Source organism: Nelumbo nucifera, chromosome 5 (genome assembly GCF_055504915.1).
Source record: "Nelumbo nucifera cultivar China Antique chromosome 5, China Antique-T2T, whole genome shotgun sequence".
NCBI classification, from domain to species: domain Eukaryota; kingdom Viridiplantae; phylum Streptophyta; class Magnoliopsida; order Proteales; family Nelumbonaceae; genus Nelumbo; species Nelumbo nucifera.
In genome coordinates this window covers 77098260-77151969 of record NC_142653.1, presented here as the reverse complement: position 1 = coordinate 77151969, position 53710 = coordinate 77098260, and the positions used below count along the sequence as shown (strand labels likewise).

At 38.9% G+C, this 53710-nt stretch overlaps 2 protein-coding genes across 7 annotated transcripts; one reads left to right on the top strand and one right to left on the bottom strand.

The window, feature by feature from the left end:
- Nucleotides 1-1924: 1924 nt before the first annotated feature.
- On the bottom strand, nt 1925-21722 carry LOC104593916 (dihydrolipoyl dehydrogenase 1, mitochondrial-like). The gene is made up of 2 exons (XM_010254009.3): nt 21348-21722; nt 1925-3455 (listed from the first exon to the last, which is right to left on the bottom strand). The coding sequence occupies exons 1-2, from the start codon at nt 21624-21626 to the stop codon at nt 2205-2207; spliced, it is 1530 nt and encodes a 509-aa protein (XP_010252311.1). The 5' UTR covers nt 21627-21722; the 3' UTR covers nt 1925-2204.
- Nucleotides 21723-31075: 9353 nt separating this feature from the next.
- LOC104593917 (pfkB-like carbohydrate kinase family protein) lies at nt 31076-53139 on the top strand. 6 transcript variants are annotated; one of them, XM_088888624.1, is made up of 7 exons: nt 31076-31243; nt 31919-31985; nt 32269-32412; nt 47521-47931; nt 49942-50076; nt 50728-50844; nt 50998-53139. In XM_088888624.1, the coding sequence occupies exons 3-7, from the start codon at nt 32374-32376 to the stop codon at nt 51232-51234; spliced, it is 939 nt and encodes a 312-aa protein (XP_088744750.1). In that variant the 5' UTR covers nt 31076-31243; nt 31919-31985; nt 32269-32373; the 3' UTR covers nt 51235-53139. The 6 variants fall into 6 exon arrangements, with proteins under 6 accessions (XP_088744750.1, XP_010252313.1, XP_010252314.1 ...); XM_088888623.1 differs by lacking the exons at nt 31076-31243; nt 31919-31985 and adding exons at nt 41699-41840; nt 46346-46464; XM_010254011.3 differs by lacking the exon at nt 31919-31985.
- Nucleotides 53140-53710: the final 571 nt, after the last annotated feature.

Here is a 53710-nt window from a genome sequence, read left to right as displayed (position 1 = left end):
ACGATTGTCACAACACGCGTATAGCCTCGAGAACCGAAGTGACGACCTTGACAAGCAACCTTCAGAGCATTAATTGCCTAGGTTCGCCCTTCAGCACCGGTTCAACCAACACCGCGAATACCCAGGGTTCACCCAGGACCACCGGTCCTGTTAACTCCTCGGGTCTCCTCAGGACACCCAGTAGCAGACACCGACCAAAGGAGGCCGCGCCACGCCTCAATCGGGTACCCCACTCTTTGACTTCGGAACTGGGGGAGTGGTGTTCAGATTCCGAAATTTCAAGTACAAGTTCCTCAGCCGAAGAGCAGAGATCCCGACTTTGAAGCTTAGCACACCATGGCCGAGCATCACAGTGGTCTCGACACTGAAGCTCGGCCTCCCATTGACATTAGAAAGCCCTTCCTCGACACCCAGCCGAGCTAAGCCCCCAACTTCGGAGCTCGGCGCACAATGGCCGAGCATCACAGTGACCTCAACACCGAAGCTCGGCCTCCACCAGGAATCAGAAAGCCCTTCCTCAACACCCAGCCAAAGTAAGCAACCATGCAGCATTTCAGCCAAGGAATGAAGAGCCCTTCCTCAGTTCCACCAAGAAGACAGACCTCGAAGCTCAGCTCGACACCTCGGTGTCCTGCTGAGCTACACGACCATGCAACACTTCGGTTGAGCACTCCCTCTCCTCGGTTCTAGAACTGGGGGAGTGGTGTTCGGATTCTGAAGTTAGAAATCTTGGAGTTCTGTAGCCAGCGATTGAAGGACTCCCCGGCCACAGCCCACATCGCGCGGACCTCACATTCTAGCGAAACAAGTGGACCAGGGTTCAACTAAACTTCAACTTGGAGTTCCTCAACCGAGGAACAAAGCATCCTATCGCACTACACCTCGGCCGAACACTTTATGCCTCGACTTCAGAACTGGGGAAGTGGTGTTCAAGTCATGGCTGAGTTGGTCCTGAGAGACACGTGGCCACCCAATCATCGCCTAGTAAGCCTGGCCGCGTTGGCATAGCTCAGCCACGGCTGCATGGCCCAACCACGTCGGGATAGCTCGGTCGAGCTATGCTACTATTGTGGCCCTCCATCTTATCCCCTCAGTCACGTCAACTACATGTCATGCAGATAAACACAACTATAGATAAGAGGAGAGAGGAAGACAACTCCGTCGGGGAATAGGACTCTATCCCGAGAATCTCGATAGTCAACCTCATCTCGGTGATCCTGGAAGCCTAATCTAACCCGGACATGGGTCTTCGGCTATAAAGAGGCATTCCCCGCTCAAGGTAGGGGATTGAACTTCGAATACTCATACTGTTACTCTGCTCAGACCAGCACCCACATAGCTCGGCCCGACCATCCACTACTTCCTACTGACTTGAGCGTCAGAGTACCTACCTGAGGATAACTCCTCGGGCCTCTGACTTCTCCTTTCTTGATCACAAGTCTAGAAGCACGACCTCGTCTTTGTAGCTCAGCACCGCCGTATTGGCAAGGACTATCTAGTTGCTCTCCTCAGTTCATGCACTACCTTAGATTAAGTAGCATCAATTTGTAATAATTGTAAAAGTGATAACTATATAACAAAATATGTTAATCATTCTGAAAATGAACCAACCCAAACCCAAATTGGGGTTGGGTCTGAATCATTAATTTCCGTTTATCAGGTAGACCATTGTACCTTTTCCTAGACTCACAATATGAATTACACTATTCGTGATATCTTGAGGGAAAAAAAAATCAAAGTAACAAAAACATAATTAGTATTGAAAAGACAATTTTAAAAATGGATGGTGATGCACTTTGGATATCCATGGATATGGTGGGAATTTGTTGCTATTTGCTATCTAAGTTGGAACTGTGTGTTTGAGTTCCTTGAGCCACCAAAGACTAGAAAAATCTATACTACCAGAAATACATGATACCGGGACTTTGACCAATCAAAAGAGTTTCTTGGATTAAATTTTAAGAAAATAAAAAAAGGTAACATGTGCAGTATTCTCAAGTAATTCCCCCCTCTTATTAAGTACATGATATACCGAAAAGCAAACCCTCCATTTGTGGAAGAAAAATCAGTAGAGGCAACTTGCAGACCGTATGAAACATTTGTCTTGTCCCGGTGAGAGACATCAAAAGAAACAAAGGATACAAAAATCTAAACAAAAGGTAGGTAGTAGAACAAGAAAACAAATGCAACTACCCACTCTTCTCCTAGATGTGAATAGGCTTGTCATAAGTGGCCATTGCAGCTTCCTTCAAGGCCTCACTCATAGTTGGATGTGCATGACATGTTCGTGCAATATCCTCACTTGCTGCTCCATACTGCAAGGCCAACACTGCTTCATGAATTAATTCTCCAGCATTGGGTGCCATGATGTGAACCCCCAATATCTTGTCTGTTTCCTTCTCTGCCAAAATCTTCACCACCCCATCAGCATCATCGATTGCCTTGGCCCTGCTGTTAGCCAGGAAAGGGAACTTCCCCACACGATAATCAACTCCAAGTGCCTTCACCTGCTCCTCAGTCTTCCCAACAGATGCAACTTCGGGGTGTGTATACACCACACCGGGTACCAGATCATAGTCCACATGGCCTTCCTTGCCAGCTATGAACTCTACACATGCTACACCGTCTTCTTCTGCCTTGTGGGCTAGCATGGGCCCTGGAATCACATCTCCAATGGCATAGACACCCGGCACACTTGTTGTGAACCGCTTATCAACTGTGATTCGGCCTACCTTATCAGTTTCCACACCAATCTTTTCCAGTCCAAGCCCAGCTGTGAATGGAACTCTACCTGCAGAAACAAGCACAACATCTGCTTCCAAAGTGCCTTGCTCACCACCACTTGATGGTTCAACTGTCAGTTTCACACCCTCCCCAGACGTGTCAACACCAACCACCTTAGTCTTGAGCATAAATTTCATCTTCTGCTTCTCAAGGGCACGTTGGAATTGTTTTCGAACTTCGGCATCCATTGATGGGACAATATCTGGTGCAAACTCAACAACAGTTACTTCAGAACCAAGCCTCCCCCAGACAGAGCCCATTTCTAGGCCAATGTAGCCTGCCCCAATGACAATGAGTTTCTTTGGGATTTCTGACAAGGACAGAGCTCCAGTTGAAGATACAATCTTTTTCTCATCAATGGTGATGCCAGGGAGGGACTTGACATCAGATCCAGTTGCTATTATGATATTCTTGCCTTTGACAATGGTGCTCCCACCTTCAAGGGTGTCGACAGAGACTTCGGAAGGAGAGATGAGCTTGCCATAGCCTTTAACATAGCTTACCTTGTTTTTCTTGAAGAGACCTTCTATACCTCGTGTTAGATTGGCAACAGCTTTGTCTTTCTGGGCCATCATGGCAGGCAGATCAACCTCAACAGAAGGGAACTTCACGCCATGGCTCGCAAATGAATGCTGGGCTTCATGGTACATGTGGGAAGAATGAAGAAGTGCCTGGGGAGATAAGAATAAAAAATTAAGGCAAAAATTAGGATGGTATATCCAATAAACAAGCCAGACGTACTCTTTTCTTGTATAAATATCAATAGCATAAATATACAAAAACTCGTATTCAATTAAAACAACAAACTTCACAACAGTTACAATATAAAAGGCCACTGGCTATACTTTCAAAGAAATCATAATATTATCCTGATATTTATAAATGAACATTATAATGAAACTAAATAAACAAAATATCTCTAATCTATGTATGGGCTGTGAAAAGGAAAGTTTGGTCCAAAGTACCATTTCACTGGGATAACAAATACTTATTATGCCACATTGCCACCTTAGGTATAGCTCTAGAATCTTAATCAAGGCTAACTGGATATAGCTCCAGAATCTTAATTAAGGTAACTAACCAAATGTATTTTGGTTCTAGGCAACATTATTAGTGCAGATTGAGGTCCCATTATGCAAATTTTTTATTGGTCCCTTTATGCAAAAATTAGAAAGCCAAGGAGAGGGTCAAGCTCCCCTCCACCCTTATGCCAAATGCATTATGTTTGGGTTGTTGATTGGCTATACAAAGTGAGGGTCAGACTTAATCCCAAGGTTCCCACTTATTTGGGGTTGGCTATACAAATCCTGTCCCACTATTTTGCTCCATCAATGACCTTTACCAACCATCTGATCAATTTTAGTTAAACCGTATAATTGATTTGTTCCCCCTAATCAGTTAATATAATAAAGCTGAACTTTGATTGGTGTGGTCTAAGCAATCTTAAGAATTCAGGAATTGGAGTCTTTAGGAATATGAGAATGATATATTTAATGCTCCAAAAAAAATAAGCAAAACAAATATATCAGACCAAGGTTCAAAATGTTGGTGTCGGTGGAAATATTGGTCACAAAACATAAGGAATATGTTGGAAATGTAGGAAATATCATATGGAAATTATGCAATTTTTTTTTATCCGCAACAGAAAATTTATTGACTTAAAGAGCAAAGCGAATTACAATTCCCCCACCCCCACCCCAAAAAAAAAGCTTAAGCAGAATACATAAAGTCTATAACTTCTTTACATTATAACTGAGCCCAGAAGCATTGCTCTCTGTTTACATCTAGCTTAGCTAGATTATCTGCAAAACCCAGTGCTTTAAAAGCGCAAGACGCAAAAAAAGCACAAGGGCCAATTTGCGCCTGAGGCGCAAGGCACAAGGTGAGGTGTGCACCTTTTTAAGAAAGGCGCAAAAATACAAAAAAAAAGCTAAAAAATAAAAAAAAAGTCAGAAAATTCCAAAAAATGCCACAAATTAAAAAAATGCAAAAAATATTAAAAATATTAAACATAATGTTAATAGAAATATAAACTTAAATTTTAAAATAAATGATTTTAAAAACCTATTATCTAAAATTAAAATAAATAAACATAACATGTAAAGTGTATTCAAATGAAAATTTAAAAATAAAAGCAAACATATAAAGCATTTTCAAGCATGTAAAAACCCACAATCTCTGTTTTTCCTTAATTGCATTGCTTCAAGTAGTTAATGTGATGTAAAACATATTGCATTCTTGATTCTGTGAGTCGCCTTTGTAGCATGTCCCTTGAGGCAAGCCCGAACAAGTCTATATTAGGGTCTGAAATTCTTATATCTCACATAAAAAATAATGAATTTACAACTTTCATTGCCTTTAAAGTTGTAAAATCATTATTTTTTATGTGAGAAATAAGAATTTCAGACCCTAACATAGACTTGTTCGGGCTTGCCTTGAGGGGTGTGGTCGGGGGTCCGGGGGCGGAGCCCCTGGCCTAGCTGTTAGACTCAAAAAAAAAAAGAAAGCAAAAAGCACAAAATTTTAAAAAGGCACATGCTTGGACTGAGGCGCAAGACGCCTTTTGAAAGAGGTGCGCCTAGGACCTGGGCGAGGCACATACCCCAAAATGTGCCTCGCCTGTGCGCCTAGGCACGCCTTTTAAATCACTGGCAAAACCATTAGTCGGTCTTGGAATCCATTGAATGGACACCAACATTTCCTTTGAAAGCCTTCTAAACTTTTTTATCTCATTTGAGTCATTTCTGAACTGCCAAGGAGCTTTCTCTTCTTGTTTCAGCCAGCGAATAATTACCTCGGAATCTCCTTCAATTACCAACCTCCTTACCCCTAGCTCCATTGCTTTTTGCACCCCAAAAACCACAGCCTTTAATTCATCTGTTGTGGAGTCTCCTAGCCCAAGTGGTCCTGAATACAACCCCACAACTGCTCCTTTTTCATCCCTTATCATTCCTAAACCAGAGGGACCCGGATAGCCAAAGCTGCTACCATCATTGAGAAAGCCAATTTTGGGAGAATCCCACCCCCTAACTATTTTCTTCTTCATGTGGAGGAAGCTGCATCCATCCCCCAATTTCTAAAAATATCGTCAAAGGTAAATCTGGAAATTATGCAAAATTAATAGACATTGTGGAAACATTATGAAGTATGTGAATGTAGAATGGTATTTTATGAAATGATAAAAGAAGCATCCTTTTTTTAATAAAAATTAAATTTACTAGGTTGTAATGCTGTAATATTGATTTTCTAAGAATATAAAATTTACTTATCAGAGAAAGAAGATAAAAGAAGTATAAGTACACCCTTTTTGATTATTATCTTGTTCTAAACCACTGAATGAAGCAAAGAAACTAAGTAGGGATGTCAAAGGATTGGATTTGGTATGGGTTTGCCTCAACCCTAACCAAACCCTCTAATGTTCCTACCCAAACCATACCTAACCCAGAAACACGCCAAACCCATCCTGACTCTATACAGTTCAACCCAATACTGACCCAAACCGACCCACAGCATTTCACTTGTACTTTTTATACATTTTGAAAACCTAAAATCCATTAATTTAAGTTGGGATTTGGTTTATAGGTTCTAGAATTTCACTTCATTAATGAAAGAAGAAAACCCAAAATAAACATGAGAAGAGATCCTAAACTTTACAGCTATGGAGTTAGAAGTCATAGCCCTGACTCACGCTAAAGAATCAAAACCCAACCCAACCCTATAGGGTCAGTCCAAGGTGGGTTTACCATTTAACCTGACCCATTGACATCCCTCAAAGTAAGGTTAATGGACAAAATAATATGTTGAAAAGTAGTCCTATAAACTACATGATAGAGCTAGTTCAAACAAAATTTAAACTCAGAGAAAGTGCAAATGGTTCTAATAGATCAACAAAATAGTAAAAACTAAGATTTAACTTCATATTTGAAAAGTATTTTGAGATGAGCTCAAAGCGGCAATCATGTCCATTAGGTTGGCAATAATACCTTTCACATATCTACAACATTATTTACAACTTATGTTATAATACCATCTCTTGTACTCCACATAGCATCAATAGTTTTCATCGGGGGATATGTTGATTCTAGTAATATGCCGCGTTGGTACATACAGAAATGAAGATATGTCAAGGAAATATTAGGAAATTTATGGGCATTTTAAACCATGTATCAGACAATCAATTTGATTTTATGTCAAGGAAATCAACCATGGAAGCTTAAGGAGAAGATGAGATATCTTCACATGGTATTCATTGATCTGGACTTTAGAGAAAACATATCGTAGAATTCTTGGAAAGATAATATGGTGGGTTTTGGAAAAGAAAAGAGTACCAAATAGGTACATGGACCTAATTAAGAAAATGTATGAACATGTACCAACCAATGTTAGAAAACATGTGTAAGAGACAAAATAGTTTCAAGTTACAACTTACAATGGGCTCCACCAAGACTCAGTAGACCTTATTTGTTTGCAGTAATCATAGACTTGGGAAGAGGTCCCGTGGTGTGTGTTGTTCACAAACAACATATTGTTAATTGATGAAACTAGAGAGCAGACTGAAATGGTTTTGTCACATGTACAGAAAACCATATACAACACCAGTTAGAAGTGATCTGTTGCAAGTTGAAGGATATAGAAAAGCTAATAGCAAGCAAAAAGGACATGGTTTAATGTAGTGAGAAATGATTTAGGGCCCATTAACATGGAATGGAGGGGAATGACAGGACAGAATTCATTTAGCTAGGATACTCCATATGGTCTGAAATTATATAATTCCTAGAGGGTCAAGCTGGAATATTTACCAACTTGGATCCTGAAGAGGTTGACATTTACAGGTGGACAACAAAAGAAGGGTGTGCAAAGGGATTCTCAGAAGTTGATTGTATGGTGAGATACCCAGAGTAGAGACTTTGTAGATGGATGCAAATGGTAGGAGAGATCATGATAAGCTCCCAATACCTTCACTGATTGCAGTACAAGAAAGAGCTGGTTCGAGTGAGGTCACCCTCCTGAAACGGAAAAAAGAAAAGAAAAGGGGAGGAGAGTAAGAAGAGAGAAGGGAAGGAGGAGGAGAAGTAGGGTTTTTCTCTTTTTATTTTCAAAGGTAAGGTAATTTTATTCATAAAAGTAACTGAGGATGCAACAAAGCCCGAGCCAAAAGGCTGGCCCAAGGACAATTCAGATACAGACTCCACAGAGACTGGGAACTAAACAGCTGATGCAAGTTCAGTTGTTTAAATTCAGGGTTCACAGACACCCAGGAAATCAGCTTACTCACAGCCCCCTGCACTAACCATAGTTTTTAAGGCGCCAAGGTGAGGCTAGGTGACAGGGGGGAGCCTTGTCGCCTAGTCGCCTAGGCGATGGATTTTTTTTAAGTAAAACCATATATCCTAGGGTAGTTCCCTAGGTTCCATAATTATCTTTCCTTAATAATTATCCATAATTTTCATAAGAGAAGCATAAATTTCATGTTTAAGTCTAGAAAAATCAACATTTTATGAGAAGAAAAAGAAAGGAAAGAAAATTCAAAAATATAGGGGCTGAACCCCTACTTTTGTTATAGGAAAAGAAGAAAAGAAAAGGTGGAAGAAGAAGATGTGGAAGAAGAAAATCTGTTGATTAGACAAAATTTTAAGTTCTTCCCTTGCTTATTGGTTCAGGTTTTGAAATCTTTGAGGTTTCAATCAAGGATCAAATTTTCAATACGGTACGCCCCATATCTTTGGGGTCCCGATACACCTGTTTATAGATGTTTTCGGGAAGCCATTTTTAAATAATATATAATTATATTTAAAAATAAAATTGAAAACCAAAAAAATAAAAAATGGGGGAGTATCATTAAAAGTACCGATACACCTGCCGATACACAAAGGTGTATCGATACTTTGAACATACAGCAGTTAGCAATGTTTGTGTTGATTTCATTAACCCTAACAAATAAGAAAATAATAAAAAGAAATTAGTATATAAACACATAAAATGAATACTCTAGTTTAATAATGTCTATTTTATAATTATAATGTCAAAAAAAATAAAAATATAAAAGTATTTTATAACACAATACACAAAACAACTGCTTGGCGATTGGGTGAGGCGAGCCTCCAAGGGCGCCTTGTCGCCTAGGCATCGCCTTGACAACTATGGCACTAAATCTTCTGGACTTCTAACTTTGTTACAAAAAATTCTGTTTTTCTTTCAGACCAAATGGACCAAAGGACAGCTGCTGGAATAGTTTTCCAGACCAACTTTCCTTTCTTCTTTAGGCCTCTGATCTTCCAACATAGCATATCTTTGACAGTGCTTGGCATGACCCAGCTGATTCCCAAAGCTTTCAAGAAATGCTCCCACACCTGAGAGGAAACCAGACAGTGGAGACAAAGGTAGTATATAGTTTCAGGAAGAAGGCCACAAAGCCCACAAGAAGAAGCTGGAAGCTGGACACCTCTTCTTTCCAAATTAGATCTAGACAGACATTTATCTAGAGCCATTGTCCACACTAGAAAATTAGATGAAGGGCTGATTGGACTCCAAATCTGATTGAAAGAAAAGCCCGTAGAACCTGAACTGCTAAGCTTGAGGATCAATGATTTAACTGAGAAGCAGCCATCAGCATTCCATTTCCAATTCCACTCATCCTCCATATTAATGTCTATCCCCTGACCCTGTAAAAGCTCCAGAAGCTCCACAACCTCTTCCAGCTCCCAATCAAACAAGTTTCTTCTGAACTGAGGAATCCAGGTCATAACATTTTCAGAAAAGGTATAGGACTCAGCAACCGAGGAGTCTTGGTTAGCAGCACACTGGAACATGAGAGGGAAAGCCTCAGCCAAGGGGCCATCTAAACACCAAGGGTCCTTCCAAAAACTTATTGTCACCTTTGCCCACCTTAAATCTTAAACCTTACAAGAAAGCAGGAATGTTTTTCATAATACTTTTGCAGCTAAGAGATTTCTCCACCAAGCAGTCCTTTTTGAGACAAACCTCCAGATCCACTTATTGAGAAGGGCAGAATTAAATATCTTTTTCTCATCAATAACAGCAACTATCATTAAAAAAGAGAAAGTACAATGGACTAGGGAGGGGTAAACTCTCTTACCCCTCCCTAGAAAGTGTACTGTTTATAGAAAGTACAAGAAAATACATATAAGCCAATTACAAAATGGCTCAAAATAAATGTTACCTTCCCACCCCTTGTTTAGGAAGGGTATCCACAAATGTATTAGCACAACTTTTTACCCAATGTAACTGAATCTCCACACCTTGTGCTAGCTGGTTGAACAATCTTTTTTCATTAGCATACTTCAATAATGAGCTTTTAACAGCCCACCTTCCTCCATGGGGAGGCACACTTGGTCCAATCAATGTTTTAAAACGCAGAGGCACGACGCTAGGCATTCCACTACCTAGAGGTGTGAGGCGTAGTTCAGAATGCAAGAGGCATAAGCCTCCTTAAGAGGAGGGGGGTTAGGAGGAGGATGAAGAGGAAGGGAGGATCTCATTTTTTTCTTTATTTTTAATAAAAATATTTTATATTAAGAAGAATAAAGATGCATAACATTAGTTGAAAGGGGGGGTCTTGTCGAAGCGGAGGGGCAGGGGGCAAACCACTTTCTTTCCCCTTATCTTTTCTTCCCTTCCCTTTCCTTTCCTTCCCTTTTCTCTTTTTTTCTTCTCTTTCTTTTTCTTTCCCTTCCTTTTCTTTTCCTTTCCTTTCCTTTTTTTTCCTCTTTCTCTTTTTCTGTCTATTTATATCAAATGTGCATGAGGCGCATGAGGCGTACGCCTCTAGCACGCCTCATGAAAAAAGCACAAGAGGCATACGCCTCAAGGCGTTTTGGGAGTACCTCGCCTGGAGGCCTCCAGGCGTATGCCTCCCACGCCTTTTAAAACACTGGGTCCCACTTGACTAGATGCATTTTTTTATTTTCTTCCCAACCCCTCCAAAGAAAATTCCTCTGTAATTGCTCCAGCCTTTTTGCAGTCTTAGTTGGGTTGGGGAAGAGAGACAAGTAGGTGGGAAGGTTAGAAAGTGTACTTTTTATCAGGGTTACCCTGCCTCCGACTGAAAGATATTTGGCCTTCCAAGAGGACAGCTTTTTCTCCACCGTTTCTAAGATTGGAACCCAAACCACTGAAGAACATTTTGCCCCAAGAGGTAGACCCAAGTATTTCACAAGAAGGAAATCTATCTGGCATGCCAACACCTTAGCACATTCCTCCAAATTTAACACTTGGCCCACTGGAATAATCAAACTTTTGTTCAAATTTACTTTAAGCCCAAAGAACACCTCAAACCAGCCGAGAATCCCAAGTGGGACTTCCAACTGCTCAGGGGATGCATCCAGAAAACATAGAGTATCATCAACAAACTGGAGGATGTTAACCTTTTCCTTTCCAAGGGAAACTACAAAACCTTCCCAAAAGCCAAAATCAGAAGCCCTCTTGCTAAAAAGAAAGGATTTTCATGACACAGATAAATAGCAAGGGAGAAATGCAAACTTTGATCCAATATCCAACTTGCATGCCAGGATTTCCATGACACAGATAATCGACTCTAGAGCTTTCAAAAAACCCTGTAGACTGATCGTTTATCAGAACCAAGAACTTGGGGGAAGAAATGCAGACTTTAATCAAAATTCTCCACTTTTGTCCAAGGTTCATTTTCTCGCACACAAAGTCTAAGCATCTCTAATTAACATGGTCGTAATCTTTCTCAATATCCAGCTTGCATACCAGGGCAGGAGTCCCCTCTCTCCTTCTAGAGTCGGTTAGCTCATTGGCAATGAGAACAGAGTCAAGCATTTGCCTCCCCAGAACAAAACACTCTGGTTATTAGAGATCACACTATCCAAATCCCCTGTCAACCTTTCAGCCAACACTTTCGCCAAGATTTTGTAGAAATTGTGCAGGAGGCTTATCGGCCTAAAGTATTTTAATGTTCACAGTACCTTCAATTTTTGGGATAAGAGTGATAAAGGTGGCATTCAAACTTCCTTCAGGGAAGATTTGAGTGGAAAGCCTGAAAAAACATTCAACAAGTCTTGCTTCATAAAGCCCCAACATTTGACATAAAAGAGATTTATTAAACCATCCGACCTAGGGGATTTATCCCCTTCCAACTTGCTGCTTGCAGCCTTAGTTTCATCCTCCAAGAAAGGCCTCTCAAGAAAAAACTTGTGATCATCTGTTAACTTCTTGCAGGGTAAGTCCAAAGGAAGAGCTCTGAAAGTCCAATTTTCCTCGTAGAGATTTTTATAGAAGGAAATGGCAATCAATTTAATTTCAGCAACTGATTCCCCCACTCTTCCTTCCCCTCCTTCAACCAAGTGACCTTAGCTCTCTACCTCCATTTAATTTGCGCCTAATTCTTCAGCTCTATCAATTTCTTCAATTACACTTAGAAAAAGTCTTTTTTTCAGTTTCCGAATTCAAGCTGTTTTCCAACTTCCAAATTTTTGCCTTTTCCTTGATTGCTCCCAATTTTTTTGCCAGAATGAATGATCTCTGGATCCCTCCACATGAAGATCACACCAAACAGCCTTCAGCATTGGAAGAAGTTTATCCTCTTCAAACCAGATATTTTCAAACTTGAAAGGTGCCTTAACTTCCTCCCGGTTGCAAGAAATCAGCTGGATTGGAGTGTGGTCAGAGACTGGTCTAGGGAGAGAAATCTGTCTAAAATTAGGGAAAAATAATCTGTTGGGGCCCCAGTCCATATGAGACCTCAGGCCCATACCCCTAACCAGCCTGGGGACCAGCCCACATTGCCTATAGAGGCCCACGAGGAGCACAGCATGCTGAAAGAAGCCAAACACCCGCTCATTCGCTTTATGTACACAAGGAAGACACATCAGCCATGAATAGTCCCATGCACATGTCGTGATTTCCTTGTACACTTTATAAATATCTGAGAATAAACGAGTAGGGCAGACCTGGCTTAATCCATTCTAGTAGGAGGTTAGGTCTCCCTCAAAGAGACCTCTGTGGTGGGCAGTATCCCATCAAGTTGGTATCAGAGCTACTGGCGGTAGAGAAATGATGAACATGAGATCCTCAGCAATGGAGGGACGAATCGATAAGATCGAAGAAGAGCTTCACAAGGTGTTCGGGGAGCTAAAAGACTTGAAGGACTCCATTTCGATGGTAGCCAGCCAGTTCCAGAGGTCGTCCCATTCCAACCTGCACGAAGGGGATAACAAAGGCTCCAGTTACTCCGGCCACACATACGCAGGATCTGGATTCGAGAGGATGGTCAAGTTGGTATTTCCCTCGTTCTCAGGTGAGGACCCCATCTCTTGGATATTTAGAGCAAAAAGATTTTTTGAGATTAATGAAACTCCTGGGCATCAGCGTGTGCCGATGGCTTCGATCCATTTGGAGGGGGAGGCCATCCATTGGCTCCAATGGCATCGACGTTCCAACCCCCAGAGTGGGTGGACGGAATTTACAAAGGCCCTCTGTCACCGTTTCGGACCATCGGGGTTTGAAAACTTTGATGAAGCTCTGTCGAGACTTAAACAATTGGAGACGGTGAGGGAGTACCAGAATGAGTTTGAGAGGTTGGCTTCTTAGGTTTATGGATGGCCTAAATCGGCGTTGGTGGGAGCTCTCTTAGGGGGATTGAGGGATGAGATCCGATATGAGGTGAAGGCCCTATAACCAGTCACCGTAAATTCAACAGCTCACTTGGCCCGCCTGCATGAAGAGAGACTGAATAAACTCAAACGGGTGGATAAGTCGACCCTGGTTGGACCAATCATCAAGACTCCCCCGACCAAAACTGAACCGGGTCCATTCAAACTGGTTGGACCGAATGGTTTACCCCTCAAGCGTCTCTCATGGGCGGAGATGCAGTCACACCCCAAGCGTGGACTGTGCTATAATTGTGATGAAAAGTTCGGGCCTGGACATCGTTGCAAGAGACCCCAACTGTTTCTATTAGAACCGGAGGATCTAGAAGAGGGTCCCACAGTTAAAGAAGGGACCTCGAAAAATGAAGAAGAATCTACAAAGCAAGGGTCGAAGATTTCCCTCCATGCCCTGACTGGCTCATCCTCACCTCGAACCATGAGGCTGAGAGCAGTGATCGAGGGCAGTCCGATGGCTATATTGGTGGATAGCGGGAGCTCTCTAAATTTCGTTTCAGAGCAGCTAGTTGACCAGCTCCATTTAGCAGCGGAGCCTGTACCAGCTTTCTCAGTTCATGTAGCTAACAGACATAGACTCAGTTGTGATGGGGTTTGTAAAGCCGTGAAAATCAAGGTGCAGGGGCACTTACTCCAAGCTAATCTACACCCGTTGGAGTTAAGGGGGTCCGATGTGATTTTGGGCATCCAGTGGCTTCAACAATTGGGCCTAGTGACTTCTGATTCGGCCCGTCTGACCATGACTTTCACCATAGACGAGCAGAGTTGCACTCTTCGAGGCCTCGACCCAGGGCCCCCATTGCAAGAAGTCGGTCTAACAATCAAGCCAAGCCACCATTTCTCCCCTCCTGTCATTCTCTATTTGGGAGGTGACCCAGTGGGGCCCACATTCAACTATCCCTCTGGGTCAGTAGGCCTAGGAAGAGATCTCACGGAATTATCCAGACTACTACAGGCTTACCAAGATGTCTTCCAAGAACCCATGGACCCACCCCAAAACGAGACCAAGACCATAAGATTCTCATATTGCCCGGGGCGGGACCAGCCAATGTGAAGCCATACTGTTATCAACATTTCCAAAAGTCTGAAATTGAAAATATTGTAGCTGGTCTGAAGAAGAGGGGACTGATACAACCCATTCCAGCACATTTTCCTCACCTGTCTTGCTGGTAAAAAAGAAAGATGGCACATGGAGATTTTGTGTTGATAACCGGGCCTTGAATTGTATCACAATAAAAGACAAATTTCCCATACCAGCAATTGATGAACTATTGGATGAGTTGGGAGCTGCAACAGTGTTTTCCAAATTAGACTTGAGGGCCGGATACCACCAGATCTGAGTCCACACGGAGGATGTGCCAAAGACGGCATTCTGGACTCACGACGGGCACTATGAATTCCCGGTCATGCCCTTCAGGCTAACCAACGCTCCATCCACTTTTCAAGCTTTAATGAATGATATATTTCGGCCCTACCTCAGGCGGTTCATCCTGGTATTCTTCGATGACATTTTGGTTTATAGTGACAGTTGGGATTCCCATCTACAGCATCTGAAAACTACCTTGGAGGTCTTGAGGCAACACCGGCTCTACGCCAAGAAAGACAAATGTCTATTCGACCAGACGGAGGTGCATTACCTTGGCCATATTGTCTCTCAAGGCCGGGTTAGAGCTGACCCTGACAAAATTGCAGCCGTGGTTAACTGGCCCATTCCAGATTCCATACGGGCTCTTAGGGGGTTCTTGGGCCTAACCGGTTACTACAGACGGTTCATAAAAGATTACGGCCTAATAGCTGGCCCTTTGACCCAACTACTCAAAAAGAATGCTTTTATCTGGAGTGACCAGGCCAAAACCGCATTCTAGGACCTCAAACAGGCCTTGTCCACCCTGCCCACTCTTGCCTTACCAGACTTCTCTCAAGAGTTCGTAGTAGAATGTCATGCATCTAAGTCCGAAGTGGGAGCAGTCCTTATGCAACAAGGTAGACCCCTTGCCTACTTCAATAAAGCGTTGCCTACCCAGGCCCAGCTAAAGTCCACCTATGATAAGGAGATGATGGCGATTGTCCTCGCGGTGTTGAAATGGTGACCATATCTGTTGGGACATTCCTTTGTCATCTGTACCGACCACCAAAGCCTCAAGCACTTGTCAGAACAACCAGTGCACATCCCAGCTCAGCAGAAGTGGTTGTATAAGCTGTTGGGGTTTGACTACAAGGTGGAGTACAAGCCCGGCGTATCAAACAAGGCAGCGAACGCTCTACCTCGCAGCCATGAGGTTTTCATGTTGGGTGAATCTCGTCCCAATTTTTCTATCTAGGCCAGGCTCAAGAAGCCCACCTAGACGAAACCATACAGAAGATTGTTCAGAGGCTTACAGCAAATCCAGCTTCAGCCCTAGGGTTCTACTTAGTGGGGCCAAATCTCTTCTTTAAAGGGCGCCTAGTGATTGCAGCCCAATCAAAGTACCTTCTGGAGTTACTTCAGTTGTTTCATGGCTCTGCCTTGGGTGGCCATTCGGGAATACTCCAAACCTACTGTCGGTTAAGCCAGCATTTGTTTTGGTCAAGGATGAAGAAAGTCGTCCAACAGTTTGTAGCACAATGCCCTACTTGGCAACATTACAAATCTGACCATCAAACCCCATCAGGATTGTTGCAGCCTCTCCCGATTCTGGCTCAAGTATGGGATTTCATCACGGGACTCCCAACTTCCATGGGTAAATCAGTAATTATGGTAGTGGTGGACAGGCTAACCAAATACAGTCATTTTATTGGGCTGGAGCACCCATATACAGTGGCCCAAGTAGCACACACCTTTGTCAAAGAGGTGACCCGACTGCATGGCACCCCATGATCCATTGTGACGGATAGGGACCCGGCTTTCATGAGCCGCCTCTAGACTACATATTTTAAAGCCCAGGGGACTCAATTGAACCACACCACCAGCTACCACCCACAAGCCGACGGATAGTCTGAAGTGGTTAACAAGTGCTTGGAAACTTATTTGAGATGCTTCACGGGGGAAAGGCCCAAACAGTGGATGAATTGGCTGCCATGGGCCAAGTTGTGGTACAATACCACCTATCACTCATCACTGGGAATGAGCCCATTTAAGGCACTGTATGGGAGGGAACCACCTCTTATACTCCCCTATGAAGTTGGGCTGACAGTAGTGGCAGAAGTGGAAGAAAAGCAACAGTAGAGGGATGAAGTTTTGAAGTCCTTGAAGGAGCATTTGAACCATGCCCAACAGCAAATGAAGGCCTAGTATGACAAGCATAGGCCAGTGACCTACCAGGAAGGAGAGTTTGTGTTCCTGAAACTTCAGCCCTACCGCAAGTGTCAGTCGCCCATCGGAAGTGGCCTAAATTTGCACCTCGGTTTTTTGGGCCCTTTCATATAGTGGGCCGAGTAGGAGAGGTGGCATACAGATTGGATCTTCTGCCATCTTCTCGCATCCACCCAGTCTTCCATGTTTCCCTACTAAAGAAGAGCATAGGACCTCACCTGAATGCTAGCCCCACATTGCCTGAGTTCAATGAGGAGGGGCACTTGCAGCCGGAGCCTATGGTGGTTCGAGATCTAAGGTGGGTGAAAAGGGGGAAAACAATGCACAAGGAAGCCTTAGTGGTTTGGAAACACCTGCTCAAGGAGGATGCATCCTAGGAAGACTGACAATCTCAAGAAGATGTTTCTAGGCTTCAACCTTGAGGACAAGGTTGTTTTGAAGGAGGGGCGAGTTGTTGGGGCCCCAATCCATATGAGACCTCAGGCACATACCCCCTAACCAGCCCGGGGACCAGCCCACATTGCCTATAGAGGCCCACGAGGAGCATAGCATGCTGAAAGAAGCCAAATGCCCGCCCATTCGCTTTATGTACACAAGGAAGACACGTCAGCCATGAACAGTCCCATGCACATGGCTTAATCCATTTCTCTTCTTCTTCTCTTAGTAGGAGGTTAGGTCTCCCTCGAAGAGACCTCTGCGGTGGGCAGTATCCCATCATCATCCCAGTTGGAAGATACAAGGAATTTGTCCAGCCAAAACAAAACGGGATTATCTTGGCAAAGGAAGGCCTATAAGGTCAAAATTATTAACAAAATCAGAAAATAAGCTTCTCGACCTTGTTCTTCTACCTCGTGTTTCTTTCTTCAATAGATAGGGTAACATTAAAGTCACCACCTATGACCCAAGGATAAGACAAGGAACCTTTCACATCTGCTAGTTCTTCCTAAAAGGCAGCCCAAAGACTTACATCTGTTGGATGATACACATTTGTTAATTGACAATAATTCCCATCAGAAAGTTCTAACAATAGGGATATTGAAATTGGTCCAATTCGATGAGAGACTACTCTGCAGAATGAAGGGTCCCAAAGAGTCACCAAACCCCATGCACTGGCAAAAGCTGAATGTTCTCTCCATCTAACCTAACCTTCTCCCTAAATACTCTGGACAATAGAAGCATCCACCCTCTCCAGCTTGGTTTCTTGCAACAGTATGATTTTTTATTTAGGCCACTTTAGAATATCACATACCACCAAACTTCTCCTTCTCGACCCTAAACCCCTAATGTTCCAGGATAAAATTTTTAAGTCCATAAAACCTTCAACAAAACAAAAAGCAAAGGAAAACTCCTACTCATCAAAACTTCATAGAGCCCCTCATCGGCACCTCACTACTCCCTGCTTTATCATTTAGGCCCCAAGTCTGTCTCATCATCTCTCTACTCTTCTTCCCCCCCCCCTCTCTCTCTTTCTGTTTGCTCCCTCTTTCCATAAGGCTTCTTTGTTCAACCCCCTCCAAAAAATTTAATTATTTTCTCTTCCATCCCCTCCATAGAAACCCCTAAAAATTTCCCCAAACCCAGAAGCTTTGAAGAGCCCCAAGAGGAAGATGATGAAGAGTCTGTTCAACTTACTTCCCTGAACCACCGAGGCAACTGATTTGCCTTTATTGTTTTTCGATAGAACATTTCCACCATTTGGTAATGAAGCTTCAGATCCTTACCCCAAGGAATCCAGCTACTTGTCCTCTTGCAAAATATCAGCCTACCCTTCTTTCTGCTCCTCATTGCCTACCACTGCGATTGGCAAGATCTCTAATAGATCTTCCTCCATCCGCACCAAGGGGAGTTGTTTAACCACCATCTGCGGTGGCTCCAGTGCCGGCAACGTCGTCGATTGCGAGGGGAGAGGGGACTAGAGTGTACTTGTGTGTCTAAGTCCCCTTTCCTCTACACCCAACAAGAGGGCAATAGGCTCTCAGGAGGACTCGAACCACACACCCCCAGCCTACTTTGGGTGTTGGTTGAGCCAAGCATGACATGCCCATAAAAAAGTTTAGAGCATTATCTTTGTTATTTAATAATGGTTTCTAGAAAAAAAAATTATATTTGGTATCCACTTTTTGTCAAATAAGCAAGTAGAAAAAGAAAATCTTATGTCGAAGTGTCCAAGAATTTTAGAATCCATTGAGTGTCAGAATCTGACATGTGTTTGACATGGAAACTTCATTCACTTAAGAGAGTCCATGAAACATTGTATCTAAATCAAAGCTTAGAAAGGGAGACCAAAACCATTTTGTTGATTCTACAAAAGGTCATTGTAATGGAAAATGAGGAATTGAACTAATGGAATAAAAAGTTTTTCATAAAGCAGCCTGCAGATAAGAATGTGATCTTCTCCCTGTCTTTTGATGCAGGACCTACACAAAGTTCTCAGCTTGCTTGTTTAACACTTTGCTTAAATTTAACAACCAAATAAGGTTGGACAGAAATGTAAGAAGCATTCTAAAAATTAATAAACAAAAGGAAACAGGTCCGTTAGGAAATAAGATGGGAAATGCAGCCTACAGGTTGGGTGGACAATTTAGAAGGGCTAATTAGAGGCTTAGAAAGGACACAAGGGTGAAACAACAATAACAACACAAAGAATCTCTAAGGTTGTGTTTGGTTTGAAGGAAAAAGGTAGGGAAATGAAAGGAAAAGTAGGGAGAACTATACAAACCTTCTGTGGTTTTTCCTGTCTTTCCCTTCCTTTCCCTACCTTTTCCTTCAAACAAAACTTAGTCTAAGATAATTTCATTGACTTGGAAAAGAAGTAATAAAGAAAGAAAGATGGGACATTAAGAGGATAAAGGGGAACTGAACAGAACTAAGGAATCTAATTGTAATGGAGAGGGGGCAAGAAGAAAATATAAAAAAAAAAAAAAAAACTAAATTGAGATTAATAACAAGATACACAAGACACAATAAGTAGATAAGATACCTATTATAGAATAAAGATAGAGCCTAATGAAGTCAGCATTATTAGGTTTCTCTAGCAATTACCTTCATAAGTTGGGAATCAGCACCAAACATATTAGTAGAGAAAACTCTTCATTCATTCATTCCATCACCAATGGTTCAAATGAGCTAACACATGGGGTATTCGTCGAGAAACACAACTGATTTACTAAAACCTACAAAGTATTTGAGTTTTCTAAACAAATAAAGAACTAAAAACACTTGAACTAAAAACTATTCAAAATATCTTGAAGATTAAAAGTAAATCTTAGGATACACCCATTTTTCAAATATATAATCAGAATAAAATCAAAGATTGAATTAGGGGAACCAAATTCAAATCATGTTGAATCCACTTGTTGACAGCTAACCACTTGGGCCATCTGGAATGGGTTGAACTTGGTGGCCCTTGAGCTCAATTCAGGGACTTATTCAATTTAGATGTATTACTACAGAATTTTAGGCCTGTTAGGTTCATGTAGAATTGTGAAAACCTAACTGTTGGCCCATTATGATAGCCATACGAAGGCAGAAGGCCCATATAAACCAACAGAAAAGTATGAGTTTAATTTCCTTTCTAAGACTTTGGCCCCACATACTCTCTTTTCTTTCTTTTTAGTTTTTATCTCTAAAGGTACAATTTTTCATCTCTTTTTCATTTGAGATCTGAATTGTTTTCTCTAATATTAAAAATGTCAAATCATTAATTCTTCTTCTTTACCAACCATGTACACTCTAGTATGACTTCTTTTCATCACTTCTACTTTCAACAGGGACTAAAACTCCTTTGGGATTTGAAGAACTCTAACATTTCATTTCAGTTTTAAGAGTAACCAGAATGATGGACCTAGCCCCTAGATTCCGGTATGCAATAGAGAAGAAATAAGAAGAACAAAAGTGAAAATAACAAGGGAAATGGAAGAAGTAACATGAAGAGTAAAATAAATAAAACTTCAACATTTTTTAGATTTTACTCAAAAACTGCCTTAATCTTGTTGAAATTTCCAACAGGATCTCAAATTTCGGCTCAAAAGGTCCAGCTTTAAGCCAGGTCAAAATCTGGTTCAAAGCCTTGCTTCCAAGCCATGAGCCTGGTCCCAAATTAGTAGGCTAATGCGAGCTTTACTAGTATGGTTATTTTATTCAAACTTGCAATCATCGCTAATGTGGCTATTAATGATCCGTTATTAATTTATATGTAACCGATAAATTAAAATCAATAAATTACCATAAAATATTAGAAGGACAAAGAAGCATTTATAAGTTTGAGCCCCAACTATTGCAATATCATTACTGCCATGTTCATCAAAGAACAGAATCATAACCAGAACCAACATAAGTCAAGCATACCTCAAAAAATTCAAACAAAAAAGCATAGACTTGAATAAAGAACACAAAAATATACAAAAAAAAAAAACAAGGAAAGGAGAACGCAATTCTGCCCAATAACAGATTTCTAAATGAAACATTATTCCATGAACAGTAAAAAACAAGCGCTTCAACTCAGAAATAAACCCAACAAAGTTAACGCTTGCACAAATTCAGATCTAAACATAGAAAAGGACAGTAACAGATCATATGGAACCTCGCCTAATTCGAATGATACAAAGCCATAGAAATGAAAATACCTTGGAAGGGATGCAGCCGACGTTGAGACAAGTCCCGCCGAGGGTCCCTCGCTTCTCAATACAAGTAGTCTTGAGACCCAACTGAGCGGCTTTAATGGCGGCTACATAGCCACCAGGGCCACCGCCGATCACGACGACGTCATTCTCTTCGGATCCCGATGACGTGAAGCTTCTAGAGAAAGAAGATAGAGAAAAAGAGTACCTCAAGGCATCAGAAGAGTTGCTGATGCTCCTGAATAGGAGGTGAGACTTTCTCCTGGCAACGCTCGCCATGGCCATCGCTCCAATCCAACTGCTCAGTCTATGGTTGCTTTCGGAGAAGAAGAAAAAATGAACTCTCTTGTTTTAGATTTGAAGGCCAGAAAATGAACTCTACCATATTTTTTTATTAATATAAATATTAATTATATATTCATAAAACAGAATTGTTTGCCACTTTGCCTGACTGCCATTTGAGTGAACCGGGTCGGGTTGGTGGAAACGGGTCTGATTTCAATACGAGCATCTGAAATACAAGGGATGCGAGTTTCAATCAACCTCTTTCCGTCAAAAATTGATTTGGTGACACTCTGGCATATCTGCTAATCAAAAATAGGACGAATCAGATATGGTCCCAACCCAACTAGCGATGACAATTTCCCCGTAAAACCGGGGCCCCGCCCCGAATGGAGCGGGTTTTTCCCGACCCTAAACAAGGACAAGGCGAGGATAGGGAAAATAATTTTTCCTCAAATCGAGTACGGGGCGAGGGCGGGGGCGGGTTTTGTATATAATTCCCTGAACCCGCCCCAAATCCAAAGGTAAATTAGTAAAATATATCCATGTTTAATATTGATATTTAAAATATCTTTAAGTTTTTCCTAAATTTTTTAAAATCCTAGGATCCTAATGTTGCACGATCTGACTGCTCCTTGCTGGAGGATGATCTGGCTTTCAGTTAGACGACGAACTAGGTGAATCTGCAAAAAAATGATCAGAGAACCCGAGGTGGCTAGCCCGGCGAGGTCGCTCCGATGCTTAAGTTAGATAGTTGTTGCGAGCTGAATAGTTTTGAGAATGTAGAGAGCTTGAGGGCTAGAGAGCAGAGAAATCACGCGTACCTTGGGCAATCGGAGTTTGAGCCTTTATATAGCTGAGTCCTCGCGGGTTTTGCGAATCGGTTCCGGGATCTTCGTCACGATGGGATCTGTTTCCGCTTGAATTGGAGGATAATGTTACCAACTGATAAGGCTTATCAATTCCTCCCGAATCGGGCGGGGAGGAGATAAGACTTGTCGTTATTCGGTGTGATCTCGCAAGGTTCGAGGTCTATTGGAGAGATTTCCGGGGTCGTCACATAGTGGTTTGGGTCGGTATCCCCGAGCTGATACTTTTTTAGTTCCGAACTGGACAAAATGCTGAACTGCCTTGGGACCAAGGTGGCCTTGTCCCGAGGTGACTTAATGCCGAAGTGACCCTGTGCCGAGGTGGTTGGATGTCCGAGCTCAACTAGGCATGTCAGGTTGAGTTGTCATCTCTTGGTCGGGTCGTGTCCACGTGTCCCATTTTTACTTGGTCAGGCCAAATCACCCTTCATCAATTGCCCCCCACTCCCCGAGCCAGGGGTTTCGACCCGATGCGGGGAGTTCATGACGAGTCTAGGTGGATTTGGCACGAGGTCTAGGTGGTTTGCCAAGCGGATCAGTTGGTCGGACCTGTTCGAACTTCTGGTTTAACCAACAATAACCCAGGTCACGTCAGGTGTACGTGCGGACGTCACGTTTTTTATGGACTCCGCGGACGTCAAAAACGCGCTCAACCGATTTCGTCCTCGGGCATCGTGCAATTGGTTTTCATGAGAGCCGTTGGATCGAGCAGGTCTCAATCGTTGATCGCCTCGCGATGACCTATAAATAGGGGGTCGAGGGACCCTTCTTCCTTACCAAAAATCCTATGATTGAGCTCTCCCGAGGTCGCGTCGGAGTCCTTTGGTTTGCTACTTCCTTCTTTGTATTCCGAGGTCGTTCTCCTTTTGGTGAGTTCGTCTTTTCTTAGTTTGTTCTCCTTTCTTGTTCCTGTTTTAACATGTCTAGTCCTAGCATTGATAGGCTCCTTGATGATTCTAGTGAGCTCGAGGGTGCCGAGGTGCAATCCTTGGCTCCTGCTAGCGAGGTCAGCTCCTCGTTAGGTAGATCCCCCCTTCGCCCCTTAGAGGAAAACTCTCTACCTGAAGTTGGGCCATCTCGGCCGGAGGAGCCTAAAGCTCGGGAGGAGGGACCGACCTCTAGAGAGGAGGTCCCATCTTCTTCTCGGGGTCAGGATCCGGATGACTTCGGTCCTTCTACCATGACCTCGGATAGGCGGTTGTCTTTGGTAGCTCATTACCGTCTCCCTGATAGCCTAGTTTTTAGTGTTCCTTTAGGTCAGTACCCTTGGTCTCACGATCACCATGAGCTCGCGGTTTTCGAAGAGCATCTCGTAGTCGGGCTGCACTTCCCGCTTCATCCATTTATTATAGAAATAATCAAGTTTTTTGACATCACCATCAACCAACTACACCCAAACTCTATCCGGACCATAGTATGTACCATCTCCCTGTTCCACGAATACAACCAACCTCTGTCCTTAGACGTCTTTAGTTTAATCTGCTCGATCAAAAAGAACTCCGCTTGTCTGCGCGGGGACATCCAACAAAGTTACTACATCTCTCCTCGGCCCAGGTTTAAAATCCTGTTCGGTAGCCCGAACAAAGTATCGGCTAGAAGAGAATATACTTTTTTTGTTTGGAATCCTGAGGGATGGCCCTTCCCGACTCACTGGAGGGTGGCTATCAAAGATCCTAGAGTAAGCTTAGACACAAAGACTAGGGCGGTTGTTAAATCTTGGAGGGACCTCGGCCTAGAGATGAGAGATTTCTTGGCTGAGGAGAAGCTTGTGCGAGCTGGGCTGAGCCTTCCTGGTAGGTCTTCACCTCGATACTTATTTACTTTAAATTTTCTTTAGTTCGTGACTAACCTTTTCTTTTCCTCTTGCAATAGCAATGCTGGAGGTCGACGCTGAGAACCTTCTCAAGAGCTTCCAGAGAGGGAAGAAGAGGAAGGCTTCAAAGAAGTCTTGCCGGGAGGCCGGTCCTTCTGCCCCTGTTCCATCCGAGGTCGTTGCGCTGGAACCGATTTCTGTCGAGCTCCCGAAGGAGGAGGTCCGTCCTCAGCCTCCCATTGTGGACCTGGACGAAGGCGTTCTGCCTCATGAATCGGAGAGCACTCCCGCGCCTGAGCTTCAGCTCCCAAAGGAAAGTATAATGACCCCTCGGCTCGAGCTGCTCAAGAGTAAGGACGCCATTTTTCCTGCTGAGGTCACAGAGTGGGCTGACATGCCTACTTGTTAGCTCGGAGGCCGGGCTGCTAGCTATTGCATGGTGGTGAGTATTCTTACTTTACACTTCATTTCCTTGTCTTCTTTTTTAAATGTACTTACTTCTGTTTCCTTTGCTAGGTGAACTTTGCCATTCGTTCATTGGTCTATCAGTTCGAGGTCCGCCTGAAGCAAGCTCGGGAAGCCGAGGAGAAGGCACGAAAACTTTACCGCGAGTTGGACATAGCTCGGGGCGAGGTTCTTCGGGCTAAGAAGGGAGCTCAGAGTCAACAGGAGCTGATCCTGGCACTAACTGAGGAGAAGGGGAAGTTTCAGCGTGAGAACGAGAACTTTGAAGCAATGATCCGAGAGTGCACCGAAATCTTCGAGACCGCCATTCAAGAGGCGTGAGCTGAAGAGAGGGAGCGCACCATTGAAAACTTCAAGGAGTCTCCGGAGTTTCACAACCTCCAGGTCAAGTATGGATCGAGCTCTTACCGTTCCGGCTTCAAGTTATGTAAATATTTGATGCGGCAAAAGTTTCCCGAACTGGACCTCGGAGTCGTTTATATGTCTGACCTTACTCCCGAGGTGGCGAAGGCGACGAATGAAGAGCTCGGCTCCTCCGAAGAGGAAAGCGATGATGAAGTCCCAGAGGCGGGCCCATCAGGTCGAGAGGACGTGGAGGAGGATCATATGGAGACCGACTTTCCTAACAGTCCAAATGCATAACTTTTGCCTCTTCTCTTGGACCCTTATGATGTATACCTCGGGCCTCTGAGCTTGGTTTATAGTGAAAGTTTTTCCTTTGTACTCAAAATTTTTACATCAATGAAATAAAAACATTTTGACTATTTTTGTGCAAAAATTTCTAAGTATGAGCAACTCCCGAACTGGTGAACTAAACCAAATAGGAGTAGGGATATCGAAGAAATTTTTTTCAAGTGTTGGTTACCCCGAAGTGTTGAGTTAACGAGCTGGAGTCCGAGTAGGGGTAACTTATCATTATTGTACACCGTGGTGGGCGGACATCATAGGGTATATACCCGACCTGTCTACTCACGGGCTACTTCCTTAGGTGTTGGTTGTTCCTTAGGGTCGTGCTGTCAGGCTTGACCTCGAATGGGATCAACCTACTGTTATATGCCAAGGTGGGCTAGATGTCGTAGGGTTTATACCCGAACTATCTATACCTTATGCGTGAGGGCTGATTTGCCTATGCCAAAGAGGCAACTAGGACTTGTCTGCTTATGCCAAAGAGGCGATTAGGACTTGTCTGCCCATGCCAAAGAGGCGACTGGGACTTGTTTGCCCATGCCGAAGAGGCAGCTGGGACTTACTTGTAGTGCCGAGGTCATATGTCAGCTCGACATTATGGCCTTTGGGCTTCTGGGAGTGACTCACAGTCCTCTCCCTAGTTCAGTGATCACGAGTAGTATGAATACTCCTTGATCCATGGTTTTTTACCAATACACTAGAAAAGTGAAGGAATTATCCTTTTAAAGTGGGATCCTTGTGCTCCATCATCCACCTTACTTGAGGCAAGTTCTTTGGTAGAGAAGATATAGGAGATGATGAAGGAACATTATGACCAAATGAACTAGAAAAAAGCCATCACCTATGTAAATAAAATAAGAATTTTAGTACTATAAAAAATTATTTTACCTTGGGGTCAAAAAAGAATCTCTATGTGTCATGCTCTCTGGTGAAGAAGCTTTGTGTAGACTAATCCTTAAATCTAAGAGACCTTGGACCCATAAAGGTCTACGAAGGCATGCATACTGTTGACGAATCACTATATGCCGTGCTCTCTGGTGAAGAATCTCTGTGTAGATTAATCCCTAATTTCAAAAGACCTTGGATCCAAAGGTCTATGAAGCTCTATACATAGAAACCCAAACCCGTGAAGGTTTGGGATGGCTTATTATTGATGAAGCTCTACATGCCATGCTCTCTAATCAAGATGCTCTGTGTAGGCCCTAGTCCTTAAATCCAAGAGACCATGAACCCGAAGGTCTATGAAGCTTTGGACCTAGGGACCTCGAACCCTTGAAGGCCTATGAGGGCCTATTATTGTTGAATCCATACAAGTATGCCAAGTGGTGAAGCTCTAATTCAATATGTTTTGTAGAAGTGAATAGAACTCATGATACCTTGACAACGGATGATGTCATGAACAAGTGTACACAGTATTCCAACTATGAGATTTCATCTTACTAATAAGAGAAACAACTATAGAGGTATTGAATGGAGATAATGTGGACAACAATCATATTGCCAACAAAACATGGAAAAGCCTTGTTCAAAGAGAAATAGGTACCTGGTTTCTACGACAAACAAGCATTTATCTATACTAGGGGTGCTCACAGTTCGATTAATCGAACCATGGGCCTATTTTTGAAATCGAATCAGGATTACAGGTTTTTAGAAAACTGGTAATTGAAATCGAATCGAAACCAATCGATTAACCAGTTGACCAGTTTAGTTAATCATCAAATTTTTTGGTTTTTTTATATTTATAATATATATTATAAAAATATATAAACATATAAAAAAATAAAAATATATAATATTATATTTTAAATAATAAATAGTATATTATATATTATAAATATATATCTTTATATATAATGCATATTTATTAATTTATAATATATAGAAAATATAAAAAATATGTAATATATATAAATATACATAAAATATATATATATACCGGTTGGTTCGGTTAACCACCGGGTTTCTGTATTGATTAATCAAAAACATCAAACTGAAACCAAATAGATCAATTCGATTGACCAAATTTTCGATTCTATTATTTTCAATTTGATTCGGTATTTTGGTTTTGCTTACTCATCCTTATTCGATACCAATGATGGCAGCCTACAATCCACACAACAGGGACGATTTTCAATGAAAATTCATTAGCCAAGTGGAAGGAAAAACAGCCATGCGAATTAATGGGGTTACAGGAAGAGGTTGCAAATATCAATGGTGTTATACAAAATTTATCTCAACCTTTTATTTTTATTTTTTTTTAATTTCTCTTGATTCGATGGTAGAGATTTACTAACAAGAAATCCAAGAGACGAGAATACATATCTTGGTTGAGGCAGCAATATGAATCATCTTATATTGTTTTTTATTTTTAAAATCAACTTCTAAACATTAAAATAATTGTGGTATAGGATGGTATCGGTAAAGACAATGCAAAATCACACATTGGCCAATAGCGGCTAAAATAATTAATTAAGAGTGGTCCTTAAATTACTATACACATTGACCAAGTAGTGTTGTAGTCTGGTCAAATTTGAACCCGAATCTATTTGTTCTAAAATCTCAATAGAATTAGGCCCCGTTTGGTTCATGGGAATAGGGGTCTGGAATCGAAATCAGAATGGATATTTTGATTCCAACTGTTGGTTGGATGGAATCGGAATCCTATTCTCATTCTTGTTGGAATGACATTCCCCCATTTGAGGGTATGGCCATTTCCTGTCCTTCCTTTGGTAATAAAATTCCATTCCTGCAGATTTCAATTCTCATTCCCATTCCCATTCTTGTCTGAACCAAACAGATTATGGGAATGAATCATTCCGGTTCCGATGGATTTCGATTCCAATTCCAATTCCGACTATGAATCAAATGGACCCTAATAACGTTTGAAAATTCCTATGTTTTTGTTTTCACTTGTTTTCAAAATTGCCATGTCAAAAAAAAAAAAAAAAACTTTGTTAAGTTTTTTGTTTTGAAAGTGAAGAGCAAGATGGTTTTTTACCAAAAACAAATTATGTTTTTAAATCCATCAAAATAAAATTATGTTTATCTAAAACTAAACATGAGATCTTTTGTGCATCTCTTTCTGACCAAATATGAGAAATGTTGAGGTCATTAGCCATATGAAGAGCAGCTCTAGAAGCTCTTGCTTCATAGAGTTTGGGGTCCGAGAGTTCTGTTTGAATAGCTCTTCCAAAAATGAATTTACCAAGGCTAGAGTGTGAATTACCTTTAGCCCCATCAAGGTTTGCCTTCACCATTTTAGAGGGAGGAGGATCAAAGATGGAGAGCTTAGGTTGTGTTTGGTTTGAAGGAAAAAGTAGAGAAAGGAAGGAAAAGGTAGGAAAACCTATAGGGAAAGGTAGGAAAACCTATACTTCCTTTCCCTACCTTTTCCTTCAAACCAAACATAGCCTTAGTGATTCAGAGAGTTGTGGCTGGACCAGTTCTATGACTAAGGAAGGATTAATATCTTTATTTTCCATTACTTTCTTGCATTGGGCCTTCCAACAGGTCCATAGGATGATATGGAACACTTAGGCTATGTTTGATTTGAAGGAAAATGTAGGCCAAGGAAGGGAAAGGTAGGAAAACCTCTACAAACCATGTATTGGTTTTCCTGTCTTTCCCTTCCTTTCCCTACCTTTTGCTTCAAACCAAACATAGCCTAAGTGAAGAGACTTAGGTCACTCTTGGGACTTTTCTTTGGCTCTTTCCACCAATAGGCAATCCACATGTCTAAGGCTCCAATCCGTATGGATTTTGCTTCTAAAGGCAATGCACAAACCAAACCAAATAGAATGAATAGTTGAGCAATGCAAAAAAGAGATGATCCTGTTGGTTCTCTTCTTCCATATTACACAAGCTACAAATGCTCTCTATCTTATTTGACCGACAATCTAGGTTGGATTTAATAGGGAGTATGTGTGTCATACTTCTCCACATGAAGGATGAAGCATTGTATAAAGGAATTGGGGTCTACTCCTCATTGAGTATGCCTCACATCGACCTCAAAGCCGCATCCCACCTTGTATTGGGAATATCTCCCCATGAATAATAAATATAAGTACATGAGATGTTTCTAATGTGTGGCCAGGACATGTTGTGAGATCAATGTGAGGCACATTTTGTAAGGAGAAGATCCGGGTTGTATAAAGTGGGTTGTGCCAGTATGGCTCGTCGTGATTTTGTGGGCTGCCCGTGACTTAGTGGGTTGGGTCGTGTCGACATGTGGGCCTAAGTGGGTTAGTCAGGCTCGACATGGAATGTGACACGAGCCCAAGTGAGCCCATGCCGAGCTGGGTTGGGCTAGGCTATGAGTCAAGCCGTGGGCCAGGGCCAAGTCTTTCTTTTTGTTTTGTTTTTTCATTTATTGCTAAGTAAAGTCTAAAGATGATACAAACTTTGGAAAAAATAAAAATGAACAAAAAATACTTAACAAAATACAAAATATACAAACTTTATAAATTTTATGTCATTTAAATTTAATGGATACAAAGTAAAAAAAAAATAAATTGAAAAATACAATGGAATAAAATATAAAAATAATATAATAAAATTGAAAATAAAAATTTATAATGGTATTGTAAAAATAACGATAATAGAAAATTTTAAATAAAATTGAAAAACACAATTTACAATAATTTTAAAAATGCTATACAATTATTGAGTATACAAAAAAAAATATTGACTTCATTATTTTCTTCAAGTTCCACCTCCATCTCCTTGACCTTGATCTATATCATCTGCTTTTGGTGAAACATTAGGTGAAATTTCATGTCCCCCTCAATCTTGTGGTCTATCCTCAATATTCAACCAATCATTCAAGCATATACACATCTCTAGGCTTTTATTGTTCATGCAGCTTCTCTTGTCATCTAATACCTTAGTACCTTCACTAAAACAAGACTTCGGTGGAATTATAGACACTAGAGGGGTTAGTAAAATTAGCTTGTAAATAAAAATTAAGTTCGGCGAATGAACTTGGTGATGAAGTGGCAGTTAGTTTTTGTCTTTTTTTATTATAAACTAAAATTTTTCTCCTCCACTACTAGAACTAAATGTTTCAACAGTGGAGGCTATATTTGTACAAGTTCTCCTATGTCATAATAATTGATATTAATATAAATTATACACTTCAAATAATAAATTATTAATTTCATCTTTTTTGTTCCAATTCAGTTATCATATTTTCACAATAAGATTCAACCAAAACATCTAAACAATTAATCTTTGTTAATCCTAGGATCTAATATTATAACTTAACAATAGAGAAGAGAAACATTTCCTAATATTTTTTGGGTAAATTTCTTGAACTACCTTTATGGTTTAGTTAATTGACTAAGTGTACCCTTACTGTTTGAAAATTGACTAACACTACTCATATTGTTTCTGACAATTGATTAATACTTCTCTTAGTGATAGCATCCATTAACAAAAGATAAAAAGACTATTTTACCCTTTATTCTTTTTCAAAATTTCAAAGTAAAACAAAGAAAAGGGACATCAAAACCCTAAATTTAATTTGGGGTAAAACTTTGCACTAAAATATGTTTAGATTCCAATTTGACGCGAGAGAGAATTCCCTCTCCGCGTTTCAATCAATGTTAAGAAAGAAAAATAAAAATAAATTACGGACCCAAATTAGTAGTGCCAATAGAATGCGCAACTGCGATGTACAGCAAGCAGCGAACGTGGGACACACGTTGCCAGTGAAGGTGCAGGCCGATGTTGAGCTTCAGCCTTCAGCCCCAGTACTTCTACTGTGTCCTCAGCACAACTAACCTAAGGTGATTGTTTAAAATCTTTTTTCTGGATGCCTTTCCTTTCTTGGTCGAAAGTCGCCCCAAAGCAGTTCTCTTGCGATTGTTTCTGACGATTTGGTCGCTTAATTACTGGAACTGTTTGCTGGGTCGCGAGTAATTTTGCTTTTTTGGTTCGTATTTCCTTACTTTATGCGAATCGTTCAATTCTTTTTTTTTTCTTTCTTTTTGGGTTTTTTCCTTTCATTAATGTTTGTCCGTTTCTTATTTTTTGTTTTATTGATATTTTTCTGGTTTCTTCATTGCTCGTGCTTCGAATTGGATACTGGGATTGTCTTTTATCTGCTGAAACCAGCTCTTTTCTTTCCATCTCTGTGCTTTCGAGTTTTTAGGAATTGCAAATTAGTAATTTGTATGTAATTGTTAAGTCCTTAAATTGATGAATGCAAAGTATCTTGTCGCCTTTAAATTGAAGAATGGCTGAAGAATGAAATTCCATTGCTTCATTTTCTCCAATCTTTTCTTTCATGTACTTCTTGATGTTACTGTAGAATTTTACAACTAGGGCCTTACAGTTTTCAGTAAATTTATGATGGAATAATAAAAATTAGTTGTTAAGTTTTCTGTTTCGTGGTCCTTCATTGATGAGTTTCTACCAGGCAAGCTCCTATTTTTTACGTTGGTTTCTGCTTATGTACAAAGGTTTTGGTTACATGTGGAGCTTCTGCGACAAATCTGGATTACAGTTTGAAAACCTGCCATTTAAATGGTTTGTTTACAAAAAATCTTTACTTGTTATTAATGTTGAAATTGGATTTCCTTGTTTCCGACGGTTTGATCGCATGATAGTTGGAACTGTTTGCTGGGTCGTAGGTAATTTTGCTTTTTTGGTTCGTATTTCTGTACTTTACGCGTATCGTCCAATTCTTTTTCTCTTTCTTTTTGGGTTTTTCCTTTCGTTAATATTTACCTGTTTCTTATTTTTTCTTTTGTTGATCTTTTTCTGGTTTCTTCATTGCTCGTGCTTCATTATAATTTTTAATAATTCAAAGAGGAGGCAAAAGTACAGTGCCGGTGCCGGTGCCGGTGCCGGAGATGCCAGTGCCGGTGTGTCAGAGTCGGTGTGAGAGGGGACAAGGAGATATTTCGTCGGAGCCATGCCGATGCTGGTGCCGGTGTTGGAAGTTATAATAAGGGTAAGTTGGATAGTAAGGGTAGTTTAAGAAATTTATCCATATTTTTTAAATTTAATTTTTATTATTTCAATAATGTTTTGAAAATTTAAATTACTTTTATATTTTGAAAAGTATTCACTAATCATAAATCAATGATTAACTAAAATACAAGAAGTTAAGTAACAACCACCTGAAAATTCATTACTTGTATCATAAAAAGTTTGTAAAAAATGTTTTATACAAATTGTAATTTCCCAATTATCATTAATTAATTATAAAATCAAGGGGCATTTTCTCATTATAAAAATTAGTAAGAATATCTTTGTATGAAATACAACTCTAATGTAGAATATGTGGAATTCCACTTATGTTGAACATTTAATACAAAATTTCCATATTTTAAACCATATTTTTGACATAGATATTTAAATTCTTGTTTTATTGTACCATAACTTCTACATAATACAATTTTTAATTTTCTAAATATGGTGAGAAATAATATTTAAAGCATATTGAACACATAAATTTAAGATGTGACATGCACATCTAATATGAAATAATTTACCATTTAAACATGATTTTAATTGAGATTTTACAATATTTATTACTGAATCATTATTATTAGCATTATCAAAAGTAATGAAAAAAAACTTTATTTTCAATTCCATAAGTATGTAAAGTATTTAATATACTTGTAGCAATTATTGGGCTAGTATGTGGCCATTCAAGTCTCATAAAACTTAAAATTATTTTTTGTAGAATACAATGTTCATCAATAAAATGTCTTGTAACACAAATATAACTTATATTTTATTTGAAAGTCCAAATATCGAATGTAAGTGCCATTTTAGAATTAAGAGTTGACACAGTAGAAATTAAATTTTGGTTATAGGAATAAAAAATTTTAAAACATTTGCTCTAATTGTATTTCTAGAAACTTTTTTTTTTTTTAAATTAGGGATTTACTAATTGTTGTAAAAATTTTTCTAGCCTAGGGTCTTTAGCTAATAAAAACAGTTGTTCAACATGTACAATATATTTAGCTTTTCTTGTCTCATTTTTTCTTAGTAATATTGAAAATTACAAAAAAAGTACACCTAATTTGTGATTAATTTATTGTAGAGAACTCTTTTTCCCTTCTCGTCAACATTTTCTATAGTAAATATTTCCTAGACCCAACTAGGCAACTTCGACTTTTCATTCCCCTAGTAGCAATACTGGGGGTGGCTCTTATAACATCAAGTATAGAACGACTAGCAACGATATCGGTATTGTTGTACTGTGACTATACATCCTCACTGCTAAACATGTTAGGGAATTGATTTTGATAGGAATCGACCATTTTTAAAAACTTAAAGTATTAAAATCCTAAAAATGAAAATTAATTACAAAATTGTAACTTACTCATTCCACCTATCTGGAATCCCAACCTGATTTCAATTGATGAAGCTTTTAAGCCTCCTAAATTGCTAACTTGAGATACTTGAGCAAGCCTTCCTTTTGTTGAATCTTGAATAAAGTTGAGAATCAGGGACTAGGGAGCAAGAGATTAAGAGAGTATATGAGAGTTTGAGAGTTGGTGTGATGAGAATGATGGAGGGTAAGGATATTTGTAGGAGTTGAAATTAATTTAATTAATTAAAATACCCTTAAAAACTAGCGATTTTATAGTTGTTAGGAGGGACATTTTGGTCTTTCTAAAAGTTAACTATCACTTTACTAAAATGCCCCCAAAACTAGTTGTTATATAACTATTGGGGACATTATTGTCATTTTTCCTCCCCCAAATCCAAAATACATAAATACCCCCTAACTAGATGTTTATAGTTGTTGGGGGATATTTATGTAAAAAAACCCTCCCAAAAGCAAAAAAAAAAAAGCCATTGGGGACCCCCCAATGACTATATTCTAGTAGGTGGGCCATGCCATGCCGAGCCACGGGCCCATGCTAACACAACCCACTTGTTTGGTGCCGTACCATGCTGTCCCACAAGCCTCCAAATCCAAGCCTGGCATGGTCCGGTTGCTACAGTGACGGATTGGGCCTAGAACGACCCATATCATGTCAAGCTATGCCATCCCTCAAGCAACATGATCCACTTTACAACTCTAAGTGAATCTTTGGGGTGAGCTCTAGATTTCCAAAATTTCTTCCATGGGATTCGTTACAAGTTGATTGTTAGATGAAGCCACCTTCTCTTTGATCTTGAGATTCATAGGGGAAGGATAGAAGGTTGACTTTCAAAATTTGATTAGCTATCAAAAGTTCAATAAGATTTGATGAGATCTTGAGTCCAACTTCCATGTTCAAATTCAATGAGACTCTTCACTTTTTGATTGCAATGATTTAAGCTTGTTTTAGGTAGAATTTGAAATAATTAAGGTTCACCATAAATATTGGTTAACAAGCCTTTTGAGATAAGCACTTAGACTCCCTTCAAAAGGTCTAAGTTGGTGAATTTGAGTTCTTTTTGATGTTCTAAAAGGAGGAGCCATGACTTATATATTTCAGTGTCAAGAGCCTTGTCCAAAGATTGTCATGTTGGTTTAGAAATCACCAATATAGCTTCATTAGAAGGACTATATTTTGAATGGCAATTTCATGAATGCCCTAAATCCCCAAAATCTTTATTGTCCATGAACATTGACCATCCCTAGTCCCTAAAAATAAATATGTTATTTTCCTAAAGAGAATCTATTGTCCCTATTTGTTTTGGTGATAACAAACTAATTGAGAATATTAATGATTTGAAAAGCATGAAAAAGTTAAAAGAAGTATTTATTGATATGAGACAAGAAGAGAAGCTAATTCAAATGATGAATTGGAGACTCTCTAAAAATAAAGAATGCTACCAAGGAGAGAAAGAAAGAAAGGACATCAAACTCCAAGGTTTTTAAATTGTTTCTTATCTTTCTAGGACTTGATGTAACCAATTGCAAGTTACACTATATGGGTTTAAATGAGACCAAACTAGGTTAACCAAAACTTAGAGACCAACATTTAATATTAGGTCTAGATCTTAGGTGTTCCTGAACTTAAAAAGTAATTTATCTAAGTTTGGAAGCTTAAAGAAATAGTTTTTGGATCATTGGAAAAGAAATATATAAGTTTCTAAGGTTTTGAACAATGAGTAGCTGACCACATCAAATGATGAATCGACTAACCATGACAACTGAGGCCCATATTTATGAAGTTATTGTTTAATAGTTGACTACAACAAATGGTGAATAGACTAACTATGGTGACAATTATTGAGTAAGCTAAGTAATTGACTACCAAAAAATAGCAATCAACTAATATACGAAGAAAATTTTCTCACATGATTTCTATTTGACCATTTGAGTTTTAACGATTCTTTTCTCTTTGGTAAGTGTTTCAAGCATGTTAGAAATCATCTCTAAAGTGTTCCAATAGAAGATTGATTAGCCTTCAATGTTCAAATAATGGTTAAATAATGGCTATATTGTTTTGTCTATAAAAGTTTGTGAGAAGAAGAAAGAATGTGAATGCAACCATGCGAGATTCAAAGGGTTTATTAAGAATTAAAACAAGAGGGATTCGCGAGTCTTCGAAAGAGTAGAATTATTGAGTCACTTTTGAGCTAAGTGAGTGAAAACCCTTGTTCTTAAAGGATGAGGAAAACCCCATTTGATCTTAGAGTGTTTATTGTGTTATCTTCTATGTTGGGTAGTTTTGCTTGTAATTGTTCTATTAGCCTATCGAGAGGCACTTCATTGTGTTGATATTTCAATGTAATATCTTGAAGATGTAAAAGATTTGGATTGGACCTATAAGACTATTCATTGGGATTGAGTCTTTAAGGAGTGGGTAGAGGTGCAATGTATGGTTTGGTTGGCACCTAAAAACTCAGTCTATTTTAGTGGAAAGGATTAGGTAGGGTACTTGGGGAGAGGACGTAGGATGGGTTTGGTCAAACCTTTATATGAACCTTGTGTGTACTATATATTTCCTTGTTCTCTATTTTTGTTTCACACACTTTCACTTCAATCAATTAGTTCTCTTCATTAATGTTTCTCCATAAGAATAAGGTTCAAAAAGGAGATCAGTTTTCTTAGAAAAATGAGAGAACCCAATTCACCCCCTTTTAGGTTATATGCTAACTAGGCAACAAAAGCCCTACTAGAAATCTTGAGAAATAGGGTTAAGCTTCATAGAAGTAGATTGGTGAAATGACTAAGTTGCCATACAATAGGAGGGAAGAGAAGAGATGGTGATTTTATTAGCACTTCTCTCCTTACGTGTGAGAGGCAATTGAATTTTCAGATCCTAAGCTTGTTTTGGTATTTACCTATAACAAATTTCCATGTTTCACTGTTCTTATAGTTAAGAAGTAATAGTATACCAAGATACTTCTTATCGTTCATGATGCTCGCTCCCATTACCTCTGCTAATTCAGCCATTCTTTAATGATGGGCATTGCCATTGAAGTAGATGGAGGATTTTGAGAGATTTATTTGTTGCCCCAAGAATCTTTTAAACTTGCTAAGAATATTTTTCACCTGGCAAATGTTTTACTCTGAGAACCATCCAAATATACGATGTCATCAACGAAGAACAAGTGGTTTAATTTTAGGCAAATTCTTGCAAGCTTAAAGCCATAAAGAGAGCCATTTTTCAGATTGTGCATGAAAAGGCATGAAATCATGTCCATATATGGGATAAAGAGATATGGAGAGAGGGGATAACCTTTTCCCATAGTTCCATTAAGATGAATATAATAAGTAGTAATTGTGATGCATTCTTAAATGATAGAGAAAACTTGCGAAAGGTTCTAAATTAAGCAAGAATTCTCACTCACCTTTATCATAAGCTTTTGAAAGATCTATGTTCAACAAAAAATTGTCATACCTCCCTTTCATCTTTTCATTAGTGATAGAAGTAGGAATGATAGAATCATCAAAATTATCAAAAGTAGGCTGTGATGAAGTAAAGAGTCTTATAAAAAACTTATGGACCATGGATATAATGTAGTGCACATTAATTCAAAGTCCAATTGGGTTCTTTATTTCCAAAAAATCTCTTACACTTCAATTAGATGGTTTAACTCACTTTTGAGAGTTGTTTCTTGTACAACATTTAGTTGGGAGTTATTAAGCTTCTCTTCAATCTCCTTGATTTGTTTACTAAAATTATGCGTCTAAGTTGTTTTGATCCCCAAGATGACAATTTCTACATACAAATTGGTCTATTTCTCTCTAAAAGTTCAATTGATTTCCCTCCAAATCTGGCCCACAACATTCTTATAATTATTTAGCTTAGTCCATATAGACTCAAATAGGATATACTTACGATGATAGCATCTTTTAAGATGAGTGTATAAAATAATTGGTCTATGACTTCTCCTTCCTGCCACTAGATGCTTAACATGTGACTGTAGGAACTTCTATAGCCATGAGGCTAAACCTAGAGCTCCGTCAAGGCATTCTAATACTAGCCCATCTTATCGCCGATTGGACCATGTGAAGGGTGGGCCCTATAAAACCCAAATCAATTAGTCTGCATTCATTGGTCATATTATTAGACAAATGAATCTATTTTTTATCCCCTTTCCTTCCTATTTTTCATTGTTACTTATAAAGTTTAAGTAGCCCATGTTGGATTTTAATTTCATTATAGATTAAATCCAATGGGTGTTTGATTGATTAACACTATACATGCTCTTTGAAAAATGGCCTTAAAGTTTCCACCAAAATTCTTTGTTTTGACTTATTTTCTCTTATTTTAAGACTTATCCAACACTGGAAAATTATTGAACTTGACTTGAGCTTTTAAGTAGGAGTTTGTTTAATTACACTCCTTAGAAGTATAGAGGAAAGAGTGCAAAGACTTGATACTGTGTGACGCATGCGCATGCGTGTGTGTAACATAATGAGGTGCACTTTGCGCATACCTGTGTGGTTCCACACAAGGGGATTATATATATTTTATAACACAGAATTCATGTAGATGTACGATGACACAAGATGTGATGAAATGCGTAGAAATCACGATTTGCGAGGACACATTATGCAAATCATGCAAAAATCACTACAAATCACAAATCACATGAAAATCAATACGTCCTGAAATTGTAGACCACAATTTGCCAATTTGTAAATAGTGACTCGAAAAATTGCATTTGATCTAAACCGCACATAAGGGCATGCTCGAGCTTTCAAGAGGCCAACCCATAACCTTTGACGTTTTAAGTTAATCCAATGATCACAACTTGATTGGGTGTGATCAAGAGACACTATTTAAACATTAATAATCATTAACTATTAACTAATAATGAATAGTCAAAAAGTTTGAAATCATGCTTGTATAAAGAGTTTCTTCAAACAAACACACTCCTTAAGGTGACTCTATAATCTCTAAAAGGATGCAAACTAAGTCGGATTTCATACATAAGTTTTTCTCATTTCTCACTACACAAGCACTCTTGTTTCTCTCAGTCTAATTTGCTACTATCTCACATAAGGTTTCTTTAGAGGTTCTTCCACTTTGATGGTTATAGTTTCTTACCCTAGGTTCTATTTATATCTTCGGAACGAATTTGAAAGTAATGCTCAGTCTGGAATGAGTACAAATACAAATATGTACAGTGCAAATACATACAAAATGCAAGGTTTTGTACTCTACAAATTTGTATTTGTACTCCTTCCAAATTAAGCCTAACCTAATAGCAAATGTAGTAAATCTGAGTGGGAAAAAATATAACGTTCTAAAAACAGTTTATTTAGAAATACACCTTAGATCTTCTCCAACTTTTAGTAATTATTTTCCCAACAACCCATTGAGAACTATAGGTTAAAAATGAGAGAGCTTACCCATCGAATCTCCTCCCAATCTTTCAAACGATGCTTTTGTGAGGATGGCTTTTAACTCAAACAAAATCACATCTAAAATGCAGGGCATATTAGAAACAATGGCGTCAATAACATTTGTTGAATTGTTCAAAATATTCAAATTGACATTCTTAAGCCAAGCAAACCATAAGCCACTAGATTGTTCCATGGCTTCTACAACAAAGAAATAATAGTATGAGAATCTTTGTATGATCTTCTCTGATATTTGCTTCACACAACGAGTTTCAATAATAAGAAACATGCAGATGGTTTTGAAGAGATGAGTTAGGTGTTGAACCACCGAGTTACTCCCCACTTGATGTTCCATGAGAAAAGGATCATGCTTGCTTTGGTGGCATATTTGGGCTTGCCACCATAGCCCCTTTAGCGTTCATTAGATCATTAGTTTTCATGGCATCTTCTATAAGCAACCCCATCTCTTCAGTTTGATATGAATGGTAAAGTGACCTTCAGCTTTCCCATTAGTTTCCATTGGTAAACTGCCATTCCCGACATGATCATTTTGAGCTTTCCTTTTTCCATGTTTGGAGGTTTCATGAAGATTTAAAGTTTGCTGGTTTGCCATTGGTTTCATGATTCAAATCCAGTGCATATTAGATAAACTTAACTCATATGACAAGCATACTATCGAGAGATTTTGGTGGTAGGCCAACCACCCAACAATTGTTGTGAATGAGTATCAATCTGATTCACTAGGTCAAAATGTGAGGGATTATCAACCATGGGAGGGTCGATTTTAGTGAAGTCATTGGAAGTGATCAGGTTCATGCCATTGTAATCTTGATCAAGCATCATGCATGGAGACCCAGAAGCTAGTGTTGAGTAGTTAGGATTGGCCTTAGTTTCCATAATCCAAATGTTATCCAAATGAGGGCACTACAAAAATATTGGGCTATAGTGGTGGATTTCACAGTGGCGTAAATATTACTGCCACTGTAGATCTCATCTTTTGCGGCAACCACAAAAAGGTGTTGCGGCTATAGCTATAATATAGTGGCATATGATATAGCCAGGAAAGAGTACTCTTAACTTGATAATTGTTCTGTCCACAAAGCAAAAAAGGGGGCATCACCCAATGTGGATCCTTGGTATCTTGGTCTTGTGAGGGGTGAATTGGATTTATAGATCCAACCATTGACATTTTTAACATGAACTAGCAGCCCTCAACTCATACTCACATTCTCATGCTTGTCTGCCCTAGGCTTTTCTCATCAACTCATACTCACAAGTCAATTGGGAAGGCCAAAAGTATCTCTTAGTATTAAGATTAAATATGGAATGGATTTATTCTTCATCCCAAAGTATTATTGCAGCCTTTCAGGTGAGGATAAAGAATTGAAGTTGGAGAGGCAAGCAATCTCTTTAGATTGTAAAAGGGAAAAATGTAAAAAAAACAAAGAAAACATGTGGTAGGTAGTAGGGACTGCATGATGATATACAAATGAACACCATGAAAATAGTCTCAGTGGGGCTTCTGAATGCCTTTCTTGAGAAGGGAAACAATGTGGAAGATAGAAAAAAGGCCATGCAACTAGGTGGGATTGTTTTGACTTTCATGTGATTGCCTACATTCATATGATGTGTGGTTTTGATCAAAGGGTGCTTTCTTTTCTAATCTCTAGTTTTAGGAAATTGACAATAGATGTTCACAATATAGAAATTTGATAGTGTGCTATATTCTTTGGTATATATGTATGCCTTAGAGATACCTCAAATCCAAGTTGCATAGTCATAGACTTCATATTTGGAGATTTCTAAATCAAAAACTTCTCTTCACCTAGTTCAAAAATTTTTCCTTTCATCTGGTCATTTTGTTTATTTTTCAATGGTTGTGTGCAATTCATGCTTGGTCCAACACCTGAACAACCATAGATCTCATGCCCAGCCCGAGTGCAAAAGGAAATAGTATGGGATTTCTTGTGGAAAGGAAATAGTATGGGATGCCCAGCCCTATTGGACTTTAATTGTTTCTTTGTTAATAAGTAACATATGGGATTTCTTGTGGAAAGGAAATAGTATCCAAAAGTCAAGAAACTTGACCCCATTTTGATACTTCACTTGGACAAGCTCGTATGGTTTCTCGATCTTTAACACACTTTGCATGCTCTATTTACATTGAGACAGGCTAGAAGTAAGTGGAGGAGGTCAGTTCTGCCTTCTTAATAATGGTCAAATCATCTTTGAATAACTTGGGTCCACATTTGTATATTTGATCACAATTGAATATGCTTTCAAACTTTACCAGGAAAGAGTCTTTGGCAAAATCAAAGAAGTTAAGCTATTGTAGGGACATTCTACAGCTTAGTCACCATTCCTTTCAGTTCAACCACTTTCATTGGTTCATGTTTGAGGATTCTTCAAAACATATTTCATTGCCACGAGTCCATGGGTAGGGCATATTTAGATGTGACTTCTATTGTATTTGTTGTATTCTTAGGTAGCTTGATCTTTGATAGATCACAAAGAATCTCCTTGTCCTCCATCAAGACATTGTGGGGAGATGAGACTGGGAGAGAGAGGAGTCATAACAAGAAGCAAGAAGAGGAAGGTGGAGAAGTGGGAGGGAGTTCTTTCAAAAGGTATGAGAGACCTGCTGTACGACAAGAGGGAAAAGCTTTCTCTATGAATGAAGGGATAGATCAAATATGGAAATAACATCAAAATATCTGTATCACCATATTTGGTATAAAGAATAAACAACAAATACCCACACAATTACCATTGAAGCTAGTTTCTACAGAAAAAACAATACTAATTGTATAAACAACAAAAGAATAGAGAAAATTTGGAAGCTTTGGGCTAGTGGTTCATATGAAGAGAAAGTTTGGAAAATAAACATTTTGGTTAAAAGTAAGGGATTTTTGCAAGAGAATTAAAAAAAAAGCCAAATTAACAAAATCAGTTACGTTTTCAAAATTATTACAAAAATAGTGAGCGAGAGAGTTTTTTTTTTTTTTTTTTTTTTTTTTTTTTTTTTTTTTTATTCTGACCAAAATGATCTTAACTAAAAAGAGTGGTCTAATGAAACCCAATTTTCTTTTTCTTTTTTCAATATTATTCCCCCCTCTTCCTTTTCTCATTGTCTTCATCGTTTGAGAGTCACAATCTTCTCTTATTTTTGTACATGTAATCATCTCTCTCTCTCTCTCTCTTACAAAAGCTGAGCTATTGTTCAAGTGCTTTTTTTTTCATTCTTTTTTATGCGTTGACTTCTAAGGCCAAGTTCAGATTAAGATTGAGAACTAGGTTTATGAAAAACTAACGAGATTGAGATATCATGATTCGAACTTTATATTAACAAAAGGCTCGTGATTGAGATGTCATAATTCAGACTAAGAACCAACTTGCTTTATATATGTTAAATATCAATAGGGCTTTATTTAACATTTGGTTGTATGTGCAATATAAACAAGATATCTTAACCACTATAGTTGGTAATGTGCAAGGAACCATCCGGTCTATATAATGCCAAATAGTTGATGGTTGCAACTTAGAAATCATTTGGTGCGCGTGCACATGCGTGCGTGTGTGTGTGTGTGTGTGTGTGTGTGTGTGACATTTTGAAAATTATTACAAAAATAGTGAGCAAGAGTTTTTTTTTGACCAAAATGATCTTAACTAAAAAGAGTGGCCCAATGAAACCCAATTTTCTTTTTCTTTTTTCAATATTATTCCCCCCTCTGCCTTTTCTCATTGTCTTCACCGTTTGAGAGTCACCATCTTCTCTTATTTTTGTACATGTAATCATCTCTCTCTCTCTCTCTTACAAAAGCTGAGCTATTGTTCAAGTGTTTTTTTTCTTTCTTTTTTATGCATTGACTTCTAAGGCCAAGTTCAGATTAAGATTGAGAACTAGGTTTATGAAAAACTAACGAGATTGAGATATCATGATTCGAACTTTATATTAACAAAAGGCTCGTGATTGAGATGTCATAATTCAGATTAAGAACCAACTTGCTTTATATATGTTAAATATCAATAGGGATTTATTTAATATTTGGTTGTATGTGCAATATAAACAAGATATCTTAACCACTATAGTTGGTAATGTGCAAGGAACCATCCAGTCTATATAATGCCAAATAGTTGATGGTTGCAACTTAGAAATCATTTGGTGCGCGCGCGCGTGTGTGTGTGTGTGTGTGTGTGTGTGGATCATTTGATATTGGGCAGACTAGATGATTTTTTATAGACTTAGAAACCATTCGACATTACCTAGGCCGAATGATTGAATACAATTTTGATTCATCAATTACCCAGGTGATAAAATAATATATACACCCTTAAATTCATCTAAAACCCAATAGGCCACAATGTTGTATATGATTCTCACAAGTGTACACCCATCCAATATAGTGGAGACCACATGTTGTTTTATAGACTTAGAAACCATCCGACATTAAACAGACCGGATGGTTTCTTGTAATTTTAAATTATCAATTATTGTTGCAACATCTATCATCCATGTGATCTAGTAGTATTTGTACCATCAAATGCATCTAGAACCCAATAGTTCTATTTCTTTCCCACAATAAAGAGATGGGCACAAATTATGCCTATGGTGACACCTAGTTTAAGGTCCGCAAAAAAAAAAAAAAAAAGAAACATTAAGAAATAGGTCGTCTTCTCCAATTATGGTGCCAAATTCAATAAAATCAAACTCATCCCTTGGTGGAACTTTGAAACAATTAACCCTATTAATAACCAGTCCACTATCATTGCCATATAATCTTCCAACTATACCAAAACAGTTGCACAACATATCCCTCATTAGGCTTAAAGAGAAAAGAAGGCATTGGAAATCATCATGGGTAGAGTGGTTTGTTTTTTCATAAATTTTCATGTTTTTGTCATTCTTAATTTTTATTATTTAATCATGACATCAAGGGTTAACACATTTGGTTCAAAAGGTTGAATTATTGATTCACTACAAAATAGGAAAATAATTCAATTTTTTATTTCAGTTTTAAATAGTGTATTTTATTTCCATCATCAATAAAGATAATTTCTCTTTGTCATACTTATTTTTCTTTTAATACGATTAATATAAAATATCAAAGATGCACCCAAATGTCTTCTATGAAATGTATGCTTTTTTGAATTTTTTGTGTTTTACCTTTTTAATTATTATTATTTAATTATGACATTAAGGTTGACATGTTTAACATGAAAGTTTGAATTGCTCACCTACCACCAAATAGGAAAATAATTTAGCTTTTGAATAGGTTTTAGATTTTTTAATTTATTTCCATCGTTAATAAAAATGATCTTTATCACACTCATTTTTCTTTAGAGATTCACCTTAATGTTTTCTACAATATTTTTACATATTTCATAATTTTGTTCTATTTTTTATCTTTTACTAATTTTTATTATTCAATTATGATATCAAGGGTTGACACATTTAACCTAAAAGGTTGAACTATTGATCCCTCACCAAATAGGAAAACAATTTCATTTTTTGGGTTAGTTTCAAAATTTGTATTTCAGTTTCAACGTCAATAGAAAACAATTATTATTTATTATACTTATTTTCTTATATATAAGTCTTGAGAAGGAATTGAATGAGATGAAAAGTAATGCTTAAATTACATTTTAAAATAAATTGTAGAAAATTTTGGACACTATTATTTATATCATCATTATCATCTAAAATTGTCACGTGCAAAGTACATACATATTTGCTAGTGAAGAATAAAAACTAAAAAACTAGATCAAATGAGGTAAGATATGCATATGCACATGCATTCACATCCCATCTAGTTATTAAATGAATACAACTTCTAAAATTGTTTGAAAACTATTCCGTTCATATAATCGGATTGGGTCTTGAACTTTGGGACTCCATTGACAGCCCTATTACGATGAGACCTGCTTACACCCTTATATGGGGTGCTTGTGTTTCTATACAACACAGCAATTGGGGTGTTTTGGTAGATGGTAGATGAGGAATCCTTCAAATGAATATAGCATTTGGTTCCAGTTCAATTTTATCTGCACTAGTAAAAATGCATGGGAGTGCTAATGAAAATAATGCAAATTTTGATTTAATTTTGTTTTGATTTTTACTTTATTCTGTTTCAGAGGTCTTATTTTAATCAAACAAAATGAGGTAAAATTGAAACAAAAATAAATCAAAATTTGCACTACTATAATATTGCATTTATTTGCATTGCAACCAATTCGCCCAATGACACAAAAAAGGATGAAAATGATGCATGCATGCATGTCAATTTAGGGGTGTCAATTGGACTGGATTTGGTCCAATCCGATCCAGTCCAATGTGGGTCCATTATAAATAGACCAGGTCCAATCTAATCTAGTGAATGTTTTTGACCAGTTTGGACCAGTCCAATTCAATGTCTATACCGTCCAATTTGTTCAAATTCATTTTGATTTAGATTGGTTTCAATCCAAACCCATGCATTGACACATATATTTTCATCTTATATAAATGGACAAGATATTTGCTTAATTCAACCCAATCTAATATAAATTTGTTACGAATGGAACAGGTCCATTCTAATCTAATAAATATTTTGGATCAGATTGGTCCAATCCAATATGTCTTGATGGTCCGTCCAATCCATCCAAATTGATTTTGGACTGGACGGGACGGGACTGGATCCAATCCAAAACCGGTCCATTGACACCCTTACATGTCAGTGTGATAGTAGCAATATAACATGTCAGTGTGATAGTAGCAATATAACATCCATCTATCCCTACACCTACACAATTTTCTTTTCTTTTATTTCTAGCTTTAACGTACACTATATTCTATTCTTTACCTTAGTCTTACTTTTGCATCAGCAAGTTCTTGATTTTTTTGTACTGTTCATTCCTTTAGCTGTGCATGGATGCTCCTAGCTTTATAATTTACTAAATAATCTTCGCTTTATTTAGAACACTATGGTCGTTTCTTTTTCTCGGGCTTCTCTCTTTCTCTTTGGGTCTCTCCCCTTGTTTGTTTTGTAAAATCAAGATAGAAGCATGCAGAAGAGAGAGATGTCTATCTCAGCTAATAATAAGAAAAACCCATTGATAGTTTCGTTTGGAGAGATGCTGATCGATTTTGTTCCAGACACCGCCGGAGTTTCTCTGGCTGAATCGTCTGGCTTCCTCAAAGCTCCTGGTGGAGCTCCTGCTAACGTGGCCTGTGCCATTGCCAAGCTTGGTGGTAATTCAGCTTTCATTGGGAAGGTAGATCTTTTCCTCTAATTCTCCTCCTCTGGACTATATTCTTCATTATCATCAAGATGAAAACTGGAAGACATCAAAATGGTAGCTTCTGAAGTTCTGATGACTGTGTGCTAGCTCTAGCTCCTCTTAAAAACGGGAAACCTAATTAAAACATAAATTAAGAGCAGAGCTGTGTCAATCGGTCGTGTCTACTTGATAGAACCGGTTCTTTTTGTTCCAAACTGATTATATACTTTTTCCTTTTTGATAAGTGAACTGATCATTACATACTTAATAATATATAAAGCTCTCTTGGTTTCTTGTAATTTTTGTTATGTGTTATAGCTAAAAGGGTAAATTTTATAGATGGTATATAAGGAAGGGAAAGGTAAGAAAACCTATCTATATGGGTAATTTTGGTTAGAAATACAGCCAAAGATGATTTTGGTTAAAACTAATTGGGTCAGACCATATTATCCCGATTAATAATCGATTCGGTTCTGGGTCTATGTATTCTGTAGAACCAAACCAATTAATAATCAATTGGGACTGGCTGGTCCACCCTGTTATGAATTAGACCCGATTCATTGACAGTTCTAAGGCTGTGTTTGGAAATGATGCAAATAAGTGTGATTGTAAATATATAGTGTAAAACAGTTCATATAAATTATAAAATCGGGTTAGTTTTGCACTGACAAATTTATCTTCTTACTAACAGACTTTTAGCTGTAATGAATGCAAATATGAATTTCAATAAAGCATATGCTTTTTTTTTTTTATTAAGAGCCCACTTGAATGTAAATTTACTTCTTTTTTAATGATGTACTTTTACATCTTGTATCAATGTAAATATGCATTGATCTATCATTTGTCAATGCATAAATGTAACGTTGCCTAATACAGGCAAAAGTGAACCAAAATGCAAATTTACCCTGAACTGGGATTTACACTCCATTTGCATCGTTTCCAAACACAGCCTAATTAATTAAGGGTGGGATCCGGATTAATGCTTAAAACATGAATCTTAAAGGATGGATGCTAACTTATTATATATATGATTAATGTATGGTTTTATAGTTTGGAGACGATGAATTTGGGCATATGCTGGTTGATATGTTGAAGAAGAATGGAGTGAACGCAGAGGGGGTGTGCTTGGATGCCGATGCAAGGACAGCGCTTGCATTTGTGACGTTGAAGAAGAATGGAGAGAGGGAATTCATGTTCTATAGGAACCCAAGTGCTGATATGCTGCTGAAGGTATCAGAGCTTAATTTGGGTCTCATCAAGCAGGCCAAGATATTTCACTATGGCTCTATAAGCTTGATCTCAGAGCCATGCCGCTCTGCTCACTTTGCGGCCACGGACGCCGCTAAAAGGGCTGGCGCTTTGCTTTCCTACGACCCCAATTTGCGGTTGCCGCTCTGGCCTTCAGCTGAGGCTGCTAGACAAGGGATTATGAGCATTTGGAATGAAGCTGATTTTATCAAGGTTACTACTTACTACTGCTCTTTTCTTCTTAATTAACCTTAACCTAGTTGTTGTTGTTGTATGGGATAAAATCATGAATAGTACTCCGAATGGGTTTGAGACAAAATCATGTATAGTGGGCTGCAAAACCTATTATAAGTGAACATGTCCGTTTAAGCTGTCTTCACTATAGTGGATCGAGCTGGGTTAGAATGCAAGCCATGGGCTGTAGTGGCATGGCCCAAATATTTTGTGTCGTGCCGTACCAGTCCATGGGTCGGGCCGGTTAGAATGCATGGCTCAGGGATTCGAGCTGGGCTTGGCATGGCTCGCTTGCTATAGTACACCATGCCAGTCCGCGAGCAGCCCATCCCACTTTACAACTACAGAGCACTAGAATGTTCACTAGTGATAGGTTGGCTAGCTCGTTATGCATGATTTTTCCTCCAGCCCATCTAATCCCATCTATTATTAATTTGTTAGGGGTTGATTGGTTAACGAATTTTGTGTACCAGGTTGGCTATGGTAACTTTAACTTTAGTGGCTAGGCCTGGCCTCAATGCCTCATGGCGAGTCCGGATTTGCTCCACACAAAGTGCCTCTCACAGCGTGTCCTGGTTGGAAACATTTCCGGTACTTGTATTTATTATTCATGGGAAGATGTTCTCAATACAGGATGAGATGTAGCTATAAAGTTGATGTGAGGCACACTCTGTGACCTGATAAAAAAGTTGGCCAAATTTGTCCAAGTGTTTTAAAATTCAATCTGGAGCTTGAACAATTTACCACTCTGGGTTCATGATTCAAACTAGTCAATAGTTATGATCAATAGATCAACCTTTTATATCATCAATATAAAAATATTAAAACAAAGGGGTAAAAGAATTAAGCCTCTTTTAACATTTCACATAAATACTGAAATGTCCCCTCGTTTTCTCACATTGAAATATGACCTCCTCCTGTTGGGTCAGCTGAATGGGTCAGATAGTCAACATTTAAATCACCTAAGTTGATGGGTCATTCATTCACTTGAGTCAACTGGTTTTATAACATAACGGATTGGAAGTCGAACTAAACTGGAATTATGCTAGCCACTGGTCCAACCGTCCAGGTCAATGATTTAGTTGAAAACACTGAATATGTCCCGAAAGATCTAGAGAATCGTTTCTAAGGCTGTGTTTGGATATAGTGCAAATTTATTTACATTAATATAAATGTATAGAAGTGTAAATGTAAAAAATGCAAATTATTGTTTAATTTTGTTTTGGATTTTACTTTATTCTGCTTTATGTCTTATTTTACTTTATTTGTACTGCAATCAAACAAAATAAGCTAAAATTTAAAACAAAAATAAGTCAGAATTTACACTCAAATCATTTGCACTGCCATGGTTTTGCATCAATGCAAATTTATTTGCATTACAACCAAACACAGCCTAACACTTTGATTGTTTGCAGTGCAAATTTGAACCACACCCGGTCCCGTTTTGCATATCTGCTTGTTTGTAACTATGACTTGTGCTCCTACCTTACAAAATCAATACCTTTTGTCTCATTTGTATTTATTGGAAGTGCAAATTTTGCATCCAAAAGACTGATGCAAAATTTGCACCACCTATCTTGCACCTCACTTCTTTGTCATATAAAGTGGGGACCACATCTCTTGCTTCCTATGCCACTCTCAAATAAATGATTCTCCTTTTACCTCCACTGATTCTTTCATATAATTAGAGATCATTTTATTTCTTGTTTTACTTCTACAAACAACTAAGACAGTCAAATCTAAAGCAAAAAAACAAACCAAATTATGCATTCAACATATTAATTTGTACTCATGCATTTACACTGGTGCCAATGAAACACTGCAAACAAACCTAACTAGCCTTATCTGTCTATTTGGCTCTTATAGTCTCAATTTAAGACTTCTGCATAGAGAATTGGTAACTCCAATGCTAGCTTCAACCGGGAAAAGCTTCCAGTTTTACATCAGAACTACTAAGGTTTTAATTCATTTTTTGGGTTAAATTTGCAGGTTAGCGATGATGAGGTGGCATTCTTAACTCAGGGAGATCCCATGGATGAAGATGTTGTTTTGTCACTTTGGTATGAAAGACTCAAGTTACTTGTTGTGACAGATGGAGAAAAGGGTTGTAGATACTTCACCAAGGTTTTTATTTTTAATTTTTTTCCCTTATGCTGTGCTTTTTTGCTTGTAAACTGGAGATATAAACATGGTTTTCAAAACCGGATCGGAAAAACCGGGAATCGGTCAGGTGATTGATTCCATTTTATCCCAGAACCGTTATTTCCCCCCAAAACTGTTGATTTAGTCAATAAACCACTGATTTGGGCGGTCGAACCGTTCGAACCATCCAACGGTTTGGCCATTTTTTTATTATTTTTATTTTTTGTCAGAACGGACCATCCATTCGATCCAAATGATCAGACCATTCAACCCGGGAACTGGACCCCTAACCGGTTCATTGTCCAGTTCAGCTTTAAAAAACCTTGATATAAAGCCTTTTGGCTGAAACATTTTTTATTATTTTCTGCCCCTTTTACGGACAGAAAATAATTTTCCTTGATATAATTGGTAGATTAACACAGTTTTTACCACAAACTGAACTTTAATAAATTGGTAAGGTTAACAAATGTTTCATCCTGAAAATTTGTTGTGCCCATTATATATTATTACAAACTAAGCTTTAATAAATTATATAAACCTGTTTGGTTGGTAATTGGGCAGATGCTTTTGATAACTTACAAACTCTTAAATTTGTTTATGCATTTCTAATTAGTCTCACTATAAAATGTACAGAATTTCAAAGGACAAATTAATGGGTTCTCAGTTAACACAATTGATACAACTGGAGCTGGTGATGCTTTTGTGGGTGCATTTCTCTTCTTAGTTGCCAGAGACACTGCAATATTTGAGGTTTCTATGGATCTTCATTAATTTTTCTTGTTTTCATCTTTATTACATGATCATTTTCTACTACTAATAATAATAATCTTTCTTATATTACTTATTACATGTTGTTTATCTACTAATTCAGTAATTCTCATCATGTAAAAACTTAAAAAATAGGATGAAGAGAAGTTGAAGGAAGCTCTTCTTTTTGCAAATGCCCGTGGTGCGATTAGTACAACCCGGAAAGGAGCAATTCCAGCTCTTCCAAACACATCTGCTGCCCTCAAACTCATTGCGAGATCCAAGGCAAAAACCAAAGGAAATTTTACAGCGTTTATGGCATTTGCATGGTCCGTTGCTTTATTGGGAATCTTGTTAATGTTAATACAAAGGAAGAAAGTATTTATGACTTGATACTTATTATGTCATGGATTATTGTAATAAGGTGTGTGGGATTTTACAAAAGTGGTTGGATGTATGTGTCAAGGATTATTGTAATAAGGTTATGTGTGAGTTTTTTTACAAAAGTGGTTGGATGTGTCAAGGATTATTGTAATAAGTTGTGTGAGATTTTATCTCCATTTAAATTAGTTTTTATATACCCTGCTTAGAATAATGAAATGCAATTTCTCATTTTTCTCTTTCTCTAATTTGGTATCAAATAAGCAGGTTGATCAGACCTCACTAATCTCCTCCTCTAGTGATCCAGCTTCTTACGTGGATGGAAGGCATCTTGCCATTCATGAGTCTAGTTCTCTTTTATTTTATGATTTTAACATCATAGTTTTCAAAACCGGACCGGACGGTCGGACCAAAAAACCGGTAACCGTTCAGCCCTCCGGGTCCGATTATACTGTAAACCGCTAAATCTTAAAAAACCGTTGAAAATGTCAGAAAACCGCTGACCCGGGCGGTCAAACCGCTAAACCTTTCGACCCGGGAAGCGGTTCGTGGGTTACGAATCTCATTTTCACTGATTTAAAAAAATAATAAAACAGAAAAAGAAAAAAAAACACTCTTACAAATTAGGCCTTTAGGGTTAGAACGAAAGTTTCGTTCATTTTCGTTCTCACCCTTCCCTCCTCTTAGTCCTCATGCCCCGACTCACGACTTGCGACAGCCACGACTGACGGCGATTCACAGCGACCGGCGACGGCGGTGAATTTCACCTACGGCGGTTTGCATTTTGTAACCAGCAACAACCTCTATTTACCAAGGACTTGCAGCGGCGGCCGGCGATTTTACAGCGGCCAACCGCTGGCGGCTACGGTGGAGTCACTGGTTCTGGGTAAAAATCCACATGATTTGGCATAGCAACCGCCGGCAACTAACATTTGGCATAACATCTCCTTTGACCAAAGAAGAGAACAACGAAACCTACGTTTTCAACCGAAGATTTGTAGCGGTTGAAGGCAACAACCAAGATTTGCAGCGGCCAACTTCTGGTAAAAAGTAGCACACTTGCGTTTCCGAACAATCAACCGCCGGCGACCAAGATTTACAGCGGCAACCGGCGAACATAGTGGAAGGATTGCATCGGCCAGCTTGTATTGAAGCTTTCTTGCACTGACAACCACCTCTTGCTCCCAAATCTCTGCGCATTAGTCATTTCCCTTCCCCCCCTTTTTTTTTAATATTGGGGCTTTCTTGCACCGACAACCATCTCTTGCTCTGGCTAGCATGTATTGAGCGTCGGACACCTCTACAACAGCCATTAAAGCCAAGCTGCCTGCTGGACCTCCGCCGATAATGGATACTCTGAGGTTGCGACCGGAGTGTTTGGGGCTGGATTTGCTAGCTAAGATATGGAATCTGCGGGGATTTGGTTTGGATGAGAGATTTTGTTAGGGAGAGGGAATGGTGATTCTCGTGGTTTTCCGGAGGCCAACGAAGCTATTAACGGTAGCGCGTTGGAAATGGGTGATTTTTCGAACACAATTGGCGGTGTTGGTGGAAAATGGGGAGTTGATGGCAGTAGTGGACGCCATCCTTGCTGGCCTCTGGTGTGGTATCTGAAGTCTGAACAGAGTAAGTTCAGACTTATTTTTTAGATTTTTAATTTTTCTGTCAGAACGGGCCGACCGTTCAGTTCGAACGATTGGACCGTTCGACTCGATAACCGGACCCATGACCGGTTCGATCTCCGGTTCGATTGTCTTACTGTCGGTCGAAAGGAGGACGGTGCATCAAGTTGCTAGTTGTAACCAAGGTTCTAAATATTGATATACTCGATACGTCGAGTATTGGTCTTTATTTTACTATTTACCCTATTTATTTTTGTTCAATATGATAAGTATATAATATTAGAGACGTGACCAATTTTATTCTACAACTTTTTCTTTGCATTCTATCTATTTTTTATATCTTTATTATTTCATTATGGTATTCTAGGTTGAGGAGAAGTCCTCTTGGAGACGTTACAAGGGCCAGATATTGGCTTAATAAATATTTTGGACCGGATTGGTCCAATCTAATATGTCTTGTTGGTCCATCCAAATTGATTTTGGACTGTTCGGGATCCAATCCAAAACCGTTCCATTGACACCCTTACCTAGGACCACATCCTCTGCCCTCTAATGTCTTTTTGTACTTGCAGGTGGGACCCTCAGCCAATTCACCTTGAAATTTTCCAAATTACCCTTGAATCCATCCTTGGTAACACCAATTGGAACCATCTATGGAAATAAAAAACAACCAAGGGTAACAACTCAATGATGTATTGGGTCTTCTAGACTATGCCTTCAACTCAATGATGGTTCTCTAGCGCTCCCTAGGTCCATTCATTCTTGGGATCAATTTGTCGACCTCTTCCTTTCACATTGTTAGCAACATGCATTATTAGGAGACCTTAACAACCTTAGCTGCAATCTGGTAAAATCCAAATGAACCA

Excerpts from the sequence above, each read along its gene's own strand:
- LOC104593916 (XM_010254009.3), bottom strand. The coding sequence starts at position 21,626 with ATGGCCATGGCGAGCGTTGCCAGGAGAAAGTCTCACCTCCTATTCAGG. Across the intron at positions 3,456-21,347 it reads TCGGCTGCATCCCTTCCAAG|GCACTTCTTCATTCTTCCCA; the intron begins GTATTTTCATTT and ends TTATCTCCCCAG.
- LOC104593917 (XM_010254010.3), top strand. The coding sequence starts at position 46,255 with ATGCAGAAGAGAGAGATGTCTATCTCAGCTAATAATAAGAAAAACCCA. Across the intron at positions 47,932-49,941 it reads ATGAAGCTGATTTTATCAAG|GTTAGCGATGATGAGGTGGC; the intron begins GTTACTACTTAC and ends TTAAATTTGCAG. Across the intron at positions 50,845-50,997 it reads GAGACACTGCAATATTTGAG|GATGAAGAGAAGTTGAAGGA; the intron begins GTTTCTATGGAT and ends CTTAAAAAATAG.